Source organism: Natator depressus, chromosome 4 (assembly GCF_965152275.1).
Source record: "Natator depressus isolate rNatDep1 chromosome 4, rNatDep2.hap1, whole genome shotgun sequence".
NCBI classification, from domain to species: domain Eukaryota; kingdom Metazoa; phylum Chordata; order Testudines; family Cheloniidae; genus Natator; species Natator depressus.
This window is the reverse complement of record NC_134237.1, coordinates 124,683,884-124,755,972: the sequence shown is the minus strand read 5'-3', so window position 1 is coordinate 124,755,972 and position 72,089 is coordinate 124,683,884. Positions and strand designations below refer to the sequence as shown.

Below are 72,089 nucleotides of genomic sequence, written 5' to 3'. Positions count from 1 at the left end.
CAAATGTAGTTACTAGGGTCCTGGCTGCATACAGGTGGCCTCTTTTAGATATTTATAAACACATACAAGAAATCATATTAAATGCCTCATCTGAACTGCTTGGGCCAGATTCTGTGTAGCCATCGGCATCAGTGCGAATTGGGTGTAAAACCCTATTTAATAGTAGTGAATTACCTCCACTGTGCATTGGTGTAAATGACTACACACGGTGCTGGGCAACAGAGAATATATGGTGGAATTTCAGCAATGTAAGGGCCTAATCCTGCAAGCTGTTTGTTAGTCGTGATGGATGACATTCACCCCTGTGCAAGGGCCAACACAATGCCTAGAGCCTAGCCATTGTTTTATACCTATTTTGTGAATTTACGTGGCATGTAGACTTGTGCTGATCCACTGCTCTGTGGTGAGTTTAATCTTATGTGGAAGCCCATTGAAATCAGTCAAGGACATTCTGCAGCATGTAACTGAAAGCAGTTAATGGCTTATAAATGAGCCTCACCCCAAATTCCAGATCCAAGCACCACTGAACTTTTGGAAAATTCCACATCTGATCTCTGGGGCTCAGGCCACTCTCTCTAAGGCCCTGTCCCCTCAACATGTAGGATGCCTAACTGTGGATCTCTCTACATCAAATGTACAACTAGCTTTAAGACTTGTGCTATTTACTAATAGGGATTTTAAAAAAAGTAGAACTGATATGTCTTAGTGCATCCTTTTGGGTATTGGTGCTCTTGGCAATGCACTCCTTCTTAGGCTGCATTTCTTCCTTTCTTCACATAAGAGAAGAGTTTGAATATATTTCTATTCATTTGTTAGTTATCATTAGTGGATAGCATCAGAGGTTTGTATCATGCTGTGTAAACTAAAGACGGTCCCTGCCCTGAGGAAATTCCAGTCCAAAGGCCAGATCCTGCAAACAGATTTGCATATGTAGAACTGTGCCATCCCATTGATTTCAGTGGAGTCTGTTGGAATCTATGAATCCTGCAACCTGATCTCACTGAAATCAACAGAACTTCATGTGGGAGTTAGGCTGTAAGATGCTAGGTCCTACATTGTAGAGCTGTGCAAGTAACTGGTTTTTGGTTCAAGGGCAGTTCTGGAAAATCTAAGTGTGTGTGTGTGTGTAAAATTATATACACACACACACACACACACACACACACACACGGTGACACAGATGAAGATTTTTTCAATTTTTGGGCGAACGGTAAAGTCAAAAAATTGTTTTGGATTAAACGAAATGTTAATTTGACCCAAACTGTGATATTTTCTTTCCATTTTGAGCTTTTTAAGCACATTTTAAAAAAATGAACTTGAAGGAAATGTAAAAATGAAAAGTCATTTCAAATTGTAAAATCAAAACATTTCATTTTGAGAATGTCTGAACAAAACTTCTTGATTGCGGGGCGGGGGGGGGGGGGCTTTAGGTTTTTATCAGCTGAAACAATTTGGGAAATCAACATGAATTTGTGAAGTATTTCAGTCAACCTGAATCTGCATTTTTGTCCAAAAAATATATGTTTTGGCTGAAAAATTCTACCCACCTCTGCTACATAACCATGAGAAGCTGCTCTGTGAGACAGAAGTCCATTGATATGGTTGGGAAGATTCAAAAGATGGTGCTCAAGAGAGCTTCAAGCTTATGCAGTCAGTTACGGCCTGATCCACTGACTTCAGTGGGCGTTGGCTAAGGCTTCTTGTTCTCAGTAGAGAGTACCAGAGAGAGCTGTATTCTATCTTTACCTTAAAAGTTAAGGGGATATGGGAACATCATTTCTAAAGAGAGCTAGGGCTTGCCTTAAAAATGAACACTGGGAACAATCTAAAACCCAACCCACTCCAGGCCAACTCTGTTAAAAATTGAGGGTAAAATTCTGGCCCCATTGATTTTAATTGCAAAACTCCCATTCATTTCAGTGGGGCTAGGATTTCACCCTGAGTCTGGTGGGGTTTTGTGAGTCAGCTCATCTCCTTGCACTGAATGTTTTCAGGTAGCGTATTCCTTTCTGTTCCAGTGTACTGCCTTAATTCTATTCTGCAGTATTTCAGGGCTCTAACATTGTGAAATGTAGGTTCAAACATGATCTTTTTCCATAGGAATGTGTTAAACAGTCCATGAAAAGCCAGCATGATCAAAAGATGTCCTACAAAGTATTGATATTTCACTGCTTCTTACCTCAAGCTTCTACAATAATTCGCCATATCAGAAATACAATATTTGTAAGTTCTTTTTCATAAAGGCCTTTATAGGTTTGGAAATTTAAACACCGCGAAGCTGAAGTTGAATTGAAAACCAAAAGTCTCTAAGCTTGTACATCTTAGAAAAAAATTCAATTAAGTGGGATTTTAGCTGTTTCAATAAAATTGGACTCTCCCCTTTCAAGATAAGGGCCCTATAGAGCTGAAGCAACCTTTATGTGGCGGGAATATCCACTTCTACTAAACGTATAATCCTAGCTCAGGGTACAATGCACACAACAGGAAATCAATGTATAGTAGAATCAATTTGAAAATATAAAATAAACTAATATATGAGTGGAAAATTGACTTCCTATGGATTAAAAGCAGCACAAATGGCTGAAAAATCTGGCTTTTTAACAGGATGAGGTGGGAGGTAATAATAATACAACTGGTTAACTAGCCAGTATCAAACTGGTGTATGTGTTTTCTTTGCTAAAAGGATTCAATGAAGAAATAATTTATTGGTGCACTTTTCTCTGTTTGTTGCGGAAAGGCTGTAAAGTGTATACAGCAGTGTGAAAAAGGGGGCAAAAGTACAAGATATGGGATGAATCATTTAAAATATCAGTACCCATAAGCAGTGTGGGATTACTGCGGCAAAGCCGTTGTAGTTACAGGTGTGTGTAAATGTTTCCATTACTATTGTCACTGAGGAGTTTATAGATCAGCCATTGTGTTTGTTATTTTTAAAGACAATTTAATATTTGTGTAATGTGCTGGATTGACAGCCCTGAAACCATCAGTCCTCTGTTTATCCACAGAGGAGACAGTAGTACAGCATCATGCACCTTGCCCCACGTGTGCCCCAAACCTGGTTCGCACAGGCTACTCCTAACGGGGAGAGGCCATCCAGTCCTTGGCCTCTCTGCTGAGGCTGCACATGCCAGACGTAGCTCCCAGTGATAGAGCAGAAGGATTAATACCTGTTGATTCTTTTGTTTAAACCCTGATAGTAATGTGGTAGATGGGAGAGGACTGTATAGTGGGATGTGTGTATGTGGGAGGGATCTCCATATTCCTACACAACCTGGCACTGCTATTTATGTGAACAGGTTTTTTTTTTTTTCTCTTTGCTCCATATTCAATAGCATCAGAACTGCAGGAATGAAAATCTCGCCAGAGTTTTACATTATCACAGTGTTCCTCTGTGGAGGAATCTAGATTTGTGTTCCCATTAGCTGAGACTTTTTGCTTCTGAATTGGATGACCAGAGGAATACAGAGAGAGGCAGTCGTAGCTGACTGGTTAATAGGAATCCCAAGTAGGTGTGAAAAACTTGTAGGTGATGGCCCCAAACCAGATGAATGTTCTTTAGCTTCAGATTTCTACCTCAAATCAGAACTCTAAGGCTACGTCTACACGAGAGAGTGTACAGCGGCGCAGCTAAGCTGTAGCTCACGAAAGCTTATGCTCAAATAAATTGGTTAGTCCCCCTAGGTGCCACAAGTACTCCTTTTCTCGATGCAGCTCTGTTGCTGAAAAAGCTCTCGTGTACCCGCTGTATTTTGACATCCGAGAGCTCGGCCATCGACATAATTAAACCACCCCCAATGAGCAGTGGTGGCTATGTCGGTGGGAGAAGCTCTCCCACCGACATAGCGCTGTGCACACTGCCACTTTATGCTGGCGAAACTGCTCCGGGGTGTGTTTTTTCACACCCCTGAGTGACATAAGTTTTGCCGACATAAGTGGCAGTGTAGACATGGCCTAAGGCTTGCATTAGCAAATGGGACTTAAAAAGTCCATGGGCCTTGGACTGGCTCTCTGCACAGGCGTGAATTTCACTCTTTCTGCTTAGATCAGAGGTGTCAAATAACGCATCCTTCAGACCAGGTCTGGCCCAATTGATGTAATTTTGTGGGCCTGTGTGCCACATTGAGAGTCTACTGAACCTAAACTTTCATTTAAAAAAAAAATTTCTAGCTCATGGGATTATGATCTAGGATGTATCCAGTGCAGTGCGTTGTCTCTGCAGGGAGCTTGAAACAATGATTCACAGGTGTTAATGCCCCACCTTCATCAGTCTAATTGGGAGGTATTAACTCTCAAACCCAATATCAACACATTATATGTCAGCATTAAGTATTTTCATTGCTATTCAGTTTAATGAGTGGCACTGGTAAGTGGGTGGATAGGAACTATAAGTTGCTGGAGGGAAGGAAATGCAGATGAAGAAAAGACTCAAAGGGCATGTCTACATGGGGATGTTAAATTGGATTAAGCACACAATGTTTACTAATTCGGCTTTCCTTCGCAGTATTTGTACAGCTCTTGGCTGCCTGGAAAAATCTCCTCCTGCTTAGACCTTTCATTGCTTGCTGTGTTGTCTTTGGTACTAGCCAGGGAATCTGGATTGCTTCACTGTTCACTGCATCACTCTTGGGGGCAGTGATGGTATCATTTTCAAAAATGCAGACCAATATGGGCACGTAGTTGGAGTGTTACTGGAGGTCTTGTTCTTGTCACTTGCCTTCAGATGCTTCAGAACCCCTTTGACCAGATCCAGGAGTCCCCCTCTTCTTCATTTGCTCTCACAGTGTCTTATGGTGTCTGCATTCTGGTGGCTCTTCCCCACATGGGACTGATATGCAACTGTTCAGAAAGGGCAATCAAGTTCAGGAGCTCTGCAGGGATCTATTTGGAAGCATGAGTTGGGGGCTTGGCTGCTATAATGGGTGTGTAACTCCAGGTGTGTGAATTCACCACTACCTAGTATCAAAAAGGAGCACACATGGCAGCCCACCAGCATTTAAATGAAAAGATGACATCTGGTCAAGATGACTTTGGAGCAGTGGAAGGTGCACAGACAGGCTGGTCCAAGTGTGAAGCAATGTAGTCTGTGATAGCAGTGGGAGGACTGCCAGAAGAGGATTAGTTAGGAAAATGTCCACAGAAATCTGAAAGTGAACAAACTCACTATGAAGTGGATTTACTCCTGTTCTAGAAGGATTAATTACTCTGTTACCAAATAATTCAAATTTTTTAAAAAAAGTGTGTGTGTGGACACAGGGCATTTTAACCCCAACAACTAAAGTCAGTCTGGTTTAACTTCCTCGTGGAGACAAGCCCAAAGATGGGCAAGGGGGAGAGAAATAAAGAAAGGAAGATGAGGGAGGAAGAGAAATAAAAAAGCTGAATAGCCGTGGACCTAAATGGGAGCCTATTTGCTAATCTGAATGTAACAATAAAGTACTGAATGAATAATACATAATCACAAGGAGTGGGATATTCAGAAGTATCTAAGTGACTTCAGAGCACAAGTCCCATTGACTCTGTGCTCCAAAGTCACTTGGATGCATTTGAAAATCCACCGCCCCCAGTAACTAAAAGTTTAGTTATTATATTAATTGATCTCTGTGCAAATCTGTCATTGACATCAAAGGGAGATCTCGTTGGGGGAGTGGGGGGGTACGTGGCACTAAACTTACTCTGGCCCCCTGAACGCAATTCATACTAGAATTTGTTCCTCTCCACAGAATGAGTTTGACATCTTTGGCTCAGGTTCAGTGTGATAGGCGCTGTAGAAAATCCTATCTAGCATGCAGGCACATAGTTTAAGAGTTGGGTAGGTACTATTGGTTAAGAGTACTTTAGGATGTTGGAATGGTTATTTGGTAGTGATAGATTTATTGTGTTGCCTGCATCTATGCTACAAATGATGACCGCTTTGAACTGATTTTGACATCAGGAAGAATCTACTCTAGAGATTTTTTTTCTTTTGGAGGATTACAACATAAACTCCCATTGCTGTCAAAGATCAAGAAAGTGCATTGCAATCTATATTCACTGCTGTTTCCAGATAATTTTGCACTAAGAAAGAACACTTTTCACTTTGCTTTATAATTACAGAAGGACCTCTGGAAAAAAAATGCAGACCAAAATAATATATATATTTTTAATGACAGATAAATCTGCTAAATGTTCCAACTGAGAGGTTATTAAAACCCAGCTCAGTGTCCTAAGCAAGTCAGATAACCAAAAACCAGCAGAGACTTTTAACATATATTAGTTACACTGAAAATTGGTACTGCAATTTATGTTACTGGTATGTGTGATATATTCACATGATGAACTGCTTTTCAACTGTCTTGAGATGTCTCATATGTCAGTCTAGAGGCTATGATTCTCCAAATAGATAGGAATAATGAAGGTGTGTCTAGCAGTAACTGAGCACAGGGTGCTTTTTAAAAAATGAAAACAATAATCATGCTAAATAGGTGTGTTGTTTGGAGCCATTAGTGTCTATCAGATGAGCCAGGACTAGTTTAATATATTGTCAAGGGCTAGTTCTAAAATGTTTCAACTGAGGGACTACTGAGTCAGTTCCATTTCCTTCCTACGTAGATTCTGAGCTGACTTCTTCTAAGTGATGCAGCTCAGGAGTTCAGTATGCAACACCATGGTGCCTCTAGGATTTGGGACCTCACCTGGGGCTACTTTAAATTACAGAAGGTTCTGTCTAGCTTAGGTACATATCTGTCCCCCATGACTGTAGTAAGCAAGCACCTAACAATCTTTAATGTATTTATTTTCACAACACTTCTATGAGGTGGAGAAGTACTATTGTCCCCATTTTATGGATGTGGAACTGAGGCACAGAGCAGTTAAGTGAATGGCCTGAGGTCACACAGGATGTTTGTGGCACAGCTGGAATTGGACCTGGGTCTCCTGAGTCTGACACTAGTACCCTAACCACCGGACCATCCTTCCTTTCTGGGTCTTCCTGTGGGGCCCTTTGCTGTCCCAGAATAGCCAGCGTGCCTCATACTTTAGCCATGCCACCTCTGTCCCCTGTACTCTTTATGCCAGGGGTATTCTCCAGGGGACAGTTCTGTCCCCTTTCCACTGCTAAAGAGACAAAACGGGGTTACAGTGGTGGCAAACTGGGGGCCACTGTGTTGTATAGTTATTCCTGTTAGTAAAGGGAAATGCTCAAGAGCGTTTAAACCTTCACCCCTTCCTGAATGAAACAGCTTCTGCCTTTAGGTATGGTACCTATAGTTACATAAGTCCTATTGTTTTCTCTGGGAGTTGGGGGTGAAATTCATCCTCCTGCACAGGACCAATGCAAGGAGTTTGTAGGCTGTCAAAAGGGCTTAAGTGGGACTTAACTTTATGATCATAGTGTTAAAAACCAGGATATAAATGTAAAGTAGTATTTCGGTGTGTAGAGGAGAAAAATGTTGGTAGATAAGTATATGCTGCCCAGATACTGCTGCCTAGATGCCAGAGTGAGGGGCACAATGCAAGAAGCTAGATAGGAAGATATGTATTTAATACATGATAATAGAGTTCATGGAACAGTATTATTATTACAGCACCATAGTGTGGTACATGCTTTAAAGTCAAATAATAAAACAAGTCCCTGTGGTGAAGAATGTATGATGAAAAGCCCCCATCTTTCAGTCGGATCTGCTAGTGCAAACCCCAGCGCCCATGGGGAGAGGGTCTCTGCATGGATGAACAGGGTCCACACTCATGGAATTGACTTTAGGATCAGTGCCTAGATTGTGCGTACTTTAGCAAACCAAAGTAAGAGAAAGGGAAAGGAGCACTGAAGGATAAGGTTTACCAAGATGAAAGCTTGTGAGAAGATTTTAATGTCCCAAGGACAGTTTCTCAGGTCCTCTATGGAAATTTGTAAAGAAATGTACAATAATTTAATACATTAGGATCTGTGGACACAGGTCAATGATGGAAAGTGGGGTACAGTAAGAGTCTGAGCCAAAGCACATTGAAATCAATAGGTTTCTTTCCAATGACTTCAATGGCTTTGAATCAGGGCCTAAGGCCCCAATTCAGCAAAAACACCGATCCCAATCCAGCAACGCATTTAAGCACGTGCTTAAGTGTTTTGATGAATAGCGGTGGTTTGCTGACTTGGGGCCTAAGTGAGTAGGAGCAACAGGAATTTTACTACAGTATTTATTACAGCCTTTATTTGGTCATATGCTGTAGTATATACACATTCTTATTATTTTTTGTGTATTGTGCTAGCACCTAGCAGGTCTTGAGTCATGGACTTGGACTCCACTGTGTTAGGTGCTGTCCAAACAACAGAATGAAAGTATAGTTCCTTCCCCAGAGAGCTTACACAGAGACATAAGATGATGTGTAAGTGTATAAACTACTAAAGGTACTTCATTGTTGTACAAATATATTCAATATGCCTATGAAGACAAACAAATAAATCTTAGGATGAGTTAATAATGCCATACAGATTTAGAAGCCTAATTTAGAAGCATTTGGTAAATATGAATTAATTTTGACATGGTGGATTTTGTGCTGAATTAAATAATCATACTTACAGCTTGAAATGCACTCAGACAATAGATAAATTGGTCCTTCATTAAGGAATCATAAAGGAAAATGCATAATCGGCAGCAATGTTCAGAGGAAAAATGCTATCTGAAGTAAAAACAATATTGTTAGCAAATTTGTGGAAAACGTTTTTTTTGTTTTTATTTGTAAAGAGCAATTGCATGTCTTTCCCTGTATATTTACTCTATCATGAGGTTTCCAGTTTACTCAATGCATTGGGTTTAAGTGAAAATGGTGGAAAAAACATAAATCTCATTTCAGTCATCTGTCTCTACATTACGTGTTTTTGAACAGCAGGCAAACCGTATTCACCCAGCAATGCACTTTTACATATGATTAATGGTAATGAAAGCTGTGATTAAAACACACTTGAATCCTTCTGTCAAACAGCACAATTTAGAATTGTGAATGATCCCTTTAAAAGAGCACAAGTAGTGCAATCACACATTAACATAGCAGCAAACCTTATTTACACACGCACAAATGTTGTGTAAATTGGCCTTTAAGTGGGTTTTAACTGGCATTAGCTTGGTAGGTGTTTTCAGAACTGCTAAACAAAGGGAAACTAGTTACAGTGCAATGTTTTACAAATGAATACTTTTAATGGGCCTATTTTCAATTGAATTGACTATTAAAACAACGAAGGCGGAAAATGACAACAGTTATTTAATCTGGGTTGCAATATAAATACCAGAATATTTCTGGGCTCTTCAGCATTTTATAGCAGAAAGTATTTGTGAAAGTCCTATGAATGCCCTGAGCTGCCTTCCATTTATATTTCAGAGTAGCAGCCATGTTAGTCTGTATCCGCAAAAAGAACAGGAGTACTTGTGGCACCTTAGAGACTAACAAATTTATTTGAGCATAAGCTTTTGTGAGCTACAGCTCACTTCACCGATATGTTATTATTGTGAGTGCCATGGGACAGGGGATACATCTTGTTTATTTATAAATCACCAACAACACTGTTGACACTCAATAAGTAAAGAAATTATATGTTCATTAGTTAGTAAGTAAGGAAAGCCAAATTAATTTGCTTATTTATTATTTAGTTTTCATGCAGGAGTGCCCTAGAGGCCCCAGCCAGGATCTAGGCCCTGCTTTTCTGGGTGCTGTACAAACACATGAGAGAGAGGCCCTGCCTTGAAGTGCTTACAATTTAAATAGACAAGACAGACAAAGGATGGCGGTGGGAAAGAGAGGCACAGAGCAGTAAAGTGACTGGCCCAAGGTCATAGAGTCAGTCAGTGCCAGAGCCGGGGCTAAAACACAGATGTCCTGATTCCCATGCCTGTGCACTATCCATTAGAACACAGTGGCGGTGTATCTATAAACATCTATAAATATCAAGATATATACAAATATGTATAAAGATACATATATATAAAATATATATAAAGATATAAAATATAAATATATCTATCTAGATATTTATTATAGATATCTATAAATGGCTACAAATATTGCATGTGTATCTATGATGGGTTTAAGCTTTTAAAAATGATTGTCAGCCAGCAAATTTACCACAATTCAGATCCCATGTTTGCCCCCAAAAATATATCCTAGAGGTTACTTTAATTATTTTTGTCCTGGCTCATAAGTAATCACTGTCTGTTTGTTAGCCATGTTAAGTAGTAAGGCCCTGATCCTGCAAAGACATAAACATATGCTTACCTTTACACACTGTGAGTTGTCCCACTAAACTGATCAAATTCACAATAGATTAGAACCATGAATAATACATGGATAAATAAAATGTTTTAGATTAGATCGTTTTATGTTTATAGGACACTGGTCCTGAGGTTGGGTACCTTTCTGCAGTGTGTCAAAGAAGGAATAAGAATTGTATCAATTTTCAGTTTGATTTTGAATGACAGAGAAAATTAAACGAAAAATAAAAAGCACCAGCAAAGATAACTTTTTAAACAGAGGAGACGCAATGTTTCAAATGGTAATAATCAGCTTGTGTGCTGAGGACAAGATTGGGCCCTAGGAGCTGACACATGAGGCCAGATTCTGATCTCACTTACTCCAGCATTACTTAGAAATAACTCAGTTTAAGTCAGTGGTGTTAGACAGGCACGGGATCAGAATCAAGCTCACAATCTCTTGCCTTGACTCTCCTTTGTTACACCATTTCATCATCTCTTCCATCTAGCAGTCAGTGACCAACTACAGTATGTAAAATCTGTAGATGTGGATGCTCCTCAGAAGTTTCATGTTTGTGGATTCGGGTGACTTTTTCCATCAGTTCTGATCTGCTGGTTTCATGTCCCTGAGTTTCACTTATGAGTTCAGGGCATTGAAAGAATCCCAAATTAGTCCCCTGTATTATGGTAAAATAGATCCTAATGTTGGTTCTTAGCATTTAAGCATCCTCTTCTCTTTGTGTCCATCATCTGTGCCTTTATGCTCTGTACTCTCTAATTTTATTTAGAGCTGGTCTACACTGGGAACTTACATCAGCATAGTTACATCTCTCAAAGGTGTGAAAAATGCACACCCCTATTCCAATCTAACCCCCAGTGTAGACTGTGCTAGGTTGACAGAAGAATTCTTCCATTGACCTAGCTACTGCCTCTTGGGGAGGTGGGTTACCTACACCAAAAGGAGAACTCCTTCTGTCAGTGTAGATAGCGTCTAGGCTGAAGTGCTAGTGTAAACATATCCTTAGGCCATGTCTGAACTACAAACTTTGGTTGATGCAAGTTACATTGGCGTGAAGTCACTGCAGTCAGTACATTGCTTGTGCACATGCATTCTTGGCTCCTTGTGTCGGTGCTGCACATACTCACTAGGAGTGCTTGTATCAATACACAGGCACGGTGCACCAAGCATAGGTATCCCAGTGTACTACCGACTACCATTTAACACACTGTCTTTTGGGAAGTTTTGGAAATGAATGATGGGGCCAAAACAAATCGTGCAAGGGTAACTGCGAACAAGGGGTCAACTTCCTAGTGTGCACTATCTCCATCCCATAATGTCATCCATAGCCCATCATTTTCAGGCCTTTTTTCAAAATCCACAAACCGCGTGTTTCCTTCCTCACTGTCCACCATCTCGGACAGAAGCATGGAGCCTGCACAATTCTGCACTATTGTCATAAGTGAGCACAGGATGCACGATCCTCCGGGATTCGCAGAGTCGCAAGGAGAACCAAATCAGTGGGGAACATGATGATTCCTTACAGTGAGCCACAGTAATGTGTTGTGGGGTACTGTGCTCTACCTGGCCCCGCGGTCTGGGGGCCTGTTAGGAATTGTGTAGTGCTTGGTGCATATTTCTGGATATAACACTGTCAATGCACCTATTAATTTAGTAGTGCTTGCTGTACATTTTTGATTATTACAGTGTTTGTCACTGATACTATAAATTAATAGAACAGAACTTATGAAGGGAAAAGAACATTCATGTCCATTTTAGCTACACATACACCAACTGTGGCTTTCACAGATCAGTGTATGTGAAGTTGTGGTTGCCTTTAATGTCCCCATGTGGAATGTGAAGCATTGGTGAAGGGAGGTGCTGCAATTGAGTTCTCTGTGGACTGCAGAGGGAGGGGAGCCTGGGATTTTTGAATATTTAGGTCCACACAAGTCTGAAGCATCTCTGTTTCCTGCCAGAGAATCTCCATTATGGCTTGGTTCATCTCCCTCTCCTTTTCCTGCTGGGACTCCTGGGCCTTTTTCCTTTCCACTCTTTCCTCCTGCAGGCAGCCCGCAGTGTTCAGTCTCCAGGCCCTGTGCTCACGGTGTGATGCAGCGCTGGCTTGCAGAATCTCACTGAACATGTCATCCCAAGTCCTATTCTTTCTTCCAGAGGTCCCGACTTTCCAATGTGCTCAACCCCGAGCTCTGCCCCAGGCCCCACCCCCACTCCACCCCTTCCCCCAAGGCCCCATTCCTGCTCTGCCTCTTCCCACCCCTGCCCTGCCCCCGCTCCACCCCCACCCCATCTCTTCCTGCCCCATTCTGCCCCTCCCCCGAGCACCCCGCCCTCGCTCCTCCCCTTCCCCCCAGCACATCCTGCATGCCGCAGAACAGCTGACTGCAGCAGGTGGGAGGCACTGGGAGGAAGTGGGAGACGTTGATTGGCAGGGCCCGCTGGCGGGTAGGAGTTGTTGGGGCGTGGGGGATGGGGAGGTGCTGACCGGCACAGCTGCCGGTGGGTGCTCAGCACCCACCATTTTTTCCCTGGGGGTGCTCCAGCCCTAGAGCACCCATGGAGTCAGTGCCTATGCTTTCTCCTCCTTATCTGGCTCAGGTGTTCCACGGGTGTGCGCGGGGGCACTGGCAGCAGCTGCAGATAAAGCATACAGAGGTGCCATTGTCAATGTAGCCACAACGGAAAGTGAAACATAAGATCCGGAACTCCCTGACTTTCTCCCCTAAAGTTTTAGACAAGACACGCTTATTGACATTTCTGCTTGGGAGTGCTTGTGCCCGGCTCCATTCACAGCACCAACCCTGGTGAGTATGACCCACCAGAGGTGAGGGAAATAAGGGAATTGCTCGTTTACGTGGAACTAGGAGTTGGGGCAATGGCAGTGAATACTGGCACCGTTTTCCACAGGCGGGGGTGATGTTAGCTGATGTCTCACGCCAGAGGGTAACAAAGGTGGAGAGAACATAGCTGCTACTGGTGTCCCAAAACCGCTTGGGCCCATATGCCATTGGCCTGTGTACTGCAGTGTTGCCTGCCGAAGTTATCGCTGAGTGGTGTGGGAACGTGTCCTACTACTAGCGGAAGAAATAAGGCGGCACTCTGTAAAAACCTTCACGAGAGGATTGCTGCGTGCCCCCGTGAAAGTTTCATTGAAATTGCTCAGGAGGATTCAAGGAATACTGAAACAATTTAAAGAAAGGAAAGAAGACCGTAATCTCCACTGTGTACCAATATATAGGGAAATGAGAAAAAGGATATGCAGAAAAGACCCAGTTTATTCCTGAAAGGTGCTGGGCATTCTCAGCTCCCATAGCAGTCACTGGGAGAGGAAGGAACTCAGCACCTTGAAGGATTAGGTCATAAAGGCAAAGCCATCAAACAGTCAGCACTCGATAAAGTCCAATAAATCTCAACAGTTGGCTTTCTGGATGTACTCTTAGAATTCTGGAAAGAAAAAACCTCAACTAAACGCTTTCCTTCAAAGTTCTTTAGTATGTGCCTGGCCTCAGAAAAGTGAACATGCAGATGATGTTTATCCTCTCTCCATGACTTCCAGGTCAAATTTGTTCGGTTTACAAATCAAAAGATGATTTTTTTCTAACTCTCTGAGCAGGGATCTTAAATCCAAGCTCTGTGCTCTTTGTCCGTCTCAGATATTGCAGTAAGGAAGTTTCTGCAATCCTGACTTAACTGGAGATTTTATTGGTGACACGTGAGACAGAATAGAACCCATCTTGGGATGATTTTGGTTCAGATTGTAAAGTCGTCACTCCCACTGGTCTGTACTTGCAAAGGCAAGCTGTCCCATTCATGTCTGTGTTTGATGTCAATGGGGCTACTTGCACTCCAGTTTAGTGAGCACTGCATTATCTCGTCCTTTGTCAATCAAATCAGCTAATATGACTCGAAAAGCACACAAAGGCTAACTTCTGCTCTCATTTACCCTGGTGCAAATCCAGAGTAACTGCACTGATATAACTAGAGTGATACTGGATTGATCCCAAGATAAAAGAAAGCGGAATTTGGCACCAGGGGCCAGCAATGTTGAATAAGAAGGTTCCCCTTCTCTTACCACAGCTGCACTTTCAGTTATACCCTCTCAATCCATGATGGCAACCTAATCAAACGAAACAATTAAATGACAATAAAGAGAAAGAAGGAGAGAGAAGAAAAATAAAATTAAAGGAGAAACAAAAAAGTCCCCCCCCATCAAACTTCCTTTTTAGTCTAGAACTTTCTCCTCACCAGAAATCTCTCTTGCTTCCTCAGTTTCACTGCAGTGGTATGATATCCAGCATTGTTATCTTCCAGCAAATCAACTCATCTCCCCAGTTAAATTCAAGAAGGCAGCTGTGACTGAATGCAACCCTGTATTCACACTCTATACAATACTGTATTAATCTTTTTACAAAATATGCCTTGTGAGGTATCATTTGAAAACTATAACTCACTGGTCAATAATACCATGGTAAAATGTATGTGACATAGTTATATGGAAAGCTATGAACATAATATGAAATTATGACTGAAATGTGTTTATCAGACAAGTCTGGGGTGGGGGTAGATCTGTTCCTCAAAGATAAAGGACAAGCTGATGCTCCAGCCAGGTGTCATCAAAGTGGATTGGCAATCACCGGTTAAGTGGCCATTCTTTGGCAATAAAGGGGGGCAGGTACAGATTGGCAATAAAGGGGGGCAGGAACAAAACCTCTTTCACCATGAGACTCCATGTCTCTGTCCTCACAGTGGGAAACAAATTTATCTAGGGATAACACACAGCAAAATGACAGGTTTCAGAGTAACAGCGCATTTCAAAGGGTGACTGGACTATAACAGTGAGGGGCAAAAACACCCGAGGTTCGTTCGTTCGTTCTTTCTTTCTTTCTTTCTTTCTTTCTTTCTTTCTTTCTTTCTTTCTTTCTTTCACCTAAGATGACAAAGGAATGATCACTTGGACTTTGTGGAGGGATCCTGTCAAGAGAATTTGGTCAGCCCTGTTGCTGGGAACATGTGGTAAAGATTTCACCTTGAACCAAGTCGAGTTTAAGTTTTAGCTACTAGAAAGCATTTTATCTTTATTTCTCTTGCAACCATTTTGACTTTAATGCCATGTACTTGTCCTCACTTAAAATCTCTGTCTTTGTAGTTAAACTTGCTTTATTCTTTAATCAAAACTAATCCACTGTTGTGTTTAAACTGAATTGTTTGGGTAACTCCGGCTAAAAAGCAAACTGTGTATATTGACCTCTTGCGGGGCAACAGCTCTATAATATCTGAACTACCCAGGTGATGTCTGGACAGCGCGAAACACATGTTTTGGGGAAAATTCAGGACTGGGAGTGTGTTGAGGTCACCCTGCAGGCAGTAACCCAGGCTGGTGGCAGCCAGTGTGGCTTGTGCATTGCTGGCAGCCTGCTGAGGTCAATGGACCGGAGCTGCAACTATACAGACACTCAGGGTGTGACCTGCAAAATGTTAGGCTGTTTGTGGATGGCCCAGGTTGGAAGCTGCAACAGCACAACATTGTGAGGCACCCAAGGTTATGGGGTAGGTGGTGACATAACCTCTCACTGGTCTGGATTGCACCCCGAAATGTGATAGCAGACATCTCATGTTACAAGTGAGGCTAGTCATGGCTGATGTACTTAGTTTAATGAAGAGGCATCTGTATGGCACCCTTTGGGTATACACTATATAATTTTACTTTATTTACTTGTATTCCAGTAGTGCTTTCAAGCCCTAGTCCTGGACCAGGACTCCACTGAGCTAAGAGCTGTGCAAACACAGAGCAAAAAGATAGCCCCTTCCCCACAGAATTTATAATCTAAGTATCAGATGAGACAACAGATGGATACAGACAGACCAAGAGAGGAGTACAATGGAAAAAAAAAAGACAATATTGATCAGCATCATAGGCTGTGATCTCAGCACGCCAGCAGCCTAGTCACTGTCAAGTTTTTTTAATAAGCATCGTGGAAAAGGAGGATAATACATTAGTTTTGTGGATATTTATGGGGAGCTGCTGCCTAATGTGAGGGGCAGCATGGGCAAAAGCATGAAGGTGCCTGTTTGGAAAATTTAACAAAAGGGCAATGGAGGCTGACACCACAAGCCAGTTGGAGGTGGGAGTCGACATCTTTCTAGTTAAAGAGAGATGATAGGTAGGATGGGGATAGCTGGGAAAGGCCTTGTGAGTGAAGACAACTTGCTTATGTTTGATGCGGTAGAGAAGGGAGAGCCAAAAGGAGGTCAAATGGCATAGAAGGTGTTAATACACAGTTTAGCTCTAGAGCAGTGGTTCCCAAACTGGGGTTCGCAAAACGTTACAGGGGGTTCGCCAGAAAAATTTCACTAATGGCAGCCAGAGGACCCCGGGCATTGGAGGCAGCAGGTGGGACCCGGTTGCAGGGCAGACAGCCCGAGCCCCAGGAAGAGCGGGGCCAGGCAGTTGGGGCTGGCAGCCTGAGCCCTGCCCCTGTCAGCGGGGGAGCTGGCCGCCCAAACCCCAGCGCTCCGCGTGAGGCTGGCAGCCCGAGCCCCAGGGAGAGTGGGGCCGGGCAGTTGGGGCTGGCAGCCTGAGCCCTGGCCATAAACCGGACCTGCAGCCTGAGCTCCGTTGACCGGGGTGATCAACAGGGTCCAGCAGCAGGAGCCCCGCAGAGTGTGGAGGAAATTTAAACTTAAATCCCTGGAAATATTCATTTTTAGGAGGGGGTTCATGAGATTTCACAATTTAGTGAAAGGGGTTCATGGGCTGTTTAAAGTTTGGGAACCACTGCTCTAGAGTAATACAAATTGAGGAAGACTTGCCTCTTAGAAACTTCTTCTTGCTGTGTTAACATTAAGCGCTTACTTTTCCCACCCCCATCTGATCAATGCGGCTTTTGTACAGTTGACCAACTTGCAGCACCCTGTAGCTAGCTGAGTGGCTGATCCGAGATAGGACACATCAAAAACTAACTGCAAGTTGTGTGTCTACAATTTTAAACCATCTTTTAAAAAAAAATCCCCCTGCATTTCTGTTGCTTTATCCTTCAAAATAATCTCAGGTCAGTGTGTTAATCATCCTTTTTACTGCGCCTCTAATGTGGCTGTTAAATTTTAGTCTCATTTGTTTTCTATTACATTAAAACAAAAATTAATATTAATAATTAAAAAGGGACTTTGCTTCCACAGTTCTTTGCGGCTAGCCAACAATACCTGGTAGACCTTTAAAGTGTTGATTCTGCATGACTAATTGATTGCTTCAGCTGGGGTTAATTAATTAATTAGTAGCAGAGCTGCATTAAAGATTGGAGGCATTCAGAACTCCCGTAATGGACACGATCTACAGGAGCTTTATTAGTACATAAAATGAGTGTTTAAAATCCACACAGCAACTAATATGCTCTTGAGGCTTTCATTAAACAAACCTATAAAATTACTTGCTTCATTATGTATTTTAGTTACTTTCTTCACATTGTACGGTATCTCTTCACCTTTTTCTTTTGCCAGCCAGTTTTAAGTGCCTATTTGAAATCAATTTCTCTAATAATGGGCTTAATGAGCTCATCAATTAAGGCTGCCATAATGGAATGTAACTGTGTGGTTTCAGTTATCAGTTAAACTCTGGAACTAATTTCCATGCTTCATCTATCAAAAATGATTGGCTAATATTGTTTAGCTTCTGCTTTAGGACGATAGGGAGACCCCGGGCCCTTCTCCACTAATGTCCGAAGGCCTGAATTTCTCTTTGGAAAAATAAAAAGGGAAGGAGACTGGATGGGATTGAAAGAACAATGAAAAGAGAGAGATTTGGCCCCTATCTGGATCTGAAAGGAGGGTGATCCTGTATTTCCGTGCTGGCTTGGTAATTAGTAGTAATGGATTACATTTTCAGACGTATTAGATAAGATGATCGTTCCACATGAAAAACCCCATTATGAGTTTCTTACCCCCCCCTTTTAATAAGCACTGCCCTTTTCTGTGACCCCTTTAAATAATAGTGTAAATGGCCTATAGAGCTAAATATGTAAATATTTCTTTAACACGGTGTCCTCACAGTTGTATCAGATCTAGATTTAAACCAACCCTGAATTTTGGGAAGAACTTTCACCATAAAGGACGGAATAAATATCTTGCTAAATGTGAAACAAAACCAGAAACCAAACCAACTCCCCTATATAAGTGGACTCTTAAAAATGTTCAGTTCGAAATTAAAAAAAATCAAGAGTCAGGAGATTCAAAAGTTAAGATTCTCACAGCAGCTTTGGCTTGGTTAATGGCATATATGTAATATTTTTCTATTCTTGCTCTTCTGGTTAGATGCCTGATGTACTATAAAGTTTTTACAAGTTAGCGAGATTTGATTGGTTCATTGACTTTAGTAAACGCTACATGAATAAGAGTGACAGAATCTGGCCCATGATGTGAAATATTGGTAGAACCATTACAATCTCTCTAACTCAGAGAAACTTTTTTTCTCTGTTGCTGCTATTTATTTGTACAGTAACATCCATTCCAGACATCCAAAAGGCATTTTCCAGACATCCAAAAGGCCTGAAAGAAGACTAAAGTTTAAATTGAGAGAGGTAGACAGAGGTTAGGTAAGAAGGTTCAACAGGGATTTTGTATTCATATAATGGGACTACTCTGAGAGTAAGGTACTTGAAACCAATGGACCATCTCAAGGAATAAGGTTGTACTTAGATATTAGAACCTGGCCCAATACAACTTTTTAAATAACTGAAATCTGTACATTAGCAGAATGTTGTGTAATACAGCAAAACTCATGGAAAGACCCTAAAATCATGGGATCTGCCATTTTTCTTCCTCACTATTTGCTCCCTTTCCTGGGATAAAGTAGCATTTGTGGAGAAGTGTGTGTGTGTGTGTGTGTGTTTCATGGCATGGATTGCAGTCTTTTTCATGCATAATCCAAGCAACAAGCTGACGGCAAGTCAGGGCAGACTTAAGGTTTAAGGGCCTGATCAAAATCCCATTAAGTCAACGGGACACTCTCCATTGATTTCAGTGGCTTTTGGATCAGGCCCTAAAAGTTGGCAATTTTTGAGTTTTCTGTGTCAAAAATGTGATTTTTTTTTTTTCACCCTTTTGTAACAGCTGGCTTGTCAGAAAGGTTTGAACCCAAGGCCTTCAGCATCAATGCACAGACCTCAATCATTTGAGCTAAAAGATGAAGACCCCAATCCTGCTCCCACTGGTGTGAATACAAAACTCCTGTTGACTTCAATGGTGCATGTGCAGACCCTAATTCCATAGGCTGGCAGCAGTAGTAGGCTGCTATCCTCTGTGGACCGACAGTGGAGCAGGGATGCATAACACACTTGACAAATATATTTATAGTTGTACATCTCAAAAATGACTAAAGAAAGTTTCCTCAGACTTTCCCCAAAAATACACTTTAGGATAAATTATAGAAACCACAGCACAAAAAGTGATCTTTCAAGACAGTTAAGAGGATAAGAAAATAGTCTGGAGAGTGGTGGGAGAAGGACTTAGCGAGGGGTTCCACTTTTCGGTATAAATTAAATATTTGCAATATATACATTACTGCCTGGGTAATTAATATTCTTTTAATTTTCAGGGTCTGATCCTGCAAATACTTAAACATATGCTTCACTTTACTTATACAAATAGTCCCTTCAAAGCCAATGGGACTACTCACACGAGTAATGGTGAGTGCCTTTTAAAGAGTGCACCGAGAGCCTCATGCTCATGTGTTGCGGAGTATAGAACTTTTAATAAAACACATAAATGAAACTGTTTTGCAGCCTTAACTACAGCTGTCACATTCAGTCAGCCAAGCTGCATAGTATCAAGGAGACCAAGAACTCTAGAAAGGAGCCTTGGAACTTATTTTATTTTTCCAAAAAATGTGGTGGTGTTTTTTTCTGATATTTTTTTTTTTTGACATTAGAAATTTGGTTGCTATCTACTGGGTTTCCCTAGAAGACTCTGTGGACAACTGGCAAACTAGAAGGTATTTGGTGTGAGAGACATAAAGCAAACAAAACCTGACTAATTGATAAGGGAAGTTATTTTAATTCAGAGTGTTTTAAACAATCTGTTCTTAAATTTGGCTTTGTTAACATTTCTCTAACTCAAACTACTCGGAAACCCTTGGGAGTGGAGGGAGGATGGGTCTTATTTAAAGATCCATCATCCCTGGCCTTCATTTAGCAAAGCTCATAGACCTCAGCTGAGGCTTCCAAGAAGCTGCAAGCAAAATCAGGGAAGACCAGACTTAAAATTCCAAATATCTCTACAGTTAAAAAAAGAAAAATAAAAAAGCAGGGAAAACAAAATAACCTTTAGGCCTTATTTTTAGAGCTGTCAAATGATTAGAAAAATTAATTGCGATTAATCGCAGTTTTAATAGCACTGTTAAACAATAATAGAATACCAATTTACATTTGTTTATAAATATTTTTGGATCGTTTTCTAAATTTTCAAATATGTTGATTTCAATTACAACCCAGAAGACAAAGTGTAGAGTGCTCACACAAAGACTTGCACTGTAATCCACAAGTCGATGCATGAAGGGGCATACGAATGTTTAGCATATCTGGCACGTAAATACCTTGCAATGCCATCTACAACAGTGCCATGTGAACACCTGTTCTCACTTTCAGGTGACATTATAAATAAAAAGCAGGAGCATTATCTCCCGTAAAAGTAAACAAACTTGTTTGTTTTAGCGATTGGCTGAACAAGAAGTAGGACTAAGTGGACTTGGCTCTAAAGTTTTTCATTGTTTTGAGTACAGTTATGTAAAAAAAATTCTACATTCGTAAGTTGCACTTTCATGAAAATGGGATTGCACTACAGTACTTGAATTGAAAAATACTATTTCTTTTGTTTATCTTTTTTACAGTGCAAATATTTGTAATAAAACACAATATAAACCGATCACTGTACACTTTGTATTCTGTGTTGTAATTGAAATCAATATATTTGAAAATGTCGAAAAACATCCAAAATATTTATAATAAATTTAAATTGGTGTTCTATTATTGTTTAACAGTGAGATTAGAACTGTGATGAATGGCAATTAATTTTTTTAATTGAGTTAATTTGTTTTGAGTTAATCGCTTCAGTTAACTACAATTAATTGACAGCCCTACTTATTTTACATATCTTAAGCCTTAAATTAAATTTTCTTTTACTTTTGTAGGTCATCTTTAACCATGTTGCAAGCTCAGCTGGTTTAAACATAGCTGGTCTAGTGTAGCTGAAACATTTGAAAAGGAAATGTTGTTCTTATACAGTAATTCATAAAATAAAATTAAATGGAAATGATGGATGGGGAAAATGGTCTTATGATTTAAGGCACTGGACTAGGACTCAAGCGGTGTGGTTCAAGTCCTGGCTCTTCAATGAACTTCCTATGTGTCTTTGGACACATCACGTAAGTCTCTGTATGCCTCAGTTTCCCGGCTGTTAAATGAAGATCGGAATGTGCATGTCCTTAACTTTACAAGTGTGAGTAGACTGGAGAAGATCACACCAGTGATGATCACACCAGTGATGATCCTGCAGTGCCATAGAGCCAATGCAGGGGCTTGCATGCAACATTCCTTCCTCCCTGCTGTCCGTGCACAAAGGAAAACGGAGTGTGGTTAGAGACACTTCTAAGGTCAGGATACCCCTGGCCACGTTTTCAGCTCCTTTTGCCCATTACAGGCCAGCACAACCCAGAGCAGTCAACAGTCTGTGCCAAAATAGTAGAGGTAGGACACCATGCACTAGGTAGCACTGCAATCAGGCTGGGAGTTGTATGTATGTAACCTGCAGTGGAATCTGACCTTTTGGATTGCGTATGTTGTACATAGTAACTGTGTCCTGAAGAGAAAGCAGCTCTTTTGAGGAATCCTAACGACACATAATCCTGGCAGAACTTTGTGAACTTTTTGCCAATGTTTTGTAATGTTAAAGAATTAATGCAGAAACCCAGCATTTTTACTAACCCCCCCTTTGTAAACACAGAGCCCTCATTTACCCTCACACAACAGACTTTGGCCTTCAGTTTTTTTAAAAAAATTTTTTACACCAGACATTTTTTAGCCATGTGCAAAGAAGATGGTCAGGTTCACTCAGAATCCCCGAGGCGCTTCCTTGCCTCCTTGTAAAATAATACTGCTATTGCTAAAGGTACTCCAAGCAGTGAGGCAGTTTCAGCATCCACCAAGTTATAGTTCTCTTTCCTTAAAATCCATGATATAGCTATGTCATTTGGGAAGAGAATGGGGACATGGCAGGCTTTGGAACTGTATATATGAAAGGGTTTAAAATAATAATAGGAACAGGAATTTTAAAAAGTCTGTTGTTAGGGACTGAATGGGCTCCATGTGGCTACTTACACATTTTTAATTCTTGAACACTAGCTGTAGGATTTCTTTTGCTGCAGCACACAAGCGAGGTTAACCATTATTTCTGTAACAACCTTTTGTTTCCAGCTCCCATGGAGAGGGGGAAAAATTGAGATAAAGAAGTGTTATTAAAATTGTGACATACGGCTCTGGGAGTATGTTAAGGATAGAAGGAGCTAGGACGTCAGGAAAAAAATAATGAAATGCAAAAATCACCCAGACTGACAATTGGGAGCCTATGTAGCAGCTTAGCCTGTTGGTCCAAGGCTATTTGTCATAATCAGCGGCACTTTTCTCATTAGCAAAAAGCCATTACCAGTGGACTTTATCAGCAGCTGTGAGTTATCACAGGGCACACAGCAATCCTAGCGTGTAGTCGTGGGGTTCAGCCGGGGTCCGGCAGCTTTAATAAGCCGCCAACTCCTTCCCCAAGTTCCCAGTTCAGTGTCACGGCCATTCCTGGTGAGGCAGCCAAGTACGGCCTATTAACCACCTCACTGCTGAGCCTTTCCCAGTCCCTCTCAGCCCTAGAGGTGAGTGAAACCTTTCCTCCATCTCTTCACTTTTCCCCTCCTTCCACATCAGCTGAGGGGTCTCCTGAGCTAAGTAAGGCCTTTCCTCCTCCAGTCCTCTCTCCCTGAGTCAGGCTTTCCTTTCTCTTCCTCATTTTCCTCTCTCCACTCCTCTTCTTCTTTCATCCCTCCTTTCTGCATCAACTAATGAAGGCCTTTCACCATTTCTTGCTTGCTCTCCCCATGCTGAGTGAGAGACTTCCCTCTCGTTCGCCCTAATGCCCCATCCCTTTCTTCTTGTGATTTCCCCCAGCTGAGAGAGACCTTTCCTTTCCTGACTCAGGCCTTTCTCTCCCTGCCTCCTTCTTCCTAGCTTTGTGAGACTGATCTACCATGGCCCTGCTAAGAGTGCCTCTCCCAAGTTCTTTCTTCCTTCCTTCTCTCCATTAGAACTTCTCTGTGTATTCTTTTTCAGAGGCCCTGGGCATTGTGGTGTATGTGGGAAATATTCATCTACTCCAGTTTCCGCCCCAAATTAGTGTCTACCTGCCAAGTCTCCATGAGCATGGATTAATTTTACATGCACCTTCTCAGGAAGGCCTAGGGAGGAGCTATTCGGAGAGTCTGAGAAGTTTAGCTGCTGAGTAGCCTTCCTTCTCTTCTTCCGTGGGAGTGGGTCGGCAGGTTGTGCTGGAATATGTACTTCACTTCAGAAGGAAAAATCAAATGCACAACTACAAAATGGTGGATAACTGGTTAGGTGCTGAAAAGTCTGTGAGAGTCGGAGTGTGGATCACAAATTGAATATGAGTCAACAATGTGATACAATTGCTACAAAGGCTAATATCATTCTGGGGTTCATTAACAGGAGTGTTGTAGGTAAGACTTGGGAGGTAACTGTCCCACTCCACTCAGCCTTGGTGTGGCCTCAGCTGAGTACTGTGTCCAATTCTGAGCACCACTCTTTAAGAAAGATGTGGACAAATTGGAAAGTGTCCAGAGGAGAGCAACAAAAAAGATAAAGGGTTTAGAAAAGCTGCTCTGTGAGGAGAGGTTAAAAAGACTGCATATTTTTAGTCTTGAGAAAAGAAGACTGGCGGGCGGGGGGGGACTTTATAACAGTCTCAGATATATTAAGTGCTGTTATAAAGAGGACAGTGATCAACTGTTCTCCATGTCCGCTGAAAGTAGGACAAGAAGTAATGGGCTTAATCTGCAGCGAGGGAGATTTAGGTTGGATAATACAAAAAACTTTCTAACTATAAGGGTAGTTAAGATCTAGAATAGGCTTCCAAGGGAGGTTGTGGAATCTCTGTCACTGGAGGTTTTTAAGACCAGGTTGGACAAACACCTGTCAGGGAGGGTCTAGGCTTACTTTGTCCTGCCTCAGCACAGGGAGGGTGGATTTGATGACCACTAGAGGTCCCTTCCAGTCATCTAATGTAATTAATATAATCCATTTTCCAACTGATTTAAGAATGTCCATGCCATGGTTTAACTTTGGATGATTTAGTTGGGGACTGGTCCTGTTTTGAGCAGGGCGTTGGACTAGATGACCTCCTGAGGTCCCTTCCAACCTTGCTATTCTATGATATGTTTCTATGATTCTATATATGAAAGGATTGTGCACTAGAAATGGACTTAGCACCGAACCACACAGTTGAACACACTTGAGCTTTGGGAGGCAGAGTTTGAAATACTAACCCAGACCTGGATTTGTGGTTTGACACCTAGATGTACAGTGACAGGGACACTAGATATGTACGTAGTTATAGTTATAGTTCTTTTTGTATGGGATGGAAACAGAAATAAAAACAGAACCTCAGATCCAAATCCCTGCAATCTTTGAGTTCTTCAGAATTCAGATGGGAATCCTGGATCTGACATTGTGCAGCACGGGCTTGTCCCTAAAGCAGACTGATTTGTGTGAAAAGAACAACTCAAACAGACAGAGAGTTGTAAGGAAGAAGGACAGGGGTTTGAGAAATCTCCATTTCCAGACCAGCAGCCAGGCCATGGGCAGAACAATAGATAGCAGTATTCCACAAGTATTTCCAGGGACAGTTCTCCTAAAAATCCAGAGGAGTGGAGACCTCAGTACCCTTAGTGGTGTAGGCTTTGTCGTACACCTTCTGGTAAATCTGAAGTGCCACTTTGTGCCAAGCTCTAATGGAGGGAAAATATTTTTTTAAAGAAACAATCCCTAGCTTTTTAAGCTAGTGGTTGCTCCCCATGAGTCCTAATGAAACAACGGTGGTTTAGTGTCTCCTGGCTCTCAGCTTCCTCACTTTCTTCACTGAAGGGATGGTGTCTGATCCAGAGCAATTGACTCAGCAGGCTTTGGATCAGGTCTGAAAGTACAGACCACGTACAGCAGCTAACAGAAGCCACATGACTGCAGGCCAGGGGTGAGTCAGCTTGCTGCCCCATGCAGTCTGCTGAGGTAATTGACTGAGGGATTTGCGTTGATCCAAAATCCTGTGAAGTCATTGAAACTTCAGTGACTTCAATGAGCTTTGGCTCAGGTGCTAACTGAGGGAAGAATTTGGCCCTGTAGCGGAGATGTAGGCTTTGTCTACACACAAACTTACACCCATGTGGTTTTTTTAAACCAGTTTAATTAAACTGGTACAAATTTATGTGTGGACACTCTTAAATGGATGAGGAATTAATAGAGTCCATTTTCAAACTGATTTAAGAATGTCCATACGATGGTTTAACTAAAATCATTTAAAAACCATACGAATGTGTGTGCGCGCACAGTGTCTAAATTACCAGTTCTGTCAATGATGCACAAGCCAGAATAGACACCAGTTGACTCTCCTATTGGTGTAACTGCAGAGCTAGCAGAAGTGGGGGGAAAATGTATATTATTTAAGGCACCAATTCGGCCAAACATCTAAGCATGTCCTTAGACCATAATTGTAATCTTAACACTATTTCACACAGCTATAAATTAAGCCTGTGCATCTGTGCTTTTACAGAATCAGAGCCAATATAAGCATATATTGCTCTGACTATACATAGGGAAAAGATCTGTAAGAAAGTGGCATTTTTATATAGTCATTTTTCTAACTGTAAACACACTTTAATTCAGAAATTCATTCATTGTTTACTGCTTTGCGAATGGTTATTTGAGATATTTCAGAGCAAGTATTTCATTGTGTGCTGTTATTAGTGAGGCTGAATCTCAAAAGGTTGTGTTTGATCTGGAAAAACACCAGAAACTTCACAAACTTTGGGATCTACAAAACTGGGCTAGAAATTTGTAAGATCAGATTTTTCTTGATTTTCTATTTATTATACATTTATTATTGTTTTATTGTTATAATTAGTAATTATTTATAATGTGGCATTGTCTAGGAGCCACACTATAGATCAGGATCCCATAGTTTGCTAGGTGCTGTATAAACAGAACAAAAAAGACAGTCCCTGCCCTAGAGAGACAACAGATGGAGACAGACAGACAGAGGGGGGAAGTACAATGCAACAATGAGCCAATGAGCATGATAGGCAGTAGTGTCTAGCTGCTTAATGGTTGCCAAGATTTCTGCAGGCATCACAGCAAAAGAGAGTTTTAAGGAGGGATTTGAATGATAATGAGGTGGCTTTGCAGATGTTTACTGGGAGCACCTCCCATGCTTCCATTTCTGTCAATCAAGCATCTATCAAGAAAAATAATATTAATTACATTTTTCCTAGGAAAAATAAGTCGTCCTTAATCTGCATAATTGTAAACCAAGTTCCATTGTGAAATAAGTGTTAATGACCAAGTTATAAACCTCTAAAACACAGGGGAATCAATTCTATCTTGGCAAGGTACACGTAACTCCCATTGATTTCAATGGTAGTGGCTTGCATCCTACAGGGGTGAGTGGTTTGAGCAGGGAGGAGGAGGACAACTGGGCCCAAGATTTATAATGCAAACCCTGACAGTCTGTTCAAGTGAAGATCAAGGGCAAAATTTATTCTCTTCTGTTTCCTGTAGGGCTGCTTTCTTACTGATCATTGATTAAAAATACAGTACAGTGGATGTCTAGAAATTGTTTTATCTCTTGTTAGTTTGAAGCATTGCTAAATGAACATGAATATAATATGATATTTTTAATCACAGATATGTTTAACCTTGCTTGGAGATTTTATCTAACCATTACAATTATTATTATTGTACAGTCTATGTATCTGAAAGCGTTATCTGATACAGATTGTTGTGTTCCTGGAAATTTAACAAATCCACTTAGAGAAGTCACTTTCTGCAATTTTCGTAAAATAATATAATAAGACGTTTAACTTTGAGGTGTTTTTAATTAAGAAGCTGATCTTATAGTAGTGTTTATGGAAACACAGGTTCCATTCTTTCAGATGAATGTGGAAAGTAATAGTCTTATTTTTTATCTTCCACATTGGTCCCCTCAGAAACAGACAAATGCATCCTCTAACTGATTAGGAGTGGGCCCATAATCTCAACTGAAAGAATCTGCAAAGCAAACATTCTCAAGAGACGTAGAGGAACAAACAGGAGAAAGAAATCATTCACTTTTCTTGATCAATTGTTGTTGAAAAAAGGAATGATCATATCACATCTTTTCTTTTGAACAAAATTACAACCAAAGAGCTGTGATACTAAAGTTATTTAATATTTCAGATAATACCAGTTGAACTTGTAACCTGTTTCATTCTCTCCATCTGTCTGTTTCTCCATCTCTTTCCCAAAGATTAACAGAATACTCCCATAGGGAAGAAAATGTAGCTTTTTTTACTGTGCTCAAGCCCAACCGTCACTAATAAGTTTATTATTATTGTTTTATATAGACAATATATAAATAATATAAAACATCCTTTTACTGAGTAAAAGGATGTTTAACCTGGGTAAATGTAAATGGGGAATGATAATCCTGCACATCACTGTAAAGTGGGAGAAAGGGGTTTGAGATCGGTAATGTTAGGGAAAAAAAAGTCTGGAAGTGTTAACAGAATACAAATTATTATGTTACACTCTGGGGAAAAAATAGTCCAGTGGTTGTAATAGGAAAAGTATCCAGATGGCTAGCAAGATAATTCTCAGTTGAAGGTCCCAAATGAGTAATAGACTTCAATGGGACTTAAGAGCTTTGCTGAACTGAGACCTTGTGACGTACACCAGGGTGAAATGCTGGCTCCATTGAAGTCAATGAGAGTTTTGCCATTGACTTCATTGGGGCCAGAATTTCACCCAATGAGTCAAGAACATACTTAACAACACAATTCATTTCCAAAAACACTGCAGATTTTACCATGTTTAATCCATGCTGGGCACAAACGTGCTGCATTCTGTACATGAGGCTTTAGGTTACATGCTATACTTTAGGGCATGCATACATTGATTAAACACACCTATAACTAGATTGGCTTTAACTGTATAATGGACAGGGTTTGAGAGATCCTACAGCATAATAATCTGCATCAGCATGAAGGAAAGGGAGGAATTCTTCCGTGTAGCTCAGGAAGGGATAAGCATCGGTGCATAGTACGAAACTAAACACAGGAACATTTACACCATGGGACAGATCTTCAGCTGGTGTAACTCAGCATATCTCCATGGAAGTCAGTAGTGCAATACTGAGTGGCATCACCTGAAGATCTAGTGTTACGTTGTTAGAACTTCATGTATGCCATAAGAACGGCTATTCTGTGGAAATGTCTTCCAAGATCTGGTCAGTGGTGGAAGCTCTGGAGCTAGAGGAATTCAAAGACAGATGTGTGTGTCAGAAGGAATCTCTCTTTTAAGACTCCCCTCAGCCTGTCTCAGCCTGTGGACGGAGACAGAAGGGAAAGCAGGGAAGGACGTACTGTACAAAGACAAAATCACATAAAAGACCTGTTACAGCACCTAGCACATCCCCCTGACCAGGATAGAGACTCCAGAGAGAGCGTGTATTAGAGGGTAAACTGTTGCTGGGGTTTAACAAGGCTGTTATTTGGGGAAAATTTGGTTAAACACAGGTGAGAGTCCAGAGATCATTTGAGTCTATTGCTGATAGGCATTAGTGTCTCCTTCAAGGTGCTGGATGCTTTTACTCTTTTGACTTCATGTATCTACCATAGTTTTTTACATAGCACTTATCACGGTGTTATTTATGTGAATCTATGTGGTGTTTCCTGGATTACTGGCATTTTCTGTTCATAACCCTATAGATGAGGATGCACGAGATGCCATTCCCTGGGGCTGTCAGTATAAAATAAATGACTAAGCTTCTTCAGCCTAGTGATTTGGCCCCATTCAGCAAAGCACTTAAATTTTGCTCCATCTCTATTTAGTATGTTAGTGGGTCTTAAGCACATGCTTAAATCAATGGTACTTAACCAAGTCCTTAATTGCTTTGCTGAATATAAATGGATTTAAATTCATACTTAGGCCAAAATCCTGCAAAGCACTGATGAGCCCCAATTGTCTCCATTTCACCTGGAAGCCGCACTAGAGCTATCTATATGCCCAGTAGAAAAAATAGTTCTTTTCGGCGTGAAAAAACTTCCCCCGCTTTTTTTTTTTTTTTTTTTTTTTGAATAATGAAATTCAAAATTTCCCTTGGATGGATATCACTATCCTGATGATCCTTGTGGAGGTAGCCAGTTGATAGAAATTTAACCAAAGAGAGGTTTCTGGGTGGCTAAAGTATATTCCAGAGAGGAATCCACGGCTCCCACTGACCCCACGATCAAGCTCTTGATGATGACAATGTTCACAGAAACTTGTGTGGCAAGATTTTCATCATAACAATTCATCTCATATTATTTATTATTAATAGTAGTCATAGTAACTAATAAAATACCCCCTTTCTGTGACTCTCCAGTAACTTCCATGCCTGGCAGTGCCTCAGTTTCTTCAAACCTGTCTGGATCACCCATCACCATATAAAATGCTCCTTTTTTCCAGCCCAGTTTCTTGCTCTTGACTTCAGACAGCATCAGTTTTCTGACTGGATTTTTAAAGAGGATCAGAATATGAATGGAAGAGAATCAATCATATTGTTTAGCCCCACAGTTCTAATCTAAATTAGATTATGTACAATTCTCTAATTTGCTTTTACTTAAATGACCCCTAGCCACTTTCTTCCCTTCAGCTGCATGTCCTTTATTTTCCATTTTTCTTTTAGTTTGTCACCCCACCCCTCATCTTCAGATGGTATAATATGACAACAAGAGATCCTGATCCTGTCGTGACCTTCTGTGTAGCCCTACGCTTTATGTTTGTCACCATTCTAACCTCCTTAAGTCCTTGAAAAACAAACGCAAATCAGGTTATTTTTAAATTCAGACTTTAATTGAGTGTACAAACAGAAAAGTCTCTATGTAGTTTTAAATGTACTATTTCACATCTTTCTGCCTTGCATCTAAACAATAGCCTAATCCTTACTCAACCAATCCATCCATTGCTTGCATACCGATGATCTCATTCAAGCCAATATAACTACATGTATGAGTGAGGTTGCAACACTGAGTGTTGGTGTTATATTTATGTGTTTTCCCCCCCAATATTTAAACTCTTCCCATCACTCTTGTTCCTAGACTCATGCACAGATCTTGAGGGGGAAAAGGGTTAATTAACCAATGTTAACTAAACTCTATGCAGAAATATACCAAAACCTATGCGCACTCTTGCAATGCAGTGAATGCCTACTACAAAATAATAAGCTGCCACCTGTCCCATTGGAATCAGGAAGCTCGCAGCACCTTCCAGATTTGGACCGTAAGACAATAGATGATCTTTGAAACATTTCCTGAAGGTTAATGAGCTCAGGCTCTGTCAGCATAGTGGCTGCAAGTGGAATGACAGAATACCGAGTGAGATACAGAAAATGCCGTGCCACAGTCCCCATTCAGCCAAATCCAGGGACTGGCAGTATCAGTATGTCATCTGATTTCTGTCATCACAATGATGCATTGGAGACAGGTGGTCTTGTGTAGGCCAAAATGTTTTTTCATAGTAGTTTCTAATCTAGATTGTTTTAACACGGTCAGATAATCATACTGTACCCAGTGTCATGATCCAATGTTATTATGTATTACATAGTGCCATAGCACAGAAAACAAGGTCCCAGACCTGAATACCTTATAGTCTGACTCAGAAAAATAGGTACATGGGAACAGTTACAAACATAGCAATTGCGAGACTGGATTAGAACTGAGGTCCATCTAGTTCAATATCCTGTCTCTGACAGTAGCCAGCACCAGTACTGCAGAGGAAGGTATATGAACTCTGTGGAAGGCAGATGTGGGATAATCTGTCCCCTGTTTATCCTAATTTGTAATAATAAAAGATTGTCTTTAACTCTGAAGCATGAGTTTTAATATTCCTTTCAAATTTTTGAAAGCAATAACTGTAATGCTGAATATTCTTGATATCCGTATATTTGTCCAATCTCTTTTTGAATTTTGCTAAATTCTTGGCCTCAAGGACTTCCTGTGGCAATGAGTTCCACAGTCTAATGACACATTGTGTGAAATGTATTTCTTTTTATTATTTTTTTAATTTTATTTCATTGAATGTCCCCTTGTTCTTGTGTTATGAGACAAGGAGAACAGAAGCTCCTGATCTACTTTCAGTTGAGTCCCAGGAAGGATCAAGAGACATGAACAAATGTAATAAATAAAAAGGAAAAGGAGCAAAATGAAACAAACTCACTCAAATGAAGGCCAACTGATGACAGCCTGTTGAAGTCAATATGAGTCTTTCTGTTGACTTCATTGGGTTTCAATCAGGGCCCCAGTGAACAAATAGACATGGTTTCATTATTTCACTGGCATCCACATTGAATCACACTGTCTAAAAAAGAAAAGAAAGGGGAAAGCTGACTCTAACTGCTTATTTTCATTCCTAAAAGGAATGATCATTTCAAAAGCAAAAAGTGTGTGGCAGTGACAGGGTTAAATATAAAGACTGTTTTTTTTTTCTTTTGAAATGGCTCCATGGTTCGAGAATGACTCTTTGCTTCCCCTCTTAATCTGTATTTTACGAGTGAGAAGCTTTGCATTATGCAAATCGTTAGATAGGAACAGGTGACATTTCAGCAAAGAACATGATCAGCGGCCCGGGCCTGGATTGGGCTGCTGATTTATACATTAGTATTTGTCACAAGGATTGCAAGTACTTCAGTCTACATTCTGCAATTTGCTTTTCTATTTCATCTCCCCTGCCCCCGCTCCTTAAGGTGGAAACTTCATCAAAGTGTTTAAAAAGAAATTCTCTTTTGTTCTGGAGTCTTGGATGGAACATGGTGGTGGTGTTTTGATGATTGCTTGTTTGTGTTAATTGTAATTGTAGTTTTGAAGTTTGCCACAACCACAGGACAAGACAAACCTCTCTATTACAACTCCAGGGCTTGATTCTGTGAGGTGATGAATAGCCTGATCTCTTATGGACATTAATGGGAATTGAGGGTCTTCAGCACTGTGCAGAATCACGCTTTTATTTAACCAATGTTAACCATGTAAACAGCATGCATCTTTAAAAAAATCTTTCACAATCCATTTACATCCTTTTTTTCTTTGCTCAGGCTTTCTGTAATGGCAATCAGGCTCAATATAGATTGATTTGTATGCCATGAAAAACATTTTATACCGTAAATTATTTCTGGAAAAACTACAGCAAAAAGGAGTTTACTGCCATTGAATTGAACATCAGGAATGTTTGATTTTCTTCCTTTCGTTTTCTAATTGTCTTAAGCACTTCTTCCTTTACTTTGTAATGCCTTTCCCCCCTTCCATTGCTTTAAGCTATGGTATTAGTCTGAATTAAGGAACGTGAGAGATTATTATATTGCCTGAGTGTTATTCAGATGTTCACTAAACAATGCCACTCATGGCAGCCTGCACGTGCTCCTCAGCTAAGGACTGGGACTCAAGTTTGGTTTGAAAGACACAGCATTTAAGAGCTGTCAGTCACCCGTGGCTCTTGTGAGAGCACATAACACTGTGGCAATTACGAAGCTAGTGTTTACCAAATGCAAAACTGCAATAAATTCATCCAAATGCAGATTGATCGCACAATTTTAGTGGAGTCTTTAGCACAAATTTAATCTGTTGTTCTTCTGTGGAAATGCCTTGCTGCCAAATGACATTGGAGTGGGGATGGCTCTGTTTCTGCAGCACGGCACTCAGCCACATGGGCAAGTAGGATTCCAGATTAAACCTGCCGCTGTCACTCTTTAGGACATCAGCTCCTGGGAGCGTGGTGGAGGTGACATTCTTAATATATACTGGATGGAGGGAAAGAGGGGTGGGGAGGGCAGCAAGCATTGTGTTTTCTCATACCATCTGGTAGTGTCTGCTTCTCTTTTCAGCCAGTGTATGGCTATTGTAGACCAGGCCTATTCTTACCTCTCTTTATCATGCACTAGAGAAACAAGGTGGGTGAGGTAATATCTTTTATTGTACCAACTTCTGTTGGTGAGAAAGACAAGCTTTCGAGCTTGCACGGAGCTTTTCTTCAGGTCATATACTCATATATATACTCCTGCCCCTCAGCCTGAAGGCTTCTTCAGCAATGCTGCTGTCCATTGTGCTGAAAGATTTAGCCAGCCAGGATTTTTCTTCATGTCTGGCCTGTTCTGGTTGGTGAAGAAGACTTGTTGTACGGTCTGTCTCACCTGATTTCACCATCATCACTAAATTTCTTAGGGGTGCGCATATAAGAGGTGATAGATTTGCTATCATTGACCTACCAGGTACAACGTAATGTCTTGAAGTGACTTCTGATTGAACTGGACTGAACCACTGGTCATTAACATTGCGTGCAGTACAAGACCTATAAGACCTGACTGAGGCTGTAGTATTGGCACAAACCACTGTGTCATCATTTTTAACAAAATCTAATTCTATTGAGCGATGTATGTTTTTGCAACTTTGATACTTTCATGTCATACTTCTTCAGCGAACACACAACATACTCACAGAGTTACCTCATGCTTTAATCAAAACACAGTTGCCAGCATTGTATACGCTAGTCCTACCATAATCGGCCCCTTTTCTGCACCAATCCCTCAGTTTTTCTTTTTACTCATAATATTTTGCACTTCCCATTGCACTTGCCTGATGTAGATCTCAAAAGCCCTTTGCAAATGTTAATTTATCCTACAACATCCCTGTGAAATAAGTAGTTTTATCCTCATTGTATGAATGGGTAGCTGAGTAAAAGGGAAATGATGGAATGAATGCTGAAAAAGATAACCTCTGTTTTTGTATGTACAATTTGCACCCATAGTTTTGTGGCTATCCTCTGATTTATACCTTAGCCCTAGAGGATTTGCTCAAAGTACCACAGACTATCTGGGCAAAGCCTGTAGTAGAAAGCAGGCATCCTAGACCCCATTCTTGTACCTTAAACACAATATCATTATGATCAGTTAAGATTATTAACATTTTATTATTTATATGACACTAGTGCCTAAACACCCCAAATAAGATCATGACCCCATTGTGCTAGGTGCTCTACAAACACATAGTTTAAGACAGTCCCTGCCCTGAAGAGTTGACAGTCAAAATAGACAACACGGACAAAGGGTGGGAGAAAGGAAATAATATTATTTGTATTTATGGATGGGAAACTGAGACACGGAGGTTAAATGACCTGCCCAGCAGAGCCAGGAACTGAACCCAGCTCTCCAGCATCCCAGTCCAGTGCCTCAGCCAAAAGATCATGTTTCGTCACTACAGTGGGCCAGCAACTGATCTATTTATGCCGAAGAGGATCTCTCCCCCAATGTGTACATTACATCAGCTTCCAGCCCCTGTGAATCTCTTTAGATATATGTAATTAAGCCTAAATTAAGAGGGGTGGTGGTTTAATTTGTTTACATTTGCTTAGACCCCCCCCCCATACTGAGACTCCTTTAGAAAGGTTGTAATTTACATGCCAGGGAACAGGAAGAAGGTGTAAATTAAAGTTGAGGCAAAATGACGTACTGTGACTTTCATTCATACACCATCCTGTTAGCTGATTTTTTTTGCTACACTCATCCCTGCAGCTCATGGCAGAAGAAGCCACACCAGTTAAGGATGTGCAACTTGCATTCCCCTCTTCATTAGGTCAGCACTGCTGGTTGGGTTCAAGTGGGAGTCACCCTTCCTCAGCCATTTAGGGGTTGAGGCAGTGGTCCTTGCCCAGGGGAACACAAGGAATTAATTTGTGACTGGCATCTAAGTGATGCTGGTGATTAGGTGCAAAGTGGGGAAAGGCTGTCACTTATCAATCACTGTCTGGCTCCCTTATGTTCTGAAAACCCCTTTCAAAATATGTGGGTTTATATTATCTATCAGCATCCCTTTAGTGACAAAACCCAAACATACAATGCAAAACTCATTTGAAACCAACAAGTAGTGTGTCAAAACTGGGATTTTGAGGCAAAACCATAAATCAACCCATAAAACTAGGTGTGGGTTTGCTCCTAAGGCTGTAGGAAAATTTCAGTAAACCCGGTCTGAGTTTCAAATTTGTAATGAAACTTGAAACTAGGTAACTCTTTCGGGCTGGGTAGTCAAAGGGGATTGAGAACCTGCCGCTCCCATTGGCTTCAATTGGTGCTGTGAGTGCTTGGCACTTCTGGTAGATTAGGCTCCTCGTGTATTTTGTGGTGTGTGTGTGTGTGTGTGTGGTCCATGAGTCATATTTTCTATACTTTTGTAATAATGGTTATCTGCACTGCAGGGTGAATAATTCATAATGAATAATCTATTTGATTAATTTTGTTTCTTTTTTCTGTTGTTAAGTTGTCCATAAACAGATTGCGATGTTTCTCAAATGTATATATTTAAAATTATTCACAGAACATTTTCTGCAAATAATTCTTGATTTGTGGTTGGTTCATTGTGAGTATTCCAGATTCAAAATGAAAACTGTGTTGATTGGACATAAACATCAATTACCTGGTAAGCTATTGTGGCCTGATTTGATGAGAATAACTCTTGGAATCAAGTTTCCAGGGCAAATACTCACAAATATATATCTGGAATGTTTTTCAAATATTCTGCAAAATTTGCTTAGGATTTTCTGTTTCCTTGAAATTCCTGCCAGTAAACTCATTCCCTAGAATAACTGTCCAAAGGGGAACTCAGTGTCAGAACATTCATTTAAAAACTCACTTTTAAATCTGAATAAATATTCACAGATTTTTTGCATCATGTTCACTAGAATCCAATTCAGCAGTCCAATCCTGTTCAGCAAAGCACTTTGAGTACATTCTTAACTTGAGGCATATGTTTAAATCCCACTGACCTGAATAAGACCTAAGCGTATGGATAATGTTAAAGTGAAGCATGTGATTGTGTTTTGCTGAATAGGGGTGCAATTAAGCATAATGCTTAAATGCTTTCCTGAATTGGAGTCCAGCTCTACTTACCTATCTCAAGGCCAAATCCTAAGAGGTGGTGGGCACCTCACCTTCGAAGGTAATCAAGCTTCAGGTAATCAGGTAGGAGCTGAGCTAATTAGCAATTTGCCCTTTACAGAGATGATGGAGAATGAATTAGTTAATGTGCGTAATCCTGAGAGGTGCTGAGTGCCTTCCCCTCTCATTGAAGTCAATGGGAAATGAAGGTGTTTTCCATCTCACAGAAAACATTCAGCGTCTTGTAGGATCAGGTCCAAAGTTTGCAAAGTGTTTGAATATCGAAAGCACCTTGTCATTATTATTTATTTTTGTGAGTACTGTTCAACAGACCCAACATCATGTGATGACATCCTTCGGCAAACACCATCCCCTCGCAGCACCAGTTTGGATTCAGTTTCAGAGATTTGCCTGTTTCGTAAAGTTCCACCAATCGGATCCTAATTTTCTGACAACCCTGTTTGAATGTTAATTAAATAAATAACTTTAGGAGGAGAAAGAGTGTTGCTGGATAAGCAAAGGAAATTCTGCGACATGGCTACTGAGGCACAAACTGTACTAAACATTAATGCAACTGCAGATGTTTCTTGCTCACTGCTCAGAGAGCACTTGACTAGCCATAGAACTCTTAGACTGTTGTATTCAGGCTCAAGCTTTATTGTACATCACAAGTTCATATGTGTAATAAATACAAAGATAGTTGGCAACAGATAACAGCAAACAAACCATTAGAGGTCCTGGTTAGACAATTATCCACTGAAGTGAGCTATCAGGAGATAAGGGGATGTACATGCATGTTGTACATTACATTTGTGGATATCTGTAGAAAGATCTAATGTGTTTTGATAGAAATATGTCACATTTATGACAAGTAATAATATCCTGCAATGTCACTTAGGATGCATCCTTGCTGGGTTATATCACGTCTTCTTGCACGTGACAAGAGACCGGCACAATGTGAAGTGGCATAATGATGCAAGAGAGGAAGATAAAACTGCTTCAACTGGCTTAGCAAATTTCAAACCTTGTAGCATATGAGATCAGAGCCATCAAGGAGAATTCAAGTAAGCATGAAATGTATGCATGGTCTCCTCAATAAGAATGCAACAGTTCACTATTTCAAATTAAAATGTTTCTGTACGGGAATAAATGCACGAAATAGGGCCTGATCCAAAGGTCACTGAAGTAAATGGGAGGTCCACTGAATCAGGTCCATCATGAACATACAGGGCTGTATCCTGTACTAGTTTATCTTCATTGACTTCAATGGAATCGTGCTGGCAGAGAATTTGGCTGATGATGATGTATGACTATTTATCACTATATATACAAGAAACAGTGTTCAACTAATTTGTCAAGAGGCCATATACAAACTGACACTTGTCCAGAAATCCCTCCTTTCCCCTCCTTACAGATATGCCTGTTGGCCTACTTTGGGGGCAGTCCAATAAATACATAAAGAGAATACCTCCACAGTCAAGGTATTTACTGCCACATCCATAAACAGAACTCTCCTCTAGATCTTTCTAATTAATATACAGCATAAGATAGGTTTGGGGTTGTATGTATATCACCCATGCAACTACGTTTTGCTTCTGCTCGTGCTTTCTGTACTAGCTGACATTATATATTCTCCTTCCACAACCATCCTTTGCCCCAGCCTAGTAGTTTTCAATCTGTGGTCTGTGGACCTCTGGGGGTCTGCAGACTACATCTAAGATTTCCAAAGGGGTCCACACCTCCAATCTAAAATTTGTAGGGGTCCAAAAATTAAAAATGATTGAAAACCACTGCCCTAGCCCATTAACTATGTTAGTGGACATGAACAGTCCTTTCACCTCAGACCTGTGCTCTGTGTGTGGATAAGCGTGGGTGATATTTGGTTTGAGTGCTTACCTTCAATCCTTGCTCTTCATCTCTTGATGAAAAACTATTTGCTAATTCATTGCGGAATAAGGATTTTTATGATTAGATTTGGGTTAATTACGCTAACAATTTTCTGCAAGTATTCATTCAAATTTTTGATCAAATTCATGTCAGCCAAATTTTGTGTTCTCTTTTCTCAGATAGTTACACAATTGAGATTCACTTACAGAAATGGGTGCTCAAAGTGAATTTTAAGCTTCTGCATGTGAACACCTGCAAAAGGAAATGTTTAATTCTCTATCTGTGAACATTATCATTTGAAGCCTCATTATAAGACTTACACTCATCCAGCCAGGGAACTGAAACAAATAACCATGTGAGATATGTGACCAATCATAAAAGCTTGAATTTTGACTACCAAGACATTTAAAAAAAAAACACAACACAATAATTTTGAATTACAAATAGACTCATAGACTCTAAGGGTATGTCTACACTGGCAAGTTTCTGCGCCACAAGTTATATCACTTTTATAAAAACACTGGAATTAAACCGCTGTTGCATGTCCACACTGTGCTCCTTGTGACGCAGGAGCACATCCACATTAGCAGCTCTTGCAATGCCAAAGACAGCAGTGCATTGTGGTAGCCATCCCACTGTGCAGCTGGCCACAGGGTGCTTTGGGCAGGGTTTGCAATGCCTCATGGGGCAGGGTTTGCAATGCCTCATGGGGCAGGCACAGTGTCACATGATGCAGGTTTCCCAATCCCATTGTTCCATGGGCATCCTACTACATTGCCAGCTGCTTTTCAACTGAAGTGGAGGGGATGGTGGGGCCGGGGGGGGGGGGGAGGAGGGAAGAGTATGTGGCAGGGAGTGTGTGTATGTATGGAGTGGGGAGAGAGGCAGTGTGTTTTCGGGGATAGAGAGTGTGTCAGCATGCTGTCTTGTAAGTTCTGACAGAGGCAGGAAGCAACCAGTCCTGAGGCAGGGGGAGGGGGAAACCTGGACATCAGCTCCTGCCTCCTTCCCTGGGCTCTCTGCACCGCAATCTCTCTCTCTCTCTCTTACACACACACACACACACACACACACACCCCAGCATGAGCATGCCACATTAATGGTTTGCTTTGTGTCCCGCAGCAGATCAGCACAGCACACAACAGCTGTCAGAAACGGTGCTTTGAAAGGGGAGTGGCACATGTCTCCAGGGCAGCCGAGTTCAAAACAATGAGCAGAGAGGTCTCTTGAAGCATTCTGGGACAGCTCCCGAGGCCAATTACAGCGCAGAAAGCAATCAAGTGTCTACACTGGCAATAGAGCACTGAAGCCTCTGCGCAAACAGCCTCACAACTCTCGTTGAGGTGGGTTTTTTGCAGCGCTGCAACTGAGAAGTTTCTGCGCACAAAGCGGCTTGGCAGTATGTACACGTCTGCAGTTTGAGCGCAAAAAGCTGCTTTACTGCGCAGAAACTTGCCAGGGTAGACCAGCCCTAAGGCCAGAAGGGACCATCGTGATCATCTAGTCTGACCTCCTGCACAACGCAGGCCACAGAAGCTCACCCACTCACTCCTGTAATAGACCTCTAGCTGAGTTACTGAAGTCCTCAAATCGTGATTTAAAAACTTCAAGTTACAGAGAATCCACCATTTACACTAGTTTAAACCTGTAAGTGACCCATGCCCCAGGCTGCAGAGGAAGGCAAAAAAAACCCCAGGGTCTCTGCCAATCTGACCCGGAGGAAAATTCCTTCCTGACCCTAAATACGGTGATCAGTTAGACCCTGAGCATGTGGTCAGGACCCGCCAGCCAGACACCTAGGAAAGAATATTCTGTTGTAACTCAGAGCCTTTCCCCTCTAGTATCCCATCACTGGCCATTGGAGATATTTGCTGCTAGGAATTGCAGATTGGCTACATGCGATTGTAGGCTATCCCATCATACCATCCCCTCCATCAACTTATCAAGCTCCGTCTTAAAGCCAGTTAGGTTTTTTGCCCCTACTGTTCCCCTTGGAAGGCCGTTCCAGAACTTCACTCCTCTGATGGTTAGAAACCTTCATCTAATTTCAAGCCTAAACTTGTTGATGGCCAGTTTATATCCATTTGTTCTTGTGTCCACATTGGTGCTTAACTTAAATAACTCCTCTCCCTCCCTGGTATTTATCCCTCTGATATAGTTATAGAGAATAATCATATCTCCCCTGGGCCTTTTGGTTAAGCTAAATAAGCCAAGCTCTTTGAATCTCCTCTCATAAAGTAGGTTTTCCATTTCTGAGATCATCTTCGCCCTTCTCTGCACCTGTTCAAGTTTGAATTCATCTTTCTTAAACATGGGAGACCAGAATTACACACAGTATTCCAGATGAGGTCTCACAACTGCCTTGTATAGTGGTACTAACACTTCCCTATCGCTACTGGATGCCCGATGCATCCTAGGATAGCATTAGCCTTTTTCACGGCCACATCACATTGGTGGCTCATAGTCATCCTGTGATCAAGCAATACACCCAGGTCTTTCTCTTCCTTGGTCTTCCAACTGATAAGTCCCCAGTTTATAGCAAAAATTCTTGCACTCTGCACTATTAAATTTCCTCCCATTTCTATTACTCCAGTTTTCAAGGTCGTCCAGTTTTGCAGGCCTTCCATGAAGTGCAAAAGAGGTGAGTTTGTCACATAAATGATTCATTGTGAACTGAGAACATAAGAACATGGGACTGGAAAGGAACTCCTGGGTCACTGAGTCCAGTCCCCTGCTATCACATGCAACCCCTTCATATGATCCTGTTCATAAACTTGTCATGTTTCATGTTAAAACCAGTTAGATTGTTTGCTCCCAACACTCCTAATGGGAGGATGTGCTAGAACCTCACTCCTCTGACGGTTACAAGCCATTTCTTCCAATTTCCAGCCTAAATTTACTCATGGCCAGTTTCTTCCCCATTTGTTCTTGTGCCAACATTTTCCTTTACCTCAAATAGCTGTTATTCCTCCCTCTTGTCTAGTCCTGTGATGTATTTGTCAAGAGTACTCATGCCCCCTTTCAGCCTTTGTTTTACCAGGATGCTGGGGCTCATTAATTAATTGCTTGTCTCTAATAATTTTGTTTTAACTTTACATATAATAAGATACATTCTGTGTGTGGGCACAGATATCTAGTTGTTCTGGAAGTCAATGAGAAGCAGAGCTGTGTGTGTATGTAGCCAAGAGAAGAATTTGGCCACTATAGGGAACAACTGGTATTTTGGATTTGAACTCACATTCACTTTTATGTATTTCCATTGTGTTTTTCCTATTAAGGGTTCCAGCAGTGTATGTATTCACTAAATATATTCCTATAATTCTCTCTCCTTCCTGGGAGACTATGACTAAGAATATACCGAGGTGGATATATTTCTTTTCAGGTACTGTGTTGAAGATTAAAATAAATTCAGGGGGAAAGGTTTTGAGATGTTGTACTAGGGACCACGCCAGCACTATGGAGTTTTGCTATTGACTTCAGTAAGAGCAGGGCCATAAGGTAGAATTAGCACGAGAAAAAGAAACAATTTTAAATGAACATATCTAGGAATCTGCTGCATAGAATAGCATTTACCTGCCCTCAGAATGCTTCATGTCCCACGCCCATTGTCAGGAATCACTTACATTCAGCCTCATAAACATCATTCTTCCAGTGCCCATAAACAGCTCGATTCCCTTTTAAAATCAGTGTCTCGGAATATTCAGTGTCTGGGAGTCTGTTAAGAATTAGTTCAGGTGAGGATGAAGAGTGAAAGTGAAAAGTTGTGAGTTGCCCCCCCCCCCCCAAAGCTTCTCATTTTTATCTGAAGCTAGTCTTACCTCATATAGCCTTGCTGACTCACCTTATGTTCTTGGCCTACTCATTCTCACACTCTCTAGACCAGTGATCTCCAAACTTTTTGGCTTGTGCACCCCAGGGTGCAGACCGGAAGACCTGCCGCAGGTGCGCCGCTGACGGAAGAAGAACAGAAGACTTATTGCAGGCGGGCCGCCAGAAGGGAACACCAGCTGTGGACGTGCAGAGCTGCCGCTGAAGAAAAAAATGGCGGAGTGCTGTCTGGTGGCGCTCCTGCTGCCGCGCACCTCCTGGGATCATCTCGCGCATCCCAGTTTGGAGACCACTGCTCTAGACTGTCCCATTGCTACCTCTTACCCTATGTACAGGGACTTTATTAGTTTAACCTTGTAAAATCACAAGTCTGCTTGTGATATGCGTATCTGTAAAACCATACTCCTGTTATTAGTAAATATGACTCTAAGTACACACAGTGAGCAGGTCTGTTGGATAGGAAAGTCATTTTTCAAAGTAGAACTGAACTTTCAATTAGCAAAAATGTTTAAAATGTGTTTGACCTTTATTTGAAACTCTTGATGGAGCAGTACTGCATGGGAGTGAATACCCTATTGGAATGGGGCTTGGGTAGCAGATTTTGTATAGGAGGCCATCACAAGGAGTAGCTGGGGAGGAGTCGGTTAATGGAAAATTGCAGAGAAGACCTTTCAGAGGGTAAAATCTTTAGGGCAAGGGTTATCTTTTACCATGGGTTGGTACAGTGCCTAGCACAGTGTGGGCTCGATTCTTCAAACTCACTCAACTACTTTTTGTGTAAGTGTTCCTTGTTTTTCCCCTTTTGGATTGATTGCACACAGTTGTGGGTTTTTGGTAAGAGTTCATTATATGATATGCAAAATTTTAGCTGTGTTGGTCTGTTGTGATTAGTCCCATGAGTCACTTGGTTTTGTTGCTGGTCACTGATTGGATGTGCGTAACTCTTGTAATCTGGAAGACGGTTTGAAGAAGCCCAGGGTTATTTCTGTTGGGGAATGTTGACGGGCAGCTGAGGGAGAATTAGCAGATAAATTGGATTAGAGGATTTTAATAGATGTTGCACATTTTCATTGTGGGTGATGCAGGCTTTGCCTGAGGCATCATTCATAAAAGAATTGGCCCACAAATACTTATTGACTAGGCACAAAGTAATTCTAATTTTTCTCATCACACTGAGATAAAGTAACTGAATGTATGTGTGAGATGTATTTGTGAAAGGCGTGCTCAGATCTTTGTCTGGGTTACTGAATTATCTCTGTGCTAGGACTCTGGCAAAGGGTTTTGGGAAACATACCCCCTTGTGGTGTCAAGCAGTGTGCACATTCCATATGAAATATAACACGTCCAAGTACTCAAACTCTGATTCTACAATATGTTTATCTGGGAGGATTCAGACTTTGAAGCATTTGTTTGAGTGTAATTTGACTGTCTAACATTCACAGGAAGTGAACACAAAAGAGCTACGTGCATGGTCAAAACAATACATCTTTCTAACAAAGTGAATATCATCTGAATTTTTTACTCTAAATGTAAACCATGTGCTAATATTGAGCTTGAGCTTGTAGGTGCTCTGTGTGAAGAACTCCCATTGACTTCAATGGGAATTCTACTTGTGAATCAACTGCAGGATTAGGCCCTGTTCTGATTTTTCTGAGAAATACAGAGAGATCATTTCCCATGCTAGTTGTTGTCATCACATCCTGTGGTACGGATGATACACACATTCTAGCAACAAAGCCAGAGACACAATGGTTCTTCTTGTGCCAAAATGGGAAATGTAAATATTATGGGATAAAATGCTGAAACTTCTGCTGCAGAAAGTCTATATTAGGGATGGGCAGAATGATCCAGGAAAAATAAAAATTCACCCAAAACTCAACCTGAACGCAAAAATATAATTTTTGGAGGTTCCAAAAAGCTTTAATAACCTTTCTCCTGTTACTTTTCAGTTTTGTGCAGTGTTCTCTGCATTTCCTCATTATGTCCAGGACTGAAATTTCCAAATTTATGCAAAAAAGGATTAATTGCAATTAAAACCAGAAGCAGGAGGGAATAGGAATTGCCCAGAAAAGCCTGTTCTCAGAAGATTTTCAGCTCACTCTTGCTGATCAAAAAGGCTCAGATAGTTTGAAGAAGGACTAACATACTTATTCAAAATTTTGGGTGCTGATCCAAACCCAACTAAACCTCTGAACCCTGTGAGGTTCATCCATTATAAATCTCTCTATATCCTTCCAACTGAATTACAGCAGTGGATTCTAAAGAAGAAATCTTGTACTCAGGGACCAGCCAGAGTAACTGGGATCTATCTTGGACATCTCAAGAGGTACAAAGGCAGATGGAAATATGGAATTCACCTCCCTACATACAGAGGCTGAGGATAGCTACTACTGTATCTTCAGCTGCATTATCCTCAATGGTTACCGTGCTTCCCCTCCACATGGAAATGGCTTCTGTGCCGGCACACAGTTCTCTTGTAGCCTCCCAGAAATCACTGCGGTGGTGCAGGGAACTCATGGAACACACGTCCTCAGCAGGCAAGGGTTGTAGCCCCCTCTATGTTGGGTCTAGCAGACTAGCAGTATTGACACAGCAGAGCTGAAGGCCCTCCAGCAATTGCAGGGGGTGGCAGGGTAAAGAATAATTCACAAATCAGATGAAAACACCAGTGCCCTACACTCACATTGTTGGCCACGGTTGCTGCAGAAGGGATAGGGGTGGAACAAGGGAACACATAAGAAATGGGAATATTCTTGCTTAGTTTACAGTAAATGTCTTGGGGTTTATGAAAATAAATGTGGTGGTGCCAGCAATGTTGCAGGCCTGGTGTTGAACGGCATGTTTTTACCAGAGATGGCTGAAAAATCTAGAAGTACTTTTTGTGGAAGGTTACAGCAACTTGAACCTGGTTTTGTTGTGACGTGTTAGGAATGGAGCCATTTTTGACTGTGTTGTTTTTAATTTTAAATATGATTTTTGAATCATAGAACCACAGAAGATTAGGATTGGAAGAGACCTCAGAGAAGGTCATCTAGTCCAATCCCCTGCTCAAAGCAGGACCAACCCAGTTAAATCACCCCAGCCAGGGCTTTGTCAAGCTGGGCCATAAAAACCTCTAAGGATGGAGATTCCACCACCTCCCTAGGTAACCCATTCCAGTGCTTCACCACCCACTGGACAAGATCAAAACAGCTTTATTGCCAATTTTCATTCACCATACCTCAGGTTTCTTCCTAGAGCTTTTGTTGGGCTGGATCCTTGTAACTGCCCCACCGGCAGCAGGTTTGTTTACAATGCACTATATGATCCCCATACGTTATAGCAACAGTTAACATTTATATACAGCCTTCCATTCCAAAGGACATTGCAGACTGCATACATGCAACACTCTTTATATGTAGCCACCTCTGCACTGGAAGGCAAAAAGCATGAGGGCAGTCGGCACTCTGCACAACTTCAAAGGAGAAGGAGAAAATGTATCCAAAGAAATGGGACAAACTATGTCTTAGAATATTTAATATTTCTGCATATCAGAGAGGAACTTGGTTGTAAGGACTCATCCAAACACCCCTAACAGAAGAGTTATCTGCATGATGCTCAATTTATCTATTTTGGCAGGACAGGTATTTGAACCTGTGGTTCCAGGGAGTGTAGCTATTCCGAACTGACACTTAAATTACTGTGTTAAAAGCTAATTAGTGCCACTAACTGTAAGGAGTTATATTTATAAATGTCCTTATTCTGTCTAAGCACAGGCACTGAAGATGTGTTTCAGAAGGAGAAGTTCTTGTAACTCAAGAATTGTTACATAGATTCCACCTTAAATGGATTTTATCAGACTGTGCACCGGTAAGCTCATGCTAATATTGGCTCCAATAAAGAACAAATCAGTGCCCAACTCGACTCGTCTTATCGCACAGTCAAAACTGATGGCTGAAGAAGTCATAAAGATCCCATTTAATCTCTCGCCTATCTATCACTGTGAATGTCTTTATCCTCTTTGTGCAGTGGTAATATCTGCTCATTATGAAAGCAAAATAGATCTGGCATGAATAAAAGCGGAATGAAGTGCTCACTTTGGTTTTGACAGCATGATCAGTGGAAGCAGTAATCTGTGAGAATCAAAAGGGCTAAATTATTCCATAACAGTAATTTGAGGGAACAGCTCAGAGCATACACATCTGCTTTCATATATTGTGACGTGCACTGATAAAACATCCTTCCCAATTTACACTCTCTGTGCTTGACTAATCTGCAACAGCTCTCACAATGTCTAATCATGCCATCAAAAAGGAGAAGAAGTTCAATTGAGACTCAAATGAAAGAAGATTGGAAAACTATCCTCAATTGAAATTACATTTGTAAATGAGCCATAGTTTTTCTGTTCAGAGTGCTTTATGGTAAATCTGCCTGAAGAAGTAGTTATACTGAGAAACAGCAATGTGTATCTGGATTGTATTTATTCCATTACTGTGCGAGTAAAATTATGGCAGCTCAGGAACCCTGGGGCATGTTTTCAAAAGTGAAATGCCAGATTCATAATCAGATTCCTGTTGTATAATTATAGTATTTCTGGTCAGCTGAAAGATTCCCAAAACTTATATATTATATCACCAGGTTACAGTTGTGTTTTTCATGTTTAAACATTCCTCTTATGGTGTTTTTCTTTCTCTATTTCCAGGCTTTGACATGACTGTATATATACTTATTTATCTCCCAATGTTGCTTTCAGAGTTAATTCCTCAGAGCTCAGATATTTCTTTTTAAAACAGACTTCAAAACTCTGATGTGATTGGAGATGATACACAGGAGTGCATTGCTGTATGCTGTGGACCAAACCACAACCGTAAAATCACTGGGGTGGAAAGAACACCTGTATGACTGGAGTGTGGTGAAGGGAGACGTTAAAACTACAATTGCGTTGTCTACACTAGGGTGTTACTGCATGTTAGTTGCCATGTGCTATCTAACATGTTTGAAAAACCCTATGTCTAATGTGGATGCTCTTTATATGTATATGTGGCACAATCCCTCTTGGGACTTGGGTGACAGCAATGTTTTACTCCACCTTTAAAAAATTTATCACCACTGCCCCCTAGTGTTGCCTTGCTGGAGCGCTCTGGTGAATGGTAATGTAACCCTTCCCCATCCTGACACAGAGTGTGTCCTATTCTTGCACTTTTATCCCAAATATTTCATGCTTTTCTAAAAGTATCAGCTCATAGAATCATGTGATCACATGAAAATCTTGGCTTTCATTTTAAAATGACAAGAAGTCTCGAGTCCTTGTGATTGCTGACAAAGACTTGAAAATGTGAATCCTCAAGACTCAAAGATTATCAGGCAAATCAAAAAAGAACCAAGTTGTTGGTTTTTTTTAAAAAAAATCTCATCTTTGGGCCTGATTTATGATTTTTGAATTTCTGGGGTTGGCTGTTCTTGGGGAAGACATGCCCCCTCTAGGATGATAAGGGCCATTGGTATGGCTGCTTGCCTTCCTTTACCTTGTTAGCTGTCCTGGGTGCAATAACTGCCACCTATGTGAGCATGTTAGGGGATGTACACGGGCAGAGTTGGCCATAATTTGTCCTTGTATCTATAAAATTATCCACACAACTGTACCCATGCAAAATAATAACATATATTAGCACATTGCAATGAGTGTTTGGATTCATATGATGATGCTGTGAGCTCTGTGATGTCCTTTCAACTGATGTTCTGAACTAACATACAATATCAGGGTATTTTGAAAGTTAAGAAATATTAAATAGCAAGTTATTAATCCTCATTAAGGGATTATGGTTGAATGGAGTCCCGGACCCCTGACTCGAAATTAATGGTGGTTTTACCTGCATAAGAACTTCATGATTGAGCCCTTAGAGATGTTAGTGTGCATCTGTGGCTAGTCTCTTGAACTTGTTCGCAAATATTAGAGATGGATGAATTTAGCAAAAGATTTCAGTGACCATTAACTTACATTTTAATTAACTTTTACCCCCCCCCCCTTTTTTTTTCCCATGAACATTTGTGCAATTGAGTTTTATCGTTGACCTTACTGTTGCAAACAGAACTGGTCAGGAATTTTTTGTCAATTTTTTTTTAACAGAAAATATAGTTTCTGCCAAATAGACATTTTCTGTGGGAAAACGTTAATTTTGCCACAATTTTTCAATTTTCTATTGGGAAAATAAAAACAAAATATTCAGTTTGGGGTTAGGTTGACCCCGATCAAAACATTTTGATTTGTTGAACTGAATCAATACATTTTGTTTTGGCTCAGTTTGACATTAAACCTACCTGAGCTGCCCTAGTGCCTCATGCGAGTTGTGTTCAGGTGCCTCATGCCCCAAATTCCTCATGCTGGGATGCCCAACTGGACTACATCTCCCATAATGCACTATGGCCTCTTCTGCATACACGATTAGCCCCGTTAAGTTCAATGGGAGTATCTGTACTCAAAGTTAGGTGTGTACGTAAGTGTTTGCAGGATCAGGGCCTTAGATGCTGTTTGAGGGATAGACATGTCTTATTCTATAGTGTCTATAAAGTGCCTAGCATGCTTTTGGGTGGTTAATAAACAATAAATAAATAATAATAACAATTAATAATACATAATTCGAATAATTTTAATGTACATGCCATCAATTAAGAACATAAAAACACAAGAATGGCCATACTGGGTCAGACCAAAGGTCCATCCAGCCCAGTATCCTGTCTCCCGACAGTGGCCTACGCCAGGTGCCCCAGAGGGAGTGAACCTAACAAGTAATGATCTAGTGATCTCTCTCCTGCCATCCATCTCCACCCTCTGACAAACAGAGGCTAGGGACACCATTTCTTACCCATCCTGGCTAATAGCCATGATTGGACTTAACCTCCATGAATTTATCTAGTTCTCTTTTGAACCCTTTTATAGTCCTAGCCTTCACAATCTCCTCAGGCAAGGAGTTCCACAGGTTGACTGTGCGCTGTGTGAAGAAGAACTTCCTTTTATTTGTTTTGAACCTGCTGCTCATTCATTTCATTTGGTGGCCCCTAGTTCTTATATTATGGGAACAAGTAAATAACTTTTCCTTATTCACTTTCTCCACACCACTCATGATTTTATATACCTCTGTCATATCCCCCCTTAGTTTCCTCTTTTCCAAGCTGAAAAGTCCTAGCCTCTTTAGTCTCTCCTCATATGGGACCCATTCAAAACCCCTAATCATTTTAGTTGCCATTCTCTGAACCTTTTCTCTGTTATCAATAACCTTGTTTCTGGATTTGGATAGGGCCAGGTGGGAGGTCTTAAAAATGGATCTTTTTCTATTGTCTCATTCACATCTAAAGCATCCCAAAGTGGTATACACACCAGGAATTAGTTTGGTTGATGGTGGAGGAAAACAAATGCCCATGTAGATATATTAAGAATGAATTTGGCCCATTATGATCACTGGTGGTGCAATGACTGTTTAATAGGTGTTGTAGCTATTAGATGGCCAACAGTAACTCACATACCAGACTTGGGCATGAGAACTTTTTGCAGATTTCTTTAATAAATGCCTCCTGTTTAACACTATGATTCTTTATATTGTGACACACAGTATGTACTAGCACAATTTTTTCCGACTGTGTCTCTCTCAAGAAACATACATCTTTTTTCATGCTAAGTAATAGTTAACCATTGTAAAAATAATGGTTTCTTTAAGAAATTAAGATACTGAGGTCCAGATCTGGGTCTGATTCTCTGTGTGGGCTAGATTATAACTTCAGGCACAGCCCTGAGCAAGGACTGGTATGTAGGCCGCTGCAACCCAAGAAGAGTCCTGGGATGCACTGTGACTCGGGGTGGGGGGGAGGAAGTAGCTGGGCTACATGGGCAGACAAATGATGATACTACCTGTGCTGGCTCAGATGAGCTGGCCAGTGAGTTAGGATCTGGAGCTAAGGTGCTGCCCATTTCCTGCCCACTTGCTTCTGCACGAGAGTACTTAGCGTATGATGCAGGCAGAGCTGGTTCCAGTACTTAACCTCCCTGAGAGTTGGGAAGTTTTTCCTAATGCCCAACCTAAATCACCCTTGCTGCAGTTTGAACCCATTGCTTCTTGTCCTGTCCTCAGAGGTTAAGGAGAATAATTTTTCTCCCTCCTCCTTGTAACAACCTTTTATGTACTTGAAAAATGTTATGTCCCTTCTCAGTCTTCTCTTCTCATAGAATCATAGAATCATAGAATATCAGGGTTGGAAGGGACCCCAGAAGGTCATCTAGTCCAACCCCCTGCTCGAAGCAGGACCAATTCCCAGTTAAATCATCCCAGCCAGGGCTTTGTCAAGCCTGACCTTAAAAACCTCTAAGGAAGGAGATTCTACCACCTCCCTAGGTAACGCATTCCAGTGTTTCACCACCCTCTTAGTGAAAAAGTTTTTCCTAATATCCAATCTAAACCTCCCCCATTGCAACTTGAGACCATTACTCCTCGTTCTGTCATCTGCTACCATTGAGAACAGTCTAGAGCCATCCTCTTTGGAACCCCCTTTCAGGTAGTTGAAAGCAGCTATCAAATCCCCCCTCATTCTTCTCTTCTGCAGACTAAACAATCCCAGCTCCCTCAGCTTCTCCTCATAAGTCATGTGCTCTAGACCCCTAATCATTTTTGTTGCCCTTCGCTGGACTCTCTCCAATTTATCCACATCCTTCTTGTAGTGTGGGGCCCAAAACTGGACACAGTACTCCAGATGAGGCCTCACCAGTGTCGAATAGAGGGGAACGATCACGTCCCTCGATCTGCTCGCTATGCCCCTACTTATACATCCCAAAATGCCATTGGCCTTCTTGGCAACAAGGGCACACTGTTGACTCATATCCAGCTTCTCGTCCACTGTCACCCCTAGGTCCTTTTCCGCAGAACTGCTGCCTAGCCATTCGGTCCCTAGTCTGTAGCGGTGCATTGGATTCTTCCATCCTAAGTGCAGGACCCTGCACTTATCCTTATTGAACCTCATCAGATTTCTTTTGGCCCAATCCTCCAATTTGTCTAGGTCCTTCTGTATCCTATCCCTCCCCTCCAGCGTATCTACCACTCCTCCCAGTTTAGTATCATCTGCAAATTTGCTGAGAGTGCAATCCACACCATCCTCCAGATCATTTATGAAGATATTGAACAAAACCGGCCCCAGGACCGACCCCTGGGGCACTCCACTTGACACCGGCTGCCAACTAGACATGGAGCCATTTATCACTACCCGTTGAGCCCGACAATCTAGCCAGCTTTCTACCCACCTTATAGTGCATTCATCTAGCCCATACTTCCTTAACTTGCTGACAAGAATACTGTGGGAGACCGTGTCAAAAGCTTTGCTAAAGTCAAGAAACAATACATCCACTGCTTTCCCTTCATCCACAGAACCAGTAATCTCATCATAAAAGGCGATTAGATTAGTCAGGCATGACCTTCCCTTGGTGAATCCATGCTGACTGTTCCTGATCACTTTCCTCTCATGTAAGTGCTTCAGGATTGATTCTTTGAGGACCTGCTCCATGATTTTTCCAGGGACTGAGGTGAGGCTGACTGGCCAGCTGACTCCAGACTAAACAAACCCAGTTTTCTCAATCTTCCCTCATAGGTCATAGGTCATGTTTTCTAGACCTTAATCATTTTTGCTGCTCTTCTCTGGACTTTCTCCAATTTGTCCACATCTTTCTTGAAATGTGGTGCCCAGAACTGGACCCAATACTCCAGTTGAGGCCTAATCACGCGAGTAAAGCAGAAGAATTACTTCTTGTGTCTTGCTTACAATACTCCTGCTAATACATCCCAGAATGATATTCACTTTTTTTGCAACCGTATTATACTGTTGACTCATATTTAGCTTGGGATCCACTATGACCCCCAGATCCCTTTCTGCAGTACTCCTTCCTAGACAGTCATTTCCCATTTTGTTTTTGTGCAGCTGATTGTTCCTTCCTAAGTGGAGTACTTTGCATTTGTCCTTATTGAATTTCATCCTATTTATGTCAGACCATTTCTCCAGTTTGCCAAGATCATTTTGAATTTTAATACTATCCTCCAAAGCACTTGCAACCTTCCAGCTTGGTATTGTCGCAAACTTTGTAAGTGTACTCTCTATGCCATTATCTAAATCATTGATGAATATATTGAAGAGAACCTAAAACCAATCTCTGCGGGACCCCACTCAATATGCCCTTCCAGCTTGACTGTGAACCACTGATAACTACTCTCTGGGAATGTTTTTCCAACCAGTTATGCACCCACCTATCTAGGTTGTATTTGCCTGGTTTGTTTATGAGAAGGTCATGTGAGACCGTATCAAAAGCCTTACTGAAATCAAGATATATCACATCTACCACTTCCCCCCATCCACAAGCCTTGTTACCCTGTCAAAGAAAGCTATTAGGTTGGTTTGATATGATTTGTCCTTGACAAATCCATGCTGACTGTTATTTATCACCTTATTATCTTTCAGATGTTTGCAAATTGATTTCTTAATCTTTCTGGGTACTGAAATTATGCTGACTGGTGTGTAATTCTTTGGCTTGTCCTCATAGATGCTGGATCTAAGGGTACTGGGGGTGTTACCGCACCCCCTGGCTTGTAGAGGTTTCCATCATATACAAGGTTTACAGTTTGGTTCAATGATTCTTAACACCCCCACTATACAAATTGTTCCAGCACCCATGATTGTCCTTTTAATAGATTGGCACTATATTTGCCCTTTTCCTCTGGAATCTCTCCTTTCATTCATGACTTTTTGAAGATAATTGCTAATGGCTCAGATATCTCCTCAGTCAGCTCCTTGACTATTCTAGGATGTATTTCACCAGGCCCTGGTGATTTGAAGACTTGTCTAAGTAATTTTTAACTTGTTCTTTCCCTATTTTAGCCTCTGTGATCCTACCTCATTTTCACTGGCATTCACTATGTTAGATGTCCAGTTGCAACTAACCTTTTTGGTGAAAACTGAAACAAAAAAGTCATTTAGCACCTCTGCCATTTCCACATTTTCTGTCATTGTCATCGTCCCATCCCCCCCAAATTGAATAACGGGCCTACCCTGTCCTTGGTCTTCCTCTTGCTTCTAATGTATTTGTAGAATGTTTTCTTGTTACCCTTTATGTCACTAGGTAGTTTAATCTCGTTTTGTGCCTTTGACTTTCTAATTTTGTCCCTACATACTTTGTTATTTGTTTATATTCATCCTTTGTAATTTGACATAGATTCCATTTTTGTAAGGCTCTTTTTTGCGTTTCAGATCACTGAAGACCTCCTGGTCCAGTCAGGGGTGGGAGGGAGGTCTCTTGCCATACTTCTAATCTTTCCTATGCAGTGGAATAATTTGCTCTTGTGCCCTTAAAAATGTCTCTTTGAAAAACTGCCAACTCTCTTGAACTGTTTTTCCCCTTAGACTTGCTTTCCATGGGATCTTACCTACCAACTCCCTGAGTTTACTAAAGTCTGCCTTCTTGAAATCCATTCTCTTTATTGTGCTGTTTTCCCTCCTACCATTCCTTAGGATCATGAACTCTACCATTTCATGATTACTTTCATGCAAGCTGCCTTCCACTTTCAAATTCTCAACCAGAGAGCTGGTCCTGCCCACTTGCTGTGCGACGGAGTACCTGGGGCCTGTTGCAGGTAAAACTGACCCTGCCCACTTGCTCCTGCGAGGGAGTATCTGGGGCCTGTCGCAGGTAGAACTGGCTCTGCCCACTTGCTGTGCGAGGGAATACCTGGGAATGTAACAAGCAGAGCTCTCCTGCGAGGGAGTACCTGAGGCCTGTCTTAGGTAGAGCTGGTTGTGGATGTTTTTGCAGAAAATGAGTTTCTTTTTTTTGTTGAAAAAATTGAAAGCTGCCTATTTTTCATGGGATCCCATAAAAGGTTTTTGGGTTTGGAACTCTGACCATGGAAAATAAAATGATTTTTTTGTCAGTGCTCCTGTGGATTTGACCCTTCTGCCAAGCTTTCATTTGGTATGTTCCATGCCAAAATGATACTATGTTGTTTTCCTTAAATCCAAACCACATAACATGCAAGCGGCATCATTTCACCCCCACATCTCTGGGGCGATTATGCTTCCTACACCGTGCTTCTTTTTGAATCCTTACAAAGTTCTTCATCCCTTCATAAGAAGCTGAATGCCTATATGTGGTCATCGTGCCCTCCCGCATGAAACTTGGCTCTGGCACAAACCTGACTCCTGTTCTGAATGCCTTCTGTGTTTGGATGCCACTAAATGCCACAGGGCAGTCAGATTTGTATTTGGCATGGCGTTCGCTCTGCGTATTGCCTTATTCTACAAACATCTTTTATGTAAATCAAGTATTAATTATCCCAGCTCTGCATTTTGTGTTGAATATCATTTTTTTAATTACAGGCTTCATCTCAGGTTAAGCCTGCATGCCTGTTGTTGAGCCAATTATCATAAATTTCCCTGTAACAATTAACAGTATTGGTGCAGAGCTGCATGTATTTTAAATGTTATAATTATGCTCGGCTCTTTTGTTAATTGGCCTATCTGACTCTTTACTTTTTATGCTGCTCATCTGCTCATTACTGCAGCCATTTAATTCAATTAGCACCTTAATTAGAAGAACAGCCATGTCCAATGTCGTAGGACTTGTCAGAGTACGCGGCTTGATTAGCAAAGACAAACACACCATGCAAATCAGGCTGTAACATTTGGGGGCGGCAAGAATGGAAGCCAGCCAGCTGGTGAAGTGGAAAAGTAGCATGTCTTCATCCCCCAAAGCTTCACCAGGAGAGAGAAAATAAAGAAGGCATCAGACTGAGGAAGGAATAAAATCATTTACAATTCCATGACTTAAGGCATCACTTAACATGAATGGTGTGTACCTCCAGAGGACGATGTCACCACTAAATTATCCCCCACCCCCATGTGCTCTTTAAAAAAAAAATAGAGAGAGAGATAAAAATAATAGAATAATCTCCCACCATGTCATGTATCCCCTTCAGAAGAGGAGAACCAACCCCGCCCCCAATATAATGACCTCTTCCTTTTGTCCCCTAACTACACACAGAGAGAAAAAACAAACCACCAGATCCTCCGCTGGTGCAAATCTGTGTAGCTCCATTGAGCTATGTTGATTGACACCAGCTGAGGATCAGGCCCAGAGGATTGTAAAATTGCCCATATGACCTACACCTTGCTAGTAAAGATAACTGTGCTGGTGAGAAGGGACATGTGCAGGGTGGAGAGATTGTATTTTTTTTAAAAAAATCCTCCGATTTCCAAGAGTAGTTTAAGACTCAGTTTTGTTTTGTGCCAGTCTATTTAAATCTTTATTCCCTGCCTATTAATTTTCCTAATTAGAATTAAATGAAGCATGCTAATTTGCTAGATTAACCAATAATTAAGCAGCCAAAGCACTAAAGTTTAATACTCACAGGCAGCTCTTTCTCTTCTGTGATGGCACAGTGTCATGCTCGCTCATTTTATTTGAAAGGAATTAAGAGGCTTGTTTTCTGTGGTCAACATTCCTCTCTTCTCCTCCCCCCGTCCCCCTTTTATATTCACTTATGTAAAATGGAATGCTTTGCCAAAAGGGATGGGTTTCATAATAGGTATCAAGAAGCTTTTGATTGTTTTAATCCTTTATCGGTGAGTCCTTGCGTCTCTAGAAATACAATAGATAGATATATCTAAAAACTGAGAGTTGATTTTAACTAAATTGATACATAGTTTGGATCATGCGCCTTTGCTGTCCTGTATTTTTATTTTTTTCATCTAATGAGAATTTACGCTTTTCTTTTTACAGAGAGCCGCCCCCATCAGAGTCCAATATTTATTTATTGTGCCTATTTATTCATTAATCTCTCTTCAGAGCTTGTATCTCACTGTGACATCTCTCAAAAACAGGAGTGGGCCTTGGTCCTGCCACTACTTATCCATGTGCTAAAGTCTGAGTACTCTCAATGCCTTCAATGGGGGACAATAATGCACATAAAGTTAAGCATGTGTTTAAGTGCAAGAGTCATTTGCTGTTTTTTAAGCCTGGAGGGTGTAATTCACCCTGTGCAGATGGCCAGCACAAGCTCTATTTTAGGCTTTCATATTGCCGTCCAGCTCCGGCATATCTGAGCACATATGCAGCACTTTAAGACCCACTTAAGCCCTGTTTTGAAGATTTATGTAGGAGATAAATAGTGGATAGGACTTGAGCTGTCCCTCTGAAGAGGGATGAATTTCATCCTATAAAACAGTGGTTCTCAACCTTTCCAGACTCCTGTACCCCTTTCAGGAGTCTGATTTGTCTTGTATACCCCCAAGTTTCACCTCACTTAAACTACTTGCTTCCAAAACCAGACATAAAAATACAAAAATGTCACAGCACACTATTACTGAAAAATTGCTTGCTTTCTCATTTTGTCTGTATGAAATTTTGGGTAGTATTGACTTTGCTAGTGCTTTTTATGTAGCCTGCTATAAAACTAGGCAAATATCTAGATGAGTCAATATACCCCCTGGAAGACCTCTGAGTACCCCCAGGGGTACACGTACCCCTGGTTGAGAACCACTGCCATAAGAGATCCTAACTCTGTATAACAATGATATTTACTAACTGCTCTGTCTTTAACTTTTAGATTAGATCAATATTTTTTTAAAAATCCCTCTACACCTTCCCTTCTCATTTTATAGGGTGTGTCAATAATTCCTAAACTTCCAGTGTGTTGGATAGATATTTCTTTGGCCTTTTTCCACTGATCTCAATGGGAGTTAGGCAGCTAAAACCCCAAGCAATGTACAAAAAAATGTTGCTCTTGAATTAAAAAATTAATTAATAATTAATTAAGAAAGTGATTACTTTACCAAATCATACTTCCTTTACCTGGATGAGGAGCTTCATTGATATCAAGGAGGATTAGTTTCAGTGTAGCAGCCGTGTTAGTCTGTATCCGCAAAAAGAAAAGGAGAATTAGTTACCCTTGGTGAGAGAAACTAATCAGTCAAGTCATCATTAGTCATACTAAGTGAAACATGCCTGATTTCAGGTTTTATGAACTTGGAACTCAGACTCCTTATGATCATTGAATCTCTTTTTGAGACCCTGTCCCCAGTTTGTACAGAAGCCACCAAACAGCAAGCATCCCTTGCACTGGGGTTTTGTTGCAAACGTTTAGCACAGCTCTCTTCCTGTTCTATATCCATTTCTCACCAGCTATTGCAAACCCAAGAACATTTGTGAGCTGGAGTTCAAACTAAGTAGAAACTGGCTTTTGTCTGAAGGGGACACATGACATGGTGGGAGATTATTCTATTATTTTGTCACAACCCTATTCCCCTCCCCCCCAAAAAAAATCTGATTACAGTCTAAGGTCCTAATTCAGCTAAGCAATTCAGAATTGGCTATTGTCTTCAGAATTGGTTACTCTGGCTTTTGTCACAACCCTATTCCCCTGCCCCAAAAAATATCTGATTACAATTTTAAGGTCCTAATTCAGCTAAGCACTTAAACGTGTGCTTACATTTAAGCAACTGTAAAAGTGTCGTTAAAGCCAATGGTGTCAAATCATTTGCTCACATTTAAGCCTGTGCTTAAGTGCTTAGCTGAATAGGGAAGGTTTGCCAAATCAGTCCCAACTGGGTTCAAAAACAGTCAGATGAAAATAAAATAGGCCAGATTCAATGGAGTCACGCTGAATTTGGCTCAATGTTTGCACCATCCCTTGTGAAGCAAAACTGCTGTGTTTTGACCAGTTCTAGGAATGAATCCAAAGTAGGGTGATGCCGGCCGTATGAGTCCTTCCTCTTCAAGAACAAGAGTAGGTATATGGCAAGAAATGACGGGGCCTTTGAAACCAAGTTAAACACAGGGTCTAAACTGATTGCTGCATCTTTGTTATTGGTTGGTATTGAGCAAGCTGGATTCTGATTTCTTGATTGCCTGAAGGTACAAGCAATATGGCCACATCAGTACATGCTGCAGAACTGTGGCGACTGCCTTCCATTTATAGCTGGCTGGCTGATTGATTGATTCCTCTTTCTCCCCCCACCTCTTTCTTTTTAAGCTAGGCTTCTTACATGCTTAGGTGAACAACTTAGTCAGTCTCCAGTACCCCTGCTGAGTGTGTGCGTGTGTGTGAGTGTGCATGTGCATGTGTGTAATGCATTTCATCTGCTAGCTGCAATAATATCCTGGAGGAATGTGCCAGCTGTAAACTTCATAACATCCTGTTCCTGCAACTTGAAGATATTGACTCAGAAGGGAAACAATGGCATGAATAAAAGAAAAATAAAAAAATTAATTATCCTTTGTGTTTGTAATTTAATTAAAGATGCAGTAAAGTTTTACTGTTTTTCCAGGTGATGATGTTTAGGGCTCTGAAAAGCTATTTGTGCTGGTGAGATTAAAGTGCATTTTAAAATGTTCCCCGAGCACTTTCACATTTGTTGATAGATTTTTAAATTAAACTTTAAATTGTAATCTAAATTACCTCCAACAATTCATGGTCCCTATAATGAACTCCCACCATTCCTGCTGTCATCCGACTATGATATACTGTAAATGGTAACTGCTCAGGGTTTTACTGAATAGTGTTTTAGTATTACTGCACTATATTAGTTGTGTACAATCCTCAAATAGAAATCAAAGCACGTGGCAGATTTGCTTTATTTTAGTAACTTTATTATCTGCTAGTCTTTAGTCTTCTGTGTACACCGCTGCTGCTAATCATTTAGTGGCCTTCACAGAACAAAGCTCCAGATAAACCTCCAAATAATTTTTTGAGGCATTCCTGTCAAAGTGGAAGAATTTGCTTTTTACCAGCCTCTGAGCCTTTGGACATTAATCCCGAAAGGTGAAAAATAAAACTAAATGGGGACTATAGGCTCAAGTGCTTATTGGTGAAGGGAACATGGTTCATTGGCATCTTAGGTCCAGTTAGAAAGAGCACTTTTATAGAAGGCTGACAGGGAAGATTCACCGAGGAAGAGATGATCATAGGGAAGCAGAAGATTCCAGTGGGACCAAGGGAAGTAATACACAACATGACATTTCATAATAAGATTTCAGAAGCCCAAAGACCAAGAGGCTTCAGTGGAGCTGGGCCAATTTATACCAGATGAGTATTTAGCTCTCAGAAGTCTAACTCAGGTTGCTCTTGGTAAATCAGACCATCTGCAGGTTGGGGCTTATGGGCCCATTCCTGGAGCAGGAAGAAGTCCTCCAAACATTAGATCCCCAGGGAAATCCCACATATTTCTGAGCATTTATACATGGGCTAGATTAGGGGGGAAATCTGGTGGTCCTCTACTTGTGCTCCACCCACAGTTTCAAAGTAGATCAACAAGCACCAGTAAATTAGTTCACAACTTTATAGGTAAATATCATCAGGTTTCTGAGTAAATACCCATTGACTTGAATGGGAGGATTTCTTGGTGCTACTCTTTCTGTCTAGGTTCAGACTCAGAAATACAGTACTTAATTAATTTACATTTGGAAGGTTGCTTTCACACTCATTAGGGTGAGAAACCTTTTTTAAAAATAATGTGTAAGCTTAAATTCTGCAAAACCTGAAAGGGCTACCACAGATATGCTGGCACAGTACATGTACTGTTCTGTACCAGCTCCACCTGACCCTTGAATTGGCAGAGGTCTGGAACATTCCAAACTCTGTTTGTCACAAATTGGCCTCTCCTTTGTCTCTAGTAGCATGACTCCAAACAAACTGTGCTTCCCTAACCTTCCTGGCTGTCAGCTCTGCTTCCCCTTCACTGAGGGAGTGTTATGAGTGTTGCAGAGTGGGATTGCACAATGTCAAATGCCGGGGCTGATGCAGCAAATGATGGGAGTCTACCAGCTCAGACCTCCTTCCATAGCCAGTTCCTGCCCAAGCCCATGGAGTCCTGATGGTACAATGTTCACGTGCAGGGATTGGTGTCAGGTCAGAGTATAGGAGAATGCTATTGCTTAGGCTCCTCCGCCTAAGATATATGCTTTGATATATCTTATGTACCAGACAGCAACTTTTGGCTAGTATTTGTGCACCCTTCTTTTCTTCCGCCCCTAAAATTGGAAGGGCCGATTTGGACCAGAATCTCCTTATTTATGCTGATACTTGCTTCGTACAAATGTCTCTGTTAAAGGGTTCACTCCTAGGCTGCTTTATGCCCAACACTTGAAAACAAGGCCTAAGAGCAATAGAAATGTCTCGATGATCTGAATGATAAAAATCCAATGAAAACCGCTTTTGTTTGAAGACCAAGTGTTATAGTGGTACTGAATTCATTAACATTAGAAAAGAGCATTGAAACGTTTGGATGAAAGAAGTGATAAAAGCCAAATTATTATTATTATTATTTAGAGCATTTTAGCAGCTAGACAGGTCCAAAGACTTCACCACCTATCATCTTATCTATTGCATCTCCTTTCTCCTCTACACTCAGCAGTTTTAGTGTTACTTCACTGATTGCCTGAAATTTGCTAAGACTTTTCGTCAAAATGCAGAGAAGTCATTAGCTACAAAATGAGCAGAAATGTTCTTCAGAAGGGAGTGTGATAGGTGCATACAAAGCCCACTGAATATCTATCCTGTATCTGTCTCTCCTCTCCTCTCCAGGCATAGCTGGAAATAAATAGGATGGCTGCTTTTTTTCTGAGAAGGCGATGAAAGATTCCTTCCCCAACTCTTGCAGGCTACAGTTCCTGGTGTACAATGAAAAACTGCATGTTCTGTGTCTTAACCACAAGACCCCATCAAAGCATATATCTATCTATGGTACGTATATGCCCCCCACTATCAGAGTATCTGAAGTCCTCACCAAACCCCTGTGAGGCCGGGCAGTGCTATTATCCCCATTTTACAGATGGGGAACTGAGGCACAGAGCGACTAAATCACTTGTCCAGGGTGACGTTAGAAATCTGGGGTGGAGCAGAGAATTAAACCCAGGACTCCTAAGTGCCAGGCCAGGTGCAATTTAAGTTCCTTTCCTTAGAAATACAGCACATATGACACACAAACTATGGGTATGTCTACACTACGGAATAAGGTCGAATTTATAGAAGTCGGTTTTTTAGAAATCGGTTTTATATATTCGAGTGTGTGTGTCCCCACAGAAGTGCATTAAGTGCATTAACTCGGCGGAGTGCTTCCACAGTACCGAGGCTAGAGTCGACTTCCAGAGCGTTGCACTGTGGGTAGCTATCCCACAGTTCCCACAGTCTCCGCTGCCCATTGGAATTCTGGGTTGAGATCCCAATGCCTGATGGGGCTGAAACATTGTCGCGGGTGGTTCTGGGTACATATCGTCAGTCCCCCCTTCCCTCCCTCCCTCCCTCCGTGAAAGCAAGGGCAGACAATCGTTTCGCGCCTTTTTTCCTGAGTTACCTGTGCGAACGCCATACCACCGCAAGCATGGAGCCCGCTCAGGTAACCGTCACCGTATGTCTCCTGGGTGCTGGCAGACGCGGTATGGCATTGCTACACAGTAGCAGCAACCCATTGCCTTCTGGCAGCAGACGGTACAGTACGACTGGTAGCCGTCCTCGTCATGTCCGAGGTGTTCCTGGTCGCCTGTGTGAGGTCGATCAGGAGCGCCTGGGCAGACATGGGCGCAGGGACTAAATTTTTAGTGACTTGACCAGGTCATTCTCTTTAGTCCGGCAGTCAGTCCTATTGAACCGTCTTATGGTGAGCAGGCAGGCAATATGGATTGCTAGCAGTCCTATTGCACCGTCTTCTGCCGAGCAGCCATGAGATGTGGATGGCATGCAGTCCTTCTGCACCGTCTGCTGCCAGCCAAAGATGTAAAAGATAGATGGAGTGGATCAAAACAAGAAATAGACCAGATTTGTTTTGTACTCATTTGCCTTCTCCCCTGTCTAGGGGACTCATTCCTCTAGGTCACACTGCAGTCACTCACAGAGAAGGTGCAGCGAGGTAGATCTAGCCATGTATCAATCAGAGGCCAGGCTAACCTCCTTGTTCCAATAAGAACAATAACTTAGGTGCACCATTTCTTATTGGAACCCTCCGTGAAGTCCTGCCTGAACTACTCCTTGATGTAAAGCCACCCCCTTTGTGGATTTTAGCCCCCTGAAGCCAACCCTGTAAGCCGTGTCGTCGGTCGCCCCTCCCTCCGTCAGAGCAACGGCAGACAATCATTCCGCGCCTTTTTTCTGTGCGGACGCCATACCAAGGCAAGCATGGAGTCCGCTCAGCTCACTTTGGCAATTAGGAGCACATTAAACACCACACGCATTATCCAGCAGTATATGCAGCACCAGAACCTGGCAAAGCGCTACCGGGCGAGGAGGTGACGTCAGCGCGGTCACGTGAGTGATCAGGACATGGACACAGATTTCTCTGAAAGCATGGGCCCTGCCAATGCATGCATCATGGTGCTAATGGGGCAGGTTCATGCTGTGGAACGCCGATTCTGGGCTCGGGAAACAAGCACAGACTGGTGGGACCGCATAGTGTTGCAGGTCTGGGACGATTCCCAGTGGCTGCGAAACTTTCGCATGCGTAAGGGCACTTTCATGGAACTTTGTGACTTGCTTTCCCCTGCCCTGAAGCGCATGAATACCAAGATGAGAGCAGCCCTCACAGTTGAGAAGCGAGTGGCGATAGCCCTGTGGAAGCTTGCAACGCCAGACAGCTACCGGTCAGTTGGGAATCAATTTGGAGTGGGCAAATCTACTGTGGGGGCTGCTGTGATGCAAGTAGCCCACGCAATCAAAGATCTGCTGATATCAAGGGTAGTGACCCTGGGAAATGTGCAGGTCATAGTGGATGGCTTTGCTGCAATGGGATTCCCTAACTGTGGTGGGGCCATAGACGGAACCCATATCCCTATCTTGGCACCGGAGCACCAAGCCGGCGAGTACATAAACCGCAAGGGGTACTTTTCAATAGTGCTGCAAGCGCTGGTGGATCACAAGGGACGTTTCACCAACATCAACGTGGGATGGCCGGGAAAGGTACATGACGCTCGCATCTTCAGGAACTCTGGTCTGTTTCAAAAGCTTCAAGAAGGGACTTTATTCCCAGACCAGAAAATAACTGTTGGTGATGTTGAAATGCCTATATGTATCCTTGGGGACCCAGCCTACCCCTTAATGCCATGGCTCATGAAGCCGTACACAGGCAGCCTGGACAGTAGTCAGGAGCTGTTCAACTACAGGCTGAGCAAGTGCAGAATGGTGGTAGAATGTGTATTTGGACATTTAAAGGCGCGCTGGCGCAGTTTACTGACTCGCTTAGACCTCAGCGAAACCAATATTCCCACTGTTATTACTGCTTGCTGTGTGCTCCACAATATCTGTGAGAGTAAGGGGGAGACGTTTATGGCGGGGTGGGAGGTTGAGGCAAATCGCCTGGCTGCTGGTTACGCGCAGCCAGACACCAGGGCGGTTAGAAGAGCACAGGAGGGTGCAGTACGCATCAGAGAGGCTTTGAAAACCAGTTTCATGACTGGCCAGGCTACGGTGTGAAAGTTCTGTTTGTTTCTCCTTGATGAAACCCCCCGCCCCTTGGTTCACTCTACTTCCCTGTAAGCTAACCACCCTCCCCTCCTCCCTTTGATCACCGCTTGCAGAGGCAATAAAGTCATTGTTGCTTCACATTCATGCATTCTTTATTCATTCATCACACAAATAGGGGGATGACTACCAAGGTAGCCCAGGAGGGGTGGTGGAGGAGGGAAGGAAAATGCCACACAGCACTTTAAAAGTTTACAACTTTAAAATTTATTGAATGACAGCCTTCTTTTTTTTGGGCAATCCTCTGTGGTGGAGTGGCTGGTTGGCCGGTGGCCCCCCCACCGCGTTCTTGGGCGTCTGGGTGTGGAGGCCATGGAACTTGGGGAGGAGGGCGGTTGGTTACACAGGGGCTGTAGTGGCAGTCTGTGCTCCAGCTGCCTTTGCTGCAGCTCAACCATACACTGGAGCATACTGGTTTGGTCCTCCAGCAGCCTCAGCATTGAATCCTGCCTCCTCTCATCACGCTGCCGCCACATTCGAGCTTCAGCCCTCTCTTCAGCCCGCCACTTACTCTCTTCAGCCCGCCACCTCTCCTCCTGGTCATTTTGTGCTTTCCTGCAGTCTGACATTATTTGCCTCCACGCATTCGTCTGTGCTCTGTCAGTGTGGGAGGACAGCATGAGCTCGGAGAACATTTCATCTCGAGTGCGTTTTTTTTTCTTTCTAATCTTCACTAGCCTCTGGGAAGGAGAAGATCCTGTGATCATTGAAACACATGCAGCTGGTGGAGAAAAGAAAAGGGACAGCGGTATTTAAAAAGACACATTTTATAAAACACTGGCTACACTCTTTCAGGGTAAACCTTGCTGTTAACATTACATACATAGCACATGTGCTTTCGTTACAAGGTCGCATTTTGCCTCCCCCCACCGCGTGGCTACCCCCTCAACCCTCCCCCCTCCCTGTGGCTAACAGCGGGGAACATTTCTGTTCAGCCGCAGGCAAACAGCTCAGCAGGAATGGGCTCCTCTGAGTGTCCCCTGAAGAAAAGCACCCTATTTCAACCAGGTGACCATGGATTATATCTCACTCTCCTGAGGATAACACAGAGAGATAAAGAACGGATGTTGCTTGAACGCCAGCAAACATACACTGCAATGCTTTGTTGTACAATGATTCCCGAGTACGTGTTACTGGCCTGGAGTGGTAAAGTGTCCTACCATGAAGGACGCAATAAGTCTGCCCTCCCCAGAAACCTTTTGCAAAGGCTTTGGGAGTATATCCAGGAGAGCCGCGAATGCCAGGGCAAAGTAATCCTTTCACATGCTTGCTTTTAAACCATGTATAGTATTTTAAAAGGTACACTCACCGGAGGTCCCTTCTCCGCCTGCTGGGTCCAGGAGGCAGCCTTGGGTGGGTTCAGGGGGTACTGGCTCCAGGTCCAGGGTGAGAAACAGTTCCTGGCTGTCGGGAAAACCGGTTTCTCCGCTTGCTTGCTGTGAGCTATCTACAACCTCGTCATCATCATCATCTTCTTCGTCCCCAAAACCTGCTTCCGTATTGCCTCCATCTCCATTGAAGGAGTCAAACAACACGGCTGGGGTAGTGGTGGCTGAAACCCCTAAAATGGCATGCAGCTCATCATAGAAGCGGCATGTTTGGGGCTCTGACCCGGAGCGGCTGTTCGCCTCTCTGGTTTTCTGGTAGGCTTGCCTCAGCTCCTTCAGTTTCACGCAGCACTGCTTTGGGTCCCTGTTATGGCCTCTGTCCTTCATGCCCTGGGAGATTTTGACAAAGGTTTTGGCATTTCGAAAACTGGAACGGAGTTCTGATAGCACGGATTCCTCTCCCCATACAGCGAGCAGATCCCGTACCTCCCGTTCGGTCCATGCTGGAGCTCTTTTGCGATTCTGAGACTCCATCATGGTCACCTCTGCTGATGAGCTCTGCATGGTCACCTGCAACTTGCCACGCTGGCCAAACAGGAAATGAGATTCAAAAGTTCGCAGTTCTTTTCCTGTCTACCTGGCCAGTGCATCTGAGTTGAGAGTGCTGTCCAGAGCGGTCAAAATGGAGCACTCTGGGATAGCTCCCGGAGGCCAATACCGTCGAATTGTGTCCACAGTACCCCAAATTCGACCCGGCAAGGCCAATTTAAGCGCTAATCCACTTGTCAGGGGTGGAGTAAGGAAATCGATTTTAAGAGCCCTTTAAGTCGAAATAAAGGGCTTCATCGTGTGGACGGGTGCAGGTTTACATCGATTTAATGCTGCTAAATTCGACCTAAAGTCCTAGTGTAGACCAGGGCTATAAGATGTCTGAAGCAAGAACTACTAAGTCAGCTTTTGTTTTTATTTTCACAGGAAGAGGATTAAAGAAAAAGTTTGTGAAGAAGAAAGAAAAATAGAAGTGAAGGTAAAATGGCAGGGCATGGTAAAACATGTCCTGCGCACAATGTTTTCCTAGAATTTCTCATGTCGAGGTCTCATTTATCATACAAACAGTTTGGCCAACCATGAAACAGAACTATGAAATGAAGTGATCTAAAACATTTTGTCTTCATGTTTTGCTCAGCTTTTAGATTTTACATTCTCGCTTTGTTTCTCTGTCTTCCCACTCCCTTTCTGAAATGAAATAACCTAAGGAAAAGAGTGCTAGATGGTGAAGCCACAGGAGATTCTTAAAGAATGAATGAAATCTGATTTCGGAAATATGGAGGGAAAGCATTTGGTGAATAGTCAGTGGGAAGGAAAGAATGAAGGAATAAAAAGATGAACTTTACTACCAACAAAACAACAACACAAAAACCTCTGGTGTCTCAAACATGGAAAAGATCTGTTGTCATGTGGACCTGCAGCTGGGTTGGTTTGACTTTGGTCTGGTGAATTGGACCAAAATGTTTAGTAGCATTTCAGTTCAATATTAATCTGCATCTTCTGACAGTGAGGTGTTGCCTCACAGGAGTTGTAGTTTGCACACTTTGTGCCCCAACTCTTCCCTAAGAGCTGGGCTCCTTGGCTGGACTATTTCTCCCATGGTGCACAACAGACTCTCATCTGACCAATTTGCGTGATGTGTCATGGAATTTTATTTACAAAAAGCCTAGATGTTAGAGTAAAGGAAGAGGGATGCATTATAGTCTCTTCCCACGTAACCCTAGTGAAAGGGATGACATAGGGGAGTGGTTTGGCTCACCTTTTGGGGTCTTTTGTCTCCTTAATTCAGCTTTAAATTCATGGAACAGAGGCCTCTTCCTGACTGTGTGGCCATTTTCTCTGCCCAGTCCTCAAACCTGCTGAGCCCGGAATGCTTTTGGAGAATACAGCCTAGTTGCAGCACTTCAAAATCCTCATGTCTTTTAGAATAATTTGCTCCTGCTGTTACATTCTTATGACAGAGAGGAACAGATAGGACAACGTTAATAAACATTTATTTCTGGATGTTACAATTGTTATCTGTTTAATAGTTCTAGCTACAGTACAGAGCAGTCAGGGTGAAATCCTGTATACACGAGATGTAGAAGTTAATGAGGGTCAGAACACAGTGTGAGACCAGTGGAAAATGAATGTACATGCTCAGCATTTGTGGATTTGAATAGTAGGAATGTACTTGTAAAAACAATTTTGCTTTATAAAAGAATCATTTTTCAAACATGCACAAAAATAGTTGTAGATTCCATTAGTCAGTTTTCCCCAATCTGGGTAAGTTCTACCAGAATGTAAAAAAGATAAATGCATGACGTGGGTAATTATAGGCTGATTAGCCTGTTATCAGTCCCGGGCAAAATGATGGAAAGCCAGATATAGGATAAAATTGGTAAAGAATTAAAGGTTTGTAGCATTATTAATGGTTTGATAAAAATAATTGTTGTAACATAGTATATTTAGATCTTTGTAAGGCATTTGATTTAATCCTATATAACACTATATAACATTGAGGTAAAAAATAACACTATGTAACACTGAGGTAAAAATAATTAGTACTATACAAAATCAATATAGCCCATTTCACATTAATTAAAAACTGGCTAACTGTTAGATCTCAAATCGTAATTGTAAATGGGGAATCATCATCCAATGTGGGTATTTCTACAAGGGTCTCACAAGGATCACTTCTTGGCCCAATGCTATTCATTATTTTTTTTTGTCAATGATCTGGATATAAAATATAAAATAATTACTGGAAAAGTCTCCAGATGAAACAAAAATTGGTGGATTGTAAATAATGATGGAGTAGCTCAATTGTACTGTCTAACCCAAATTACTTGTTAAGGTGGGTTCATTTGAACAATATGCATTTTAACACAGCCAAATGCAAGGTCATACATTCAGAACATACATAAGAACAAAAGAACGGCCATAGTGGGTCAGATCAAAGGTCCATCTAGCCCAGTATCCTGTCTTCCAACAAGGTGGCCAATGCCAATGCCAGGTGCCCCAAAGGGAATGAACAGAACAGGTAATCATGAACTGATCCAACCGCTGTCGCCCATTCCCAGCTTCTGGCAAACACCATCCCTGCCCATCCAGGCAAATAGCAACTGATGGGCCTATGGTCCATGAACTTACCTAGTTCTTTTTTGAACCCAGTTATATTCTTGGCCTTCACAACATCCTCTGGCAAGGAGTTCCACAGGTTGACTGTGCATTGTGTAAAAAAATGCTTCCTTTGTTTGTTTTAAATCTGCTACCTATTAATTTCATTTGGTGACCCCCTAGTTCTTGTGTTACGAGGAGGAGTAAATACACTTCCTTATTTCCTTTCTCCACACCAGTCATAATTTTATAGAACTCTATCATATCCCCCCTAGGTGATCTCTTTTCCAAGCTGAAAAGTGCCAGTCTTATTAATCACTTCTCAGCTAGAAGCCATTCCATACCCCTAATCACTTTTGTTGCCATTTTCTGAACCTTTTCCGAACCTTTTCCAATTCCAATATATCTTTTTTGAGATGCGGTGACCACATCTGCACGTTGTATTCAAGATGTGGACATACCATGGATTTATATAGAGGCAATGCAATATTTTCTGTCTTATTATCTATCCCTTTCTTAATGATTCCCAACACTCTATTCACTTTTTTGACTGCCGCTGCACATTGAGTGGATGTTTTCAGAGAACTAAGATCTCTTTCTTGAGTGGTAACAACTAATTTAGAACACATTTTATATGTAGAGTTAGGATTATTCTTTTTTAATGTGCATTATTTTGTATTTATCAACATTGAATTTCATCTGCCATTTGTTGCCCATTCACCCAGTTTTGTGAGATCCTTTTGTAGCTTTTTGCAGTCTGCTTGGGACTTAACTATCTTGAGTAGTTTTGTATCATCTGCAAATTTTGCCACCTCACTGTTTACCTCTTTTTCCAGATCATGTATGAATATGTTGAATAGGACTGGTCCCAGTACAGACCCCTGGGGTTACACCACTATTTACCCCTCTCCATTCTGAAAACTGGCCATTTATTCCTATCCTTTGTTTCCTATCTTTTAACCAGTTACCAATCCATGAGAGGACCTTCCCTCTTATCCCATGACAGTTTACTTTGCTTATGAGCCTTTGGTGAGGGACCTTGTCAAAGGCTTTCTGAAAATCTAAGTACACTATATCCACTGGATCTCCTTTGTCCACATGCTTGTGGACCCCCCTCAAAGAATTCTAGTAGTTTGGTGAGGCATGATTTCCCTTTACAAAAACCATGTTGACTCTTCCCCAACAAATTATGTTCATCTATGTGTCTGACAATTTTGTTCTTTACCATAGTTTCCGCCAGTTTGCCCAGTACTGAAGTCAGGCTTACTGGCCTGTAATTGCTGGGATCACCTCTGGAGCCCGTTTTAAAAATTGGCATCACATTAGCTATCCTCCAGTCATTTGGTACAGAAGCTGATTTCAATGATAGGTTACAAACTACAGTTAGTAGTTCTGCAATTTCACATTTGAGTTTCTTCAGAACTCTTGGGTGAATGCCATCTGGTCCTGATGACTTATTACTGTTTAGTTTATCAATTTGTTCCAAAGCCTCTTCTAATGACACCTCAATCTGGGACAGTTCCTCAGATATGTCACCTAAATAGAATGGCTTAGGTTTGGGAATCTCCGTCACATCCTCAGCCGTGAAGACCGATGCAAAGAATTCATTTATTTTTTCTGCAATGGCCTTATCATCCTTTAGTGCTCCTTTAGCATCTCAATTGTCCAGTGGCCCAACTGGTTGTTTAGCAGGCTTCCTGCTTCTGATGTACTTAAAAACTTTTTTGCTATTACTTTTTAAGTCTTCGGCTAGCTGTTCTTCAAATTCTTTATTGGCCTTCTTAATGATATTTTTACACTTCATTTGCCAGAGTTTATGCTCCTTTCTATTTTCCTCACTAGGATATAATTTCGACTTTTTAAAGGATGCCTTTTTGCCTCTCACTGCTTCTTTTACTTTGTTGTTTAGGCATGGTGGCCTTTTTGGTACTCTTACTATGTTTTTTAATTTGTGGTGTACATTTAAGTTGAGCTTCTATTGTGGTGTATTTAAATAGTTTCCATGCAGCTTGCGGGGATTTCACTTTTGGTGCTGTACCTTTTAATTTCTGTGTAACTAACTTCCTCATCTTTGTGTAATCTCCCTTTCTGAAATTAAATGCTACAGTGTTGGGCTGCTGTCGTGTTTTCCCTGCCACAGGGATGTTATATTCAATTATATTATGGTCACTATTACCAAGCGGTCCAGCTATATTCACCTCTTGGACCAGATCCTGTGCTTCACTTAGGATCAAGAATTGCCTCTCCTCTTGTGGGTTCCAGGACTAGCTGCCCCAAGAAGCAGTCATTTAAGGTGTCAAGAAACTTTATCTCGGCATCCCATCCTTAGATGACCTGTACCCAGTCAATATGGGGATAGCTGAAATCTCCCATTATTATTGAGTTATTTATTTTAATAGCCTCTCTAATCTCCCTGAGCATTTCACAGTCACTATCACCATCCTGGTCAGGTGGTCGGTAGTATATCCCTACCGCTATATTTTTATCGTTAGAGCATGGAATTACTATCCGTAGAGATTCTATGGTACAGTTTGAGTCATTTAAGATTTTTACTTCATTTGATTCTACGCTTTCTTTCACATATAGTGCCACTCTGCCACCAGCACGACCTGTTCTATCCCTCCTATATATTTTGTACCCTGTCCCATTGATTTTGCACTTTGTCCCATTGATTATCCTCATTCCACCATGTTTCTATGATGCCTATTATATCAATATCCTAATTTAATATGAGGCATTCTAGTTCACCCATCTTATTATTTAAACTGCTAGCTTTGTTATATAAGCACTTTTCAAACTTGTCACTTTGTGACCTTACATGATGTAACTGAATGGGACTCTTTTTTATTTGACTGTTTCTCATCAGATCCTACCTGTATTTTATCATCTTCATTAGAAACAAAGAATGTAGGCCACACTTACAAGATGGGGGACGATATCCTGGAATGTAGTGATACTGAAAAGGATGTAGAGGTATTGGTAGATAACCAGTTGAACATGATTGCTGCAGCTTAGGATATGTCTACACTTAAAGCACTACAGAGGTACCACTGTAGCACTTCGGTGTAGACACTATCTACGCCGACAAGAGGGGTTCTCCCATTGGCATATGGAGTCCACCTTCCTGGGAGATGGAAGCTAGGTCAACAGACGAATTCTTCCATCAACCTTGCACTGTCTACACCACGGGTTAGATCAACATAGCTACATCTCTCAGGGGTGTGGATTTTTCACACTTCTCAGCTATGTAGCTGTGCTGATGTAAGTTCCCTGTGTAGACCAGCCTAAGAGTGCAAACACAATGCCTGGATGTGTAAGCAGGGTTATATCAAGTCGGAATAAATGGTTATATTACCTCTGTATACAGCATTAGGAGACAATAAAAAGTTGAAAAATTGGAAAGGTTTTAGAAAAGAGTTACAAGACTCACTCATCTGAAGTCAGGAAAGCCTGCTTTACAGTGAGAGACTTAAGAAGTTCCATGTATTTAGTTTATCCAAGGAAAGGTTAAGAAGTGACCTGATCAGGGTTTGTAAGTACCTATACTGGGAAGAGATTTCTGATAAGTAAATGGCTCTTTAATTTACAGAAAAAGGCATAATGAGATCCAGTAGTTGGAAGCTGAAGCTAGACAAATTCAGACTACAAATAAGGCAGACATTTTAACAGCGAGGGAAATTAACTATTGCAGTCGTTTTCAACTTTTCATTTGTGGATCTCAGGGGGGTTCAAGTCTGGCCTTAAAGTCTATGAATCTCTCCCTCTCTCTCTCTACCTATCTATGTCCCCAAGGTACCTATCAGTATACTATCTAAACATATTATCCCACATTTTCAAAGGTAAATAGCTATTTTGGTGCTCCCATTTTTCCCCCAACTGAAACACCTTAAAGAAGCCTGATCTTCAGATAGCACTG

General features: G+C 41.6%; 1 protein-coding gene across 1 annotated transcript; it reads right to left on the bottom strand.

Annotated features, from left to right (window-relative positions):
• Positions 1-33,115: 33,115 nt before the first annotated feature.
• On the bottom strand, positions 33,116-66,875 carry LOC141986982 (uncharacterized). Its single transcript, XM_074952072.1, has 4 exons — positions 66,834-66,875; positions 65,008-65,416; positions 64,042-64,419; positions 33,116-33,351 (listed from the first exon to the last, which is right to left on the bottom strand). The coding sequence occupies exons 2-4, from the start codon at positions 65,411-65,413 to the stop codon at positions 33,116-33,118; spliced, it is 1,020 nt and encodes a 339-aa protein (XP_074808173.1). The 5' UTR covers positions 65,414-65,416; positions 66,834-66,875.
• Between the last annotated feature and the right edge of the window lie 5,214 nt (positions 66,876-72,089).

Coding starts and splice junctions, on each gene's coding strand:
- LOC141986982 (XM_074952072.1), bottom strand. CDS start 65,413: ATGAAGGACAGAGGCCATAACAGGGACCCAAAGCAGTGCTGCGTGAAA. Junction 64,420..65,007: donor AGGCGGAGAAGGGACCTCCG/GTGAGTGTACCT, acceptor TTTCTCCACCAG/CTGCATGTGTTTCAATGATC. Junction 33,352..64,041: donor ACTGCCACTACAGCCCCTGT/GTAACCAACCGC, acceptor CCCTCCATCCAG/TATATATTAAGAATGTCACC.